Source organism: Silene latifolia, chromosome 8, assembly GCF_048544455.1.
Source record: "Silene latifolia isolate original U9 population chromosome 8, ASM4854445v1, whole genome shotgun sequence".
Classification (NCBI taxonomy): domain Eukaryota; kingdom Viridiplantae; phylum Streptophyta; class Magnoliopsida; order Caryophyllales; family Caryophyllaceae; genus Silene; species Silene latifolia.
Genome location: NC_133533.1, coordinates 25,037,279 through 25,109,367, shown reverse-complemented (window position 1 = coordinate 25,109,367; position 72,089 = coordinate 25,037,279). Strand labels below are relative to the sequence as shown.

Below are 72,089 nucleotides of genomic sequence, written 5' to 3'. Positions count from 1 at the left end.
CGTCCTTGAGTTATATCTTGTTTGCGGACAAAGGCTCGCCAGCCATATACGTTGTAAGGCTCGCCAACCATCTATGGTCGAATGACCGACTATGGTAAATAGCATGTGTGACATCCATTTAAAAATCGGCACTCGCTAGGGAGTTAGAAACTTCTCAGGACTCGCCGGGGATATGAGTTGCTTCTCGCTGGGAGGTAGCGTAAGCCATGTAATCGGCGGGGTTAAAGCTCTTAGACTTGATGGGTCGCCGTTTGTTGGGAAGAATCCAGTACTCAATTGGAGTGAGTTTGTCTTCTCAAGATTACCTTCATGGTTAGTGACCACGCAACACCGCAGTCTCATAGACAAACACGTTGAATGCAAGCATATAAGCACGTAACCATATAAGCATGTAATATCTCAAGCGAGGGGAGATAGAAGTTTTGAATGTTGTGAAGCTTAAAGGCGAGTCTTGTTACACGTAGATCTGTGATTTGATAGATTGGAGACACGTGACTGTTGCAACACAGACTCACATTGACGCATACTAACAGACTGACAAATGGGCAGTCGTGAACGTGATGCAAATTCAGTGTCGACACGAGGCAAGGGTGACTCTGACAGACTTTGTTTATGTAAGTGCAACTTCTTAGCCAAAAGAGGGTGACAACGCGCATCAGATTCTTGGGGTAGAAGGTTCGCTCGGCTGGGGAACATGAATTGATTAGCTTCTCCAGACATCTTTGCCTCCGTTTGCTTGTTTGAGATCCCTTATCGAGGTATGATGATTCGGAGAGCGGAACCAAGACCTTGTCATCGTCCGAACCGAGCACTAGACTATAGGTGGTTTTATTTTGTACTGTAGTTGAGACTTAAAAGATGTTTGAGGATAAAGGATGGGTGGCGTCTCGTAAGAGAAGCCCCCAGAGTGAGAAGGTGGGATTTTGACAAAACAAGGAATGGGCAACGTCTTAAAGAAGAAGTCCCCAGTAAAGAGGTATAAGATTGATTTTTGCAGCTGGGTGGGCTGCTTTTGAGGATTGATGTTGATGGTTGAGATTGAAATGGGTATGCGGTGTAGATACCTCATTTCTGCACCTCTCGCAAACCACCCGGTGATGATTGGGCCGCATGTTTGGTACGCGGAACGATTTGTGACAATTCGTAAGATTATCGTCAAGTGATTGCTCAAATATTAATGTCTGCCTCTTAGTTGTCATCTACGTGCCGATACGGTCGTTTTGACAGTAATTATAGTACATTTGGAGTCCGGGCCTAAAACCGTCTTCATTTTCTGATAACCATTAAATCCCGAGTCAGAATGTTCTGGAATGTTCCGGATATTTCTATTCCATATTTCATAATTTTCATCCTTTGGTAAACAATTTCCCGAAATATTCACATAAGATATTAAGGAAAACCAAATTATTCCGTCCTACCATAACTTAAACACGGAAATATTTCTTCCGCAGGAGGAAACCACTTGGGAACAGACGCAGCAGGTGTTGCGCCTCTTCCAAGAGACGCAGTGGCTGCTGCGCCTCTTCCCAGGTCCTTTTCTACGTAATTCTCGTATCTTTTTCATATCTTTCCGAGATTCACTTCCAAAGAGTCTCCTAAACCCTAATTCCTTCACGTGATTAGTATAAATAGGAGCCTTCGCTCCTCATATTTCACACGCGAGTGTCCGCCCTTCTCTTCTCCCTTTGCATTCTAGACCTTTGTTCTTACTTTTTGGCGTCTACGTGCTTGAACATTCGACCACGTAAGCTCAGATCCTTCTGAGTACCAGCCTCGTTTGCATGACCAACCAATTTGACCAACTCCACAATCAATCAACTTAATTAATTAATCGTTTTCCTCTTACGAGGGCACTTTCTTTGCATTCACGTCCAGCATCACTAATCGATATCTTAGTCCTTCTCGTTTCGTAAACATGTAAGTCTGAGGGTGTATAATCCTTATTTATTTATTGTATTTACCTTTTTGTAATAATCAATGTAAGATTTACGTTGAAAATACCTCATTAAAACCGATTTCTAAAACCATGTTCAAAACTTCTTTTTACGGATTTTAAGATAACTGTCGTCGAGAAAGGACGCAAAGAATCGTGCGCCTCTTCGAGGAGCACAAAGACTCCGCTGCGCCTCTTCGTGAGGGCCGCCAGCCTCGCTTCCTTTCTTCTTCCTTCGTCCTCTGTAATTCGTTCTTTCTTATTTGTTTCCGTTGTTTTTTGTTAATTCTTCGTCATAATAGTATAATATTTCACATGTATATTATTATTCACCATTCATATGTATAATTCGTCACTTAAATTCGGCTTGAATCCCAAGTAATCTCATATTTGCAGGTTTTCGTCATTGAATTCAATCCGGGTTGTAGAAATTCAATTTGTTCATATTGAGTTTCTGGAATTCGATCCTTTGATATATTTTCATCTGTCTTTTGTCATATTCATCATTAATTTGTCGTCAATTCATCGTGTTTTGTCTATTTCATTCACCTATGTCACTAATTAATCATTCTTTCATGTAATAATCCGTCTTGCATCCGTCTCATCCATGTTTATTGCTTTCATGACCTGTTAATCACATGTAAATAACCCATTAATCACTTTCATCCGAGTAAATAATTTAATCAATCATTAAATTTACCGACGAGTATTAACAACACGCAATTCCGGATTCACGACCTGATTCAAAGTCAGAATGACGCAAAAGAATCGCCGCGCTTATTCCAAAGGACGCAGCCTATTGCTGCTTTGTTCCGGTTGAATTCTGTCCCTGAACTCCATTGTTGTTTGACCTAGTTTAAATTAGCTTACGTTTAATTAACTATTATCCGTATTATCACCTTCTGTTGTGTTCTTTAATTTATTCTTTTATTCGTTTTCTCAAATTATCCGTTTTAAAGGTATTTTCGACATAAATCGCCTAATCCAATGTAATTATTGTAATTTTTATTATTGCAATTTTCTTTATTGTATTTATCAGTATTTCTTGTATCATTTGTATGTTTTCACATGTAATTGAACATTAAATCCTACTTCGACCCCCTTGTATGGTAATTACTTGTCTCACCGACTTAGTATTAATTCTCACATGCTAGGATTAAAACTTGGATGTTGCATTGCAAGCATATAGCCGACGATATATCAAGTACGAATAATTTCCCTAATCATTAATAGAGGCCGCTATCGAGGCGGGCGGGATTAGGTGTTCGATCAAAAGAGCTTCCTAATACGTACCCTCACCCCTTACTCCAGATCTCCGTGAGCACCCGTGTTCATTGGCATCTACGAGAGTCATTCTAGACATAGAATGCTAAGGGTAACGATTGCTTAGTGTTCATGTCTCTACTTTGTGTCTTGACATGACACGAGGTATTCGAAGGGTTCCAATTTCCCAGAAAAATTGGTGGCGACTCCAACAAAAATGCAAACGCTTGTTCCTCTTTCCTCCCAAGCGCCCCCGTGGGCACCCCTGCTGTCCACATGCGGTTGCGTCCTTGTTGGGGGACTGCCTACGTATTCGCGTGTTTGCGAAATCAAACCAGATCATAGTTCTGAGTTGGTTATTGAGGATTGAAAATTGGAAGGGTTGTGAAAGGAGTATGTGGTTGTGCCCTTGTAATAGGACTGCCTACGTATTCGCGTGTGTGCGAAATCAAACCAGATCGTAGTTCTGCATGTGTGCCTAAGCGAATTGTTAGGACCTTAAAGTGATTTTGAGGTGTATGGTTGTATCCTTGAGGAACTGCCTACGTATTCAAGTGATGTGAAATCAAACCAGATCGTAGTTCTGAACGTGTGCCTAAGCGAGTTGTTAGGACCTTAAAGTGTGAGGGTCACGATGGTAAATTCCGTTTGGTGACTCGTTTGAATGTGTGCCTAAGCGAGTTTTTAGGACCTTAAAGTGTGAGGGTCACGACGGTAAACTCCATTTGGTGACTCGAGAAATTGATTTGAGATAATTCCTCCTTGATCATGAATCGAAGAGGTGTAATTTGTGAAAATGTTCCCTATCATGTGAGCACACTAAAAAGTGGACCCTAAGGGTAGACTAGGTATGTCCCGTTCTCGATAGCAAAGCATTCGAGGACTCCGTATCTGGGTCAGGGTAAAAATGGCTTCGACATTATGGAATCTGGAGCTTGTTAATAACACGTTTGTTTGACAGATAAAAATCTGGAGTTGGTATTTTGTGGTGTTTAGGCCGGTGGGTTACGGCTTGTAATGTGGTGCGGAATGGGGTCTCCGGCTTGATGTGGCCTAAGCACGAAATGGTGGTAAATAATGTGGGATCAGATTCCCATGTCTGGACCTTAAAGGTTAAGGTGTGAAATTACGAGCTTGAGGGGAATCCTCAAAAGCCTAGATAGGTCTCTCTATGACAGTCTCTAGAAGGACTTAGGGGTGAAGCGATGTTGGTTATGATCTTGAGGGAAATCCCCAGGATCCTAGATAGGTCTCCCTGTAGTAGTCTCTAGAAGGACTTAGGGGTGAAGCAGTTATTGTTATGATCTTAAGGGGAATCCCCAGGATCCTTGATAGGTCTCCCTGTAGTAGTCTCAGGAAGGACTTAGGGGTGAAGCAGTGTTGGGTTTGTTATTAGTTGACGAGTCTTGAGCTCTTGTTTTAGCTCTTTGACATTGGGTTTTGGTATTTTTGTGTTTTGTACTTCTTGGTCCCGGAGTTTGGAGGGAAGAAACGTTGGTCATGGGCTTTGGACTTGTTGGTCCTGGACTTGGTGTTTTGGACTGACTTGTTTGGTGTTTTGGACTTGTCGGTCCGGGATTTGGTGTGTTGGACTCGTTGGTCCTGGGCTTTGGACTTGTTGGTCCTGTACTTGGTATTTTATACTCACCTGTCCGGGATTTTGTGTGTTGGATGCTTTCTTTGGATTTTGGCCTTTTTGAGAAAAGGGTTTCAATCTTGTTTTGTTTTGATTTTGGCTTGGGTCTTGGCCTTGACGTTGGGTGAGTAGCCTTTGGCTTTGGCTTTGACTTTGGTTTTTGCTTTGACTTTGACTTTGGCTTTGGCCTTGAGTGAATTGCTTTTGGCTTTGGTTTTTGCTTTGGCCTTGAGCTTTGGCTTTGGGTGAATGGATATTGGCTTGGGCCTTTGATTTTGGCCTTTTGCTTTGGCTTCGGGTGAATGGCTATTGGCTTGGGCCTTTGATTTTTGTCCTTTCGCTTTGGCTTTGGGTGAAAGGATATTAGCTTGGGCCTTTGATTTTGGCCTTTGGCTTTGGCTTTTGGTGAATGGCTATTGGCTTGGGCCTTTGATTTTGGCCTTGGCTCTGGTTTTGCTTTGGCTTTGGTTTTGATTTATTGGTTCTTTGTCGTCCTTCGTTCGAGGCAGGTAAAGGTGCAGACGGGGATGTACCCGTTGGTGAGCGGTTGATATTTGGTGATGGGATGTTTTTGTGGGGAAAGGGCTTGCCTTCCATCATTGATCATGAACAAGGAGATGTTCTGGTTTGTTATCCGGGTTCATCGTAGAATCTCTTCGATAAAAGCTCGTTCATTGGGTGCTATTGAAAGGTTTCTATTGCCAGACATGGAATAGGTAAAGAAAATGGACACGGAGTTTCGAGTCCTCTGCTTACTCGGTACGGAACGTCACTCGAGTGTACTCACATTGAATTGGAACATATTGTTTGTTTTAAATCAATGTTCAAATCAATTCTCGTTGTCAACGGGAAATGGTAAAGGGGAGAATATATGATAGTTGGAAATCGTGCTTATGTTTAGATAAATAAGATGTTAGCACAGACTCGATGAATACATGCGAATCATGGGGACAACCCCCAGTTTGTCACTTAGGAATAAAAAGACAGACGCTAGGATAGATATGAGAAAGCCTAAGACTCGGACTCGGACTCAGACTTAGTCGTAGATACTGACTCCTAATAATCATCTTCCTCCTTGAAGGTCTCCTTCGCAGAATCCAGCGGTTTGAATGTCTGCTCTTGAGCATTGACCCACTTGAGCACTTCACTCTCGTTGTTGGGAATGACATGAGGATAATAGTCCATGAGACTTTTATCTCCTTGCAGAAAGAGATGTTCATTAGGGTTGTCTTCATCACTTGGTTGGCATAGGGATGAAGCTATCAGTTCATGATTGTCGATAATATTTTGAATAACATGTTTCAGTTTGAAGCATGCACGTTTCAGTGTCATGACCATTCCCTTAATGATATTGGCAATAGGCACTGCCGTCCCAGAAAGGGGATTTCCTGCTTTCAGATGGGTCCGGAGTGGGCCCGATTGGTTGTAGTTTCCCTTCAGCCATGAGCTTTTGAAAAGCTGCGGTATAGGTTGTGTTGAGTTTGGTGAATGTCCTTTGAGAACGTTCAACCTTGCTATTTGACTTGAGACATCCAGAAGGATTGCCTTGACTGAGAGGTGCGATTATGATTTTCCCAACTTCGATCATATCTTGAATGACATGCTTGAGTTTGAAACAAGTTTCGGTGTCATGGCCCTTGCCTTGATGATATAGGCAATAGACATTACCATTCCAGAATCGGGCTCTTTTGTGTTCTGTTGGGTCCGGTGTCGGACCAATGGGTTGGAGCATTCCTTCTGAAGCAAGTATCCCCAGAGCGGTGCCATATGCTATTCCCAGATTTGTGAATACCCTTTGATATTTTCCCATGGTTCCCACATTGGTTTTTTTTGGGATGTTTTTGTGAGTTTTGTTTTTGTTTTTGTCAATCCTGGGCGGAAGCAGGATTGGGTCGTTGTCAATGGGAAGCTTTGGGAATGTTGCTTGGTATTTTGAAAGGTATTTGGGTGAGACAATTTCGTGTTCTTTGGTGGGTTCGTAGATGTGGGAACCAACGAATGACTCCTCATTTTCAACAGCTGTTGGTTGGTGAACGGAGGGTTGGTTTTCTCCTTGGTGGTCAGGTTCATTTTTGGAACTACCAAACCTCTCCTCCAAATTAACTACCCGAGTATCCAAATCATCAATAGCCACTTGCAGCTTTGAGAATATGTTGTTGATAGAGACGGAGAGCATCATTATAGCACTTTGTATGCCATCCTCATCAATTGCATGAATTTTCTCATCGTCGGGAGAGATGAGGTGAGAGCAGTCTAGGGAAGATTCCTCACTATGTCCAATAAGGTTTTCTGGAGGGTTGTTTTTGTTGTTTACTGAGGGAGGTAATGGTAACTCGCCCTTTTCGATCATATCAAGGATGGCGCCTTTTAGAGGGAGACACATTTCAGTATCGTGTCCGCGATCTTGGTGATATTGACAAAACAGTTTTCCGTCCCATCTACGTCCTCGCTTGTTTGGTAGAGGGTCTGGAGTTGGACCAATTGGTTTGAGTTTTCCTTTGGAGATTAGCCTTTCCAAGGCTGTGGCATAAGGCATACTTAAATCAGGGTAGGACCTCTGAGGTCGTCTGGTTTTTGTTTGGTCGTTGGCCAGTAGCCGGCTTTCAAGAAGCTTAACCCTTTGCTCAATATCAGAACAGGTAAAATTCCCGGATATCATTTTGTCCTCAACTTGGGAGAGACGAGTGCTCAAGTTTTCCACGGTAGCTAGGAGCCGAAGGACCATGTTGTTGGTTTCGGCAGAAGTCATGGCGGATAAAGGTTGATCAGCTTCTTGAGAATCTGGTTGGCGATTGATGGCACCCAAGGGATTCCTAATTGACATAACGATAGGCGTTATAACTTGTCTTGGCAAGGTTTTGCCCAAACAAAGGCAAGTGCGACACATATGTATAAAAGGCAGTTATGTCGTGAAGACGCGACGGTGTGACCAGGTTGTGAGTTCATTAAAGATCGTGAATGATCTCTTGTGTTGGAACTCTTGGTGCATGAATTTTAATTTAGACTCGAGTGTCGACTTTGGCATAGTGATGCCCAGACAAACGACTTCTGATTCAGTTTGGATGTGTGTTGATGGCGTGACGCCGTTGGACAAGACATGTACACAAACTTGGCCTTTGACCCGTAATCTAGGGGAAAGACGGGTTTAATACCCGACGGACATTGACTCTGCTAACTCCATTGGAGATGCCTCGACAATTAGGCGACATGACCTAGAGCAGAAGGTAAGTAATAACTTCGGGAGAGACTCAACGTTATCTAGACGACTTTACTTGAGATCGAATGGACTCTAATTGACTCGAGGCTGAATCGGAAAGGTGGACTGAAATTTTCGAAAATAGAAATTTTCAAAAAGATTCATTTGTCGTTTTATGGACGGCTTCCAAAGAGTAGGGATCTTTAAAAGGTCGGTCAGTTGAAAGGGTTGTCTTAGGTTTGTTTTCAAAAGACAGTTTGAGTTGAGATTGCGGCGGCTCTGGAAACAATATGTTGTTTCCGAAGACGGCTTTTGAAATTCCGAATCACGGATTTGAAAATCGAGAATTGAAGAATTTGGAATCGTCATCACAATGGCCATGAAGATTTGAAAACGGTTAAATTTGTTTTCAAAGATTGAGTTTTGATTTGAAATCTGAAAACGGTTAAATTTGTTTTCACAGATTTGATTTCGAATTGAAATTTGAAAACTGTTAAATTTGTTTTCAAATGATTTGAAGTTGGATTTAAAATTTGAAAACGGTTAAATTTGTTTTTCAAAAATTTGATTTTGAATTTGAAATTTGAAAACGGTTAAATTTGTTTCCAAATGGTTTGATTTTGAATTTGAAAACGGTTAAATTGTTTTCAAACATTTGATTTTAAATTTGAAATTTGAAAACGGTTAAATTTGTTTTCAATGATTTGATTTTGAATTGAAATTTGAAAACGGTTAAATTTGTTTTCAAAGATTTGATTTTGAATTGAAATTTGAAAACGTTTAAATTTGCTTTCAAAGATTTGATTTTGAATTTGAAATTTGAAAACGGTTAAATTTGCTTTCAAAAGATTTGACTTTGAATTTGAAATTTGAAAATGGTTAAATTTGCTTTCAGAGATTTGATTTTGAATTTGAAATTTGAAAACGGTTAAATTTGCTTTTAAAGATTTGAATTGAAAATTTTGAGGATTGAATTTGTCATTACGACGGGTTAAAAAACCGTTTTGACCATTGAAAGGCAGTATGTAAATCAAAAAATTTGAGAATTGAAATCATCATTACAACGGCTTAGAAAAGCCAAATTTGATTCCGAAAACGAGATTTGAAATTTGGAAAGTTGCACGGGTTGAAATCGCCATCATGACGGTTTGAAAAACGTTTTTGTTTGAAAACTGATTTCGAATTTTGAAAATTCGAGGGTAGAATTCGTCATTACGACGGCGTAAAAGAACGCTTTGAGAAATGCAACGATCGGCGAGAGACCGAGGTTTGAAACGGCCATTATGACGACGTAAAAGGGTATTTTGAAATGGTTTGTTAAAACCAAGGTTTGAAATTGTCATTACAACGGTATGAAAAGGTGCATTTGAAATTGGTTATAAAGACTGGGTTTTGAAATGGCCATTATAACGGCAAAAAAAAAAGTGCTTTGAAATGGTTATAAAAACCGGGTTCGAAAATCGTCATTACGACGGCCTAGAAAGGCGTGTTGAAATGGTTATAAAAAACCGGGTTTGAAATTCGTCAGTACGACGGCCTAGAAAGGCGTGTTGAAATTGTTATAAAAAACCCGGGTTTGAAAGTCGTCATTACGGCGGCCAAGAAAGGCGTGTTGAAATGGTTATAAAAACCGGGTATAAAAATCGTCATTACGACGGCCTAGAAAGGCGTGTTGAAAAGCAACGGTCGGCGAAAACCGAGGTTTGAAACGGCCATTATAACGGCGCAAAAAAGTGTTTTTAAAAGTTTGAAAATGACACGGAAGGACTTACGATCAAGTAGCACATAAGCACTCACAGTTCATTATATTATGCATAATGTTGACACGGGTTTTGGCTTAAGAAGGTGGGTTACACACCAACCAATCAAACCCCGATTTGCGAGGGGGATACCAATCCAAACAAAATGTGTAAGGAGGGTGCCCTATCCTCGTGCTCGAAAGTGATGAAAGCTCTTTGACGAAACAGAAATGTGTAACGTCAACGGTATGCTTAACTCAATCGGGATTCGAACCGCGAGGATGAGAATAGTCACGCCGACGAGACGAGCCAATTGGTCGATAAAGGTTAGGTTGTGGGCCCGGACAAGGAACCCGACTTATGACCGTAATATCAATTAATGCACATTAACCACGACCTCGTTCGAGTTTCACCTCTAAGGATCACAAAGACACAAGTGTCCTAGTTTTCCCCAGCGGAGTCCCCAATCTGTGGACATGGGCCACAGGCCGGTCTATGGATTTGGGCCACCTATCGATCTGTGGTCACGGGCCACCTGCACGCCCTGCCAATCTGTGGACATGCAGCGGTCTAGAAAGCCACGCTCGGCGGCGTAAAAATGCTTTCGACCGGATCGTTTTAGATCGGTCGGTTTCGTCTCGGCAAAGGTCTCGAAACGATTAGAGATGTTCGGAGTCGCCACCAAGCATTTGTGGGATGCTTGGAACCCGTTCGAAATCCACTTTATACCTCGATCAAACGAAGCACAAAGCAGGGTTTTACATAGGTACTAAAGATAAGGACTCGTCCCCCTTTTAGCCTTATATGCCTAAAATGACTCTCGTACGCCCTGGATAAGGCCATCCACTATCCAAAGGTTCTGAGTAAGGGGTGAGGGTACGTATTGGGAAGCCCTTTAATCGGACACCCAATCCTGCCTGCGTTAGCGGCCTCTACTGATCGATCGTGGTTGTTTAAGTGCAAGAGTTGATAAAACGGTGTAAATGCATGAATGTACATCCAAAAGTTTAACCTAACATGTGAGCTTTCTAAGTCGGTTTGTTAATCCAAATATCAAGCATAAGATGTCAAGTTGGATTTAGATTGATTTACATGTGAAAACGGAAATTAAACATCCATTTACCAAGTTCGTGTTATGATGCTTAACACGATCCATTTATTGAAAAAGGGTGTCAAATGACAAAGTGTAAAAAACGTAAACTTGTCAATCTGATCCGTCATGTATTCGGATAAACCATAATCGGGATCGTCCTAGACAAGTACCAAAATGGGATAGAACAGTGCCAGGCAGTCCTGTTAAGGCGCGAGCCTATTGGCAGATAAAGGGCTCTGCCCTGGTTTTGAAAGATGGAAACAGACGGCCGCTTGGGGCACGAGCCATGAACCGACCTAAGGGGGCGTCTCCTGGTTCTTGAAAAGGTTATTTAAAACTGTATTTTTGATGAAAGATTTGCAAATGTTGTTTGGATGGCTCGGAATAATTACTATTGTGTTAGTAACATTCGTTGTCGGATAATTTGCATGTTTGAAAAGTATAGTTTACAAACAAAAATGTAAAATATTTGATTTGAACTAATCATGTTAAGTTCATTTCTTTGTAATTAGTCAAGTTAATCATCGTACTCGGATTAAACCGACTTGGTATAAAGAACCAAGGATGATTATGAATTATGACTAATATATTTACAAATGTAAATAAATGAGAAAAATGGTAAATAAAAGAAAAGGGTGTTGAAATACCCATTAAAATGTAATTAACCAAATAATATCATCGAGTCACGGAATAAACCGTCATGGTATAAAGAACCAAGGATGATTTTTGTAATGGTCAAAATATGTTTATCATAATAATGAATTAAAATGTTTGAAATGGTAAAAACCGTAAAAGGAAAGAAGTAAAAATAAAAGAAAGTGTTGAAGGAAAGACGAGAACAAGCACGGATAAGTCTGACCTGGACACCCATAAGAGGCGCGAGCTTCCTTGCATAGCAAGGAGCTTCTGTCTCAAGCCAAAACTCGGTTTTGGCTCGTCTAACCTAAATTTGAATCGTGTTATGCATTGTTCATGCTCATAAACTCACCAAAACAGTAAAGACATGAATTAAAGTGAGATATTTACACCCTCAAACTTACGTATTTTGATGTTTGCGTGGTAGACGACTTTAGAGACGGTTTTCTCGTTGTGACTACTCGCGATCAAAGAAGTTTAAAAGAGTGCCTTAAAAAAGGATTTTGTTTTGAAAATGAGTTGAAAATATGTTAATTAAAACATGTTGATTGATGAATTGAGTTGGTCAAATGGGTCGGTCGAATGCACGGTGATGGTACCAAACAAAATGTGTATGGCTTGTGTTTACGATCGGTAGGTCGTAAACACGTGTCGATTTTGTGACTTAGGAAGTCGAGTCTAGAAGGTTAAGGGAGAAGGAGGGGGGCGAACTCTCGCGTCAAGATTGTAGTGTGTGATGGTTGGTATTTATAGAGAAATGTGGGGAGGTAGGTCGGTTGTGTTTGCTAAGAGGCTAAGCAGACACCCTAAAGAGGCGCGAGCTACCTTGAGATACAAGTGGGTGTATTGTCCCTTTCGCAAATTTAGATTTTGCATTTGTTCTAACCAATGTTTTGTTGGTTGTGATTTGTGGTCTTTGAGGTTTGGTTAGCCGTGTAAGCTTCCTCTTGGGTGATATTTGGGGTAGGTATTTTGTGTCTTTGACTCGGGTTTGACCCGTGTGAGTCGGGATTTGAATTTCGAGTCGGTTTTTGGCTCGGTGTCGGTTTTGACTCTAATTAGGGTCATTTTAATGGAAATGACATGATGAACACATTCATGGCATTATTTTCGACATTTGAGATTTGGTTTGACTCGGTTTGACTCAGGTTAACTCGAGTTGCGGGTTTCTGAGTCGGTTTTGGGTCCGAAGACGGTTTTAACTCTAAATAGTGTTATTTTAATGCAAATGAAGTTAGAAAACTTTTTATGAAATCATTTTCCATATCCGAGTAGTGCATTAAACCGTCTCATGTATAGCCAATCCACGCACGCATATTAAAAACTTGTATCTATTGAAGTAATGTGTGACGAACCATCAACGAATTACTTTTGTCTATATTTTTATTGAAACTAAATCCAGGATTAACTGGAAAACCCCCGAAATAAAGGACAGAAAAAACTAAAAAACGATTCTCCCAAAAAGAGTGACTTTTATTGATTAGATGACAGATACGCATACTATTAATTGAAAGATGACACTGTTTTGGGGCTTACCATCGATTAATTATCGATGGGAGCCCCGAATTTGATGGATGGAGGCTAGGGTTTTGAAAGAGAGAAGGGGGAGAGCAGACTAAAATAAGATTTAAAACGACATTAATTAACGATTTGAACAAAACCGGTAAATATAAGTATTAAAATTTAAATCGTAAAAACAAAAATTAAATAAGTGAGATTAGAAAATTGCGGGTGTTATAACATTCGAAACCCGCAACCACAGCAACCCAAATCCGAGATTGCCCGCTTCAAGGGCGATGTCAGTACTGTCGTGAAAGTGGTCATGTGATCGAGTTTTGCCCTCCTTTTCGAGCCAAATACCCTCATGTCGTTTTCTTACCGTCACCCACCTCGAACCCTAATCGTCCACATTCCCATACGGCAACCCTAGCCGAAGTAGCATCCACATCAACATGAACTCTCGATAGTGGTGCATCTCACCACATTACAGACGACCTCAACACCCTCTCGATTCATCAACCTTATGAAGGCCCCGATGACCTCGTCATCGGTGATGGGTCTGCTCCTCCCATAACCCATACCGGTACATTCTCAATCTTAAACTCTACTAATACCCTTCGTTTTACTAATGTTTTATGTGTTCCCTCTATTTCACGAAAATTACTTTCAATTTCGCAATTTTGTATTGACAATAATGCGGTTGCAATTTTCTCACATGACTCTGTTTTCTTAAGGGATATAACCACAATCCTGCTTCATGGGAGAAACCGAGATGGTGACGGTCTCTCATGCTAGGGTAGTCCTGGTAAGGCACCTTGGTATGTGGGGGTATCACATCACCAACTCGATTGATGATTCCTCCCTATTAATTCGACAAGCAGGTACAATCGTTCTATATGTTCTCGTTTATGTCGACGATATCATCGTCACAGGACCTAAACCGAACGACATACCCGACTTTATTACTCACCTCTCAAACTGTTTCTCATTAAAGGACCTCAGACCCTTCTCCTATTTGTTAGGTTTATATACCTATTATTAGACTCCTCTAATAGTGAACTAATTAACTTCTTAATTATTTGTTCTTTAGATCTAGTGCATGCATAACAAAATAAGAGATTTATAAGAAAAACAATGTCCCTTACATTGTAAATTTCGAATTTATGGGCACAAGTAAGGTCTCCTACCTTCACTTGTTCTTGAGCTATAATGAATATTAGGATGATCCTCCAAAATCCCAATGTAGAGATTCTCCTCTTTATTGCACCCAAAATTAACTCTTATCTCTACTAAATAATATTAACTAGATATTTATTTAGTAGTCTACCTTAAAATTGATTACTAATACTCATATAATTCACTAATAATATTAGTAATTTTATTGAACAATTTGGATCAAACTTCTCAAGTTTTTAGAGGAAAAATTATGAACAAAAGAGAGGTTTTTCATGTTGCATATTTTAGAGAAAAGATATAGTAAAATTACAAGAACAAAATTGATGCTCTCTATGTTACACCAACCATCCAAATGCTCCTTTTGCAGCATTTGTTGGTCTTCTCAGTTTGTCATATGCAATTAGCTTTTTAGTGTGTAGGTGTAGACTAGCTTTAAACTATGTCGTAAGTTGTTGGAGTATCTTTCCAACAACTAAATGACAAAGCCAAAAGTTCAAGCATCCACACCCATTTGGACGACACACATGAGCTCTTATGGTCCATTTTTGTCTTATAATATTTGTCCCACAAATGCTTATAAGTCTTATGTTTAATTATATTACATAATTAAATATTAATTTGATCATACAACAATTAGGTGACAAATTAATAAACATATATTCACTCAACCTTTTGAGTAATATTTTACCATTATATCAACATATAATGGGTCTCATAATAGCTAGTTAGTTAAATTTACAACCTCTTGTAAATGTAAATAACTAATTACCTCTACCTCGAAATGTTTATAAAACCTCAACATAATTTAGTAAATTAACATATTAATTCACTAAATTAAATCTTATTTAATCACATTAAAATAAGATACATATTTCCTCTCATAAATATAAATTGTTCAATTTTAAGGAATTAATTAACTTGTATCAACATACAACTAATTAACTTTACTGATAAGGGCATCATCCTTTAGGTGTGAACTTAAGGGATTAGCTGACCACCACCGTCCCACGACAGTAACGTCAAACTCTAGCAAGCCAATTGTTACCGATTAATGTTGATCAGTTGACTATATAATAAATCATCTCTTACGTATTCTTAATATGAGATTTAATTATGATATTAAATCATGTGATCGCACTATTGTTGAGGACACATATTCCAACAATCAGCTCAAGTTAATTATCCTAATACTCTTAGGACTCAAAAATTAGTCATCACTCAATTTTTGACAATAATTCAACTTGATTTAATTATTATGCTCATATTTGACCTTAAAATCATACTCCCTCCATTCAACTCCACACTACCATTATCTATTTTGTACACTATTCATAGTTAAGCATTCAATTTCAATTTTCTCCCAATACATAAGTGAAAATATATTCATGTGGGATCTTGTTTTATTCGTCGTTACGAGTACATTAAAAATATCTAACTTTTATATTTTTTGCAAATACGTAGCTAACGATATTTAGCGCGCAAAAGACGCGTTGGCAAACGTGAAAAAAGAAAGTGGTAGTGTGGAGTTGAATGGAGGGAGTAATATATATGAAATAAATCCAAATTAAATTACAATAATTTCAAATTTTGAATTTTAAATTTTTGAACATTCTGGAATATTTCCATGACACTCATAATGTCAAAAATCATGATTAAAATTTTCGAATTAATTTTGAGAAAATATAGTTGCATTTTATCGGTTTTATCTCATAAAACATCTAAAGTATCCAAAAATTAATCCAATCAATTTTACAACCTTAGATCTGATTAGTGGGATATTTGTGATTTTAAGAGGTTACGATCACGCATTTCCATAAAACCGGGTTATGTATACGATATAAGTTAAATAGGGCGATTTGGCACATAATTTGGCATGATAGATACATATTATAATGCTGCATATTTCAATTATTGAATGTCTTTTATTTATATAATTTTCAATTATGTAAATTTATCTTAGTATGGCCTTAGTTTTAATCGATATTACCCGTAATGGAAGGGAATATTGATTCGGTTGTAATTTAATGTGCTCTCGTATCACTTTTATTTTTATTAGTTTTTCCATTTTACAAATGTATAATAGGAATAGCTTTGTATTTTTATTATTATTTGTAATTATGGAGTATCTTCAAAGACGGTGCCATTCGGAAAGGTGTTCCGACAAAGACGGTGTTCTTGGGAGGCGTGCCATTTGAAGATTCAAGGGACCAAAGGAGTTGGTTTCTGAATATGTAATAGATTATTTGATTTTCTATTTTTAGGAAGGCCATACTAGGAATTTTTATTATTGCTTTGCATTTCTTTTAATATGTTGCATGCATTACCAAATCGCCATAACAACACATGCATATCATATCGAGTCATCGACCGTGTCAATTATAATTATCGTAGTTCACCGCTTTAGTTCACTTAAAACGTGATAGATAATAAATTTACAAGACCTCTCACTTATAATAAAATTGAGAATTAGCCTTACCAAATAGTAGAAACCATGAATCCCAATTTCATGAGGAAGTAGGCTCGGCTCACCAGGGTACTAAACTTGTTACGTTGGATAAGTGGGTAATAAGAAGTTATTACATCGAAATTTGGATTGAGCTCAACGGAAGTATTCGTGACCGTAGTCGCATGTGTTCCGGGCTAAAGATAAATATTAGAGTAATTTTTATCGACCGAGAGTTCTAGAAGTAGAATCGATTAAGAGTTAATCCACCGAGTTATATTGATAAGGGATGAATCGGCTCACCGTGCCCGAGTTAATATGAATTCGGATCTCGGAATCATTTATAATAGTTGGGTAGAGGTCACTATATAAATGCTAAAACTTTTTTAAAACGTTTACAAGTATTATTAAAACGATAGATGTTAATTATTTCCTTCATTTCTGTTTTTGTAGTTATTTATTCGCAATGAATTCATCTAATACTCCTACACCAATCACCATTAATTCATGGCTCCAATCATTCGATGAAAAGTGCTCCGAGTATGACAATGATACGATTAGAGAATTACGCTGTGGCATTGGTCGGGATGAAAATCTTTGCTTCTTTACCACCTCCACACCACCCACTCCAGTATTAATGCCCACCACCTTGGTAAGAAAATCTTGTGAAGAAAATCTTGCTAAACCCAAGGCATCCTTGTTTGAAGAAACAAGGAGAAATATTAAATTCAGTGGGAGTTCTAGCAAGAGTGTCCTTGCAACTGAAAGGAGTAATGGTATAATTAAAGGGAAGGCAAAGATGGGTAAGGAACCCAAACCTGACAATGAATTAAAAATGGATAGTGAGACTACCACAACCAAGACCAAGAAGGGTGCCCAATCTTATGAAGAATGTCATTATTGTAATGTCATGGGCCATTGGAAGCGAAATTGCCCCAAGTATTTGAGAGATATCAAAGTTGGACTTATTACTCCAAGTGGGACTTGAAAATGTGGAAAAGCTAAACAAGAGTGATGTAAATCTCCGACAAGGAAATGGAGCTAGGGTAGCCGCCACTTCGAGAGGGACTTGTGTACTTGTTTTAGCCAATAGCTTTGAGTTGTAATCTACATAATGGTGATTATATACCCATTTTATCTAAAACATTATTTCATGTTAGACATGGAAGGATTCATATTTTGTCATCAAAAACAATTGTTGTATTTTGTTTGAAAATTGACATGGCTGGGAGCCAAGTCAATTCTCTTAATGGTATTCATGTTTTAGACACTTTCAACTCAACTAAAAATATCTATAACATACAAAGCAAAAGGCTCATAACTAGTGATCCAAATGATTTGTACATTTGGCTTTTTCGATTAGGTCACATAAATGAGAAACGTATTGAAAGCTAGTGTTGACTAGATTTTATGAACCACTTGATTCTCAATCATATGGAATATGCGAATCTTGTCTCCTTTGCAAAATGATTTGTACTCCCTTTAATGGTAAAGGGACATGAGCAAGTGATTTGTTGGGACTAATACATGTTGATGTATGTGTTCTAATGAGCATCACCGCAAAGGGAATTTATGACTGCTTCGTCACTTTTACGGATGATTCAAGTAGATATGGGTATATTTACTTAATCAAATATAAAGTGAAGCATTTGAAAAATTTGAGAAATTTCTAAATGACGTAGAGAACCAATTGAACAAAGTACTAAAGCATTACGATTCGATCGTAGTGGCAAAGATCTAAGTAATGAATTTGATTTATTAAATATGGATTATGACCTAGTGTCACTACCCATAAGATCAAACTAATATGAGTCGGTTGGGTTATCGAACCCAATTTTGGGAATTTGCAATCCAAGATGCACAAGTAATTCTAAACGGATGGTCAACCAGGAAATACCTGAAACAAAGAGTCTATTTAAGAAATTACATGGATCATATTCGCATATAACATGAATCAAGATGTCATGATAGAGCTGGTCTTTTATGTGCTAACACGTCATTCTAGACAAACTCCCAATTACTTCACCACATATGTTTGTAACTCACAAAGCTATCTCTTAAGAAGATAGATGTATTTCTAAGAGATATAGTGGGAGTAGATTAGATCGTCACAAACATGTCTTATAGTCAATATGTTACTTTGTGAAAGTAATGGAACTATTATCTATAAAGATAGAGTGGGAGTATAGCTCAGTGGGAGTTTAGCACACATGTCCTATTGTTAAAATATTGTTTTGTGAAAGTAATGGTATTATCCCAAATCGACCTTGTTACATACGAGCAGTAGCACTACAATCCAAAAATTGTTACTCAAGAGTAGATTTACTTTAAGGTGAGGGTCTCCTTAAAGGTAAATAGAGCTTTAGAGTACCTAAATGCATAGATTGACATGAAGATGTTGATCAAGATAAATTATGTTAGGAATCGCCACATTTCATTTTGATGAAGAATGGCAAATGATTTTATAAATTCGCTTTTCTAAAATGGGAATTTAGAGAAGGGTGTGTTTGGAATACAAAACCTTAGATGAAAATCTAAGAATCCTAACATATTATGCGTAGCTTTCTTAAGTGATCCTAGAATGGTCATAAGCAAGCATTAAAGGATTATACTTTTCGTTCATGTGATAATTGAGAATGGTTTCATTCACATGATTGAAGAATCATGATTATACATGCATGAAGTTAAGTGGGAGCAAGAATTATTTCTCCATGTCTTATATGTTGATGACATATTACTTATTGAGAATAATGTATCAATGCTCTCTTGTGTAAAAGAGTGATTGGAGACTTGGAAAGGGATGCAAAGTATTCTAGATTTTGAATCTATGTGAGAGAATATTGGCATAGAGATGAGAGTCTTATGAGGACAAGATCTTTCGTATCTGTTTAACATTAACAAGGTTGAATGGGTTATTCATGTTGATGGAAGTGGAATTACTATGATGGAGTCATAGTCGTTCACTGAACCTATTAAGTTGTTGATTACATGAAATCGATTTCTAATGTTTCCGCCATTATAATAATCATGTATGCCAAAAGACGCACATGCCATGATGTATCATATGCTTGGAGCATAATAAGTCAATAACAAGTTAATTCATAAGATGGTCTTGTGAAAGCCTTAAAGAACATCCTTTAGATTCTTGAGAAGAATTAAGGATTCGTTCATATGTTTGGATGATAAACTAAGTTATGTGTTGAAGGGTTGCACAAACTTTAGTTTTCAAACCAAAAGAGATTTGTTGAAATCCTAGGATGTCTTATTGACTAAGGAGTAAGAGACTAGAAAAGTGCTTTAGTTTCGCTCATTGCAAATTCTACAATAGGAATCTAAGTAAATTGTGATAGAATGGTCAACGTAGGGAATGAGAGTAGATTCCTCTACCAAAGACTTTATCACAAGTTATGTGATAATAGTGGGAGCATCTTTCAAGTTAAAGAGTCCAAGTCTAGTAAGAAGATTAGACAAATACTTAGAGATAAATTCAAGTTATTAGAAATAACATTGAATAGAAGAAAATAGCAATTGACAAAGTTGGAATATATGAATATAGGGTATATCCACTTGCCAAGCTTTTATTGCATTTCGACTAGTGTAAAAGGTACACTAAATATTATAAGATATGAAGTAGTAATAGTGTATTGACTATTCATATGTGATAATCGCATTTACCGTTTGAGTTTTATTAAACTCACCCATTACTTTGTCATATCCAAATGGGTTGTAGAGACAAATTGAACCCCATTAAAGTAAACTGGATTGACAATGTATTCGCCCCTAGTTACTTATATGAGGTGACGTCTCGAAGTTACTAGAGTGTGATGCGGTTGATGGCAAGTTAAAGTGCCATAGAGTCATATGGGATGACTAGTCGATCACATAGGCAGACTCTATAGGACACTCTGGGGCAGTGACCGCTTATAGAGTTCTGGTAATTCATAAAGCCTGGTCGTGGCAAGAGCTTTTATAGTATTCTTATGAGTCAATTCTTTTTACTAGAGACTATTCGCCCAAGTTGGCACAAATTTCTGATTAGCTTTGATTTATGCTCTATGACTGTCGTAAATGAGGTCAAATGGGTATATTTTGGGATAAGATGAACTATGGCTAAACAAAGGGAATAGTGCGATAGGAATTGTCCACCCCCTTGTCAGGGTTGTTTGAAATCTCAAGGCCACTCGAGGAGTAGTGAACTGGAAATGCGTGGCCACGCTCGGAAGGTATCTACGGTAGATAATTCCGGTCAGACAGTTACACTCCAGATCGAGGAAACCACTCAAGATATGATCAAGTGCAAGTACGACCTGCGAGACACCTTGCTTTGAGTGGGAGATTGTAATAGGACAAGAGAATTGGTGACGCACACTTGTCTCGGATAAGTGGGAGATTGCTGGAATATGTGTCCTCAACAATAGTGCGATCACATGATTTAATATCATAATTAAATCTCATATTAAGAATACGTAAGAGATGATTCATTATATAGTCAACTGATCAACATTAATCGGTAACGATTGGCTTGCTAGAGTTTGACGTTACTGTCGTGGGACGGTGGTGGTCAGTTGATCCCTTAAGGTCACACCTAAAGGATGATGCCCTTATCAGTAAAGTTAATTAGTTGTATGTTGATACAAGTTAATTAATTCCTTAAAATTGAACAATTTATATTTATGAGAGGAAATATGTATCTTATTGTAATGTGATTAAATAAGATTCAATTTAGTGAATTAATATGTTAATTTACTAAATTATGTTGAGGTTTTATAAACATTTCGAGGTCAGAGAGTAAGTTTAACCATTTTTAGTCATTTAACCTCCATTTATGCTATTTTTACACTAAAAATTCATAAATCATGAAATATTAATCACATTAATATGATATTTTACATGCAATATATAAAATATTCATGTGAGGTCATACTAAAATACTTCGGACAGTAGTGAAGGTTAACTTATTTTAGTGAATAAAAGTTCATTTTACTCATAAAAATGTAATAAAATCACTAAAAATTATTAAAATGAGCAATAAATTTCCATAAATCATAAAAATGACCTAAATACATTTTAGAACCAGAATATATAAAATGTATAATTATTTCGTGACTTACTCTTATAAATCGCAAATTTTTAGTTTTATATGTTAACATTTTAATTCGGAAAAATAATAACCGATTATGCATGCAACATCCTATGCTCTGATATAGCTTGTTAGGTTTATATACCTATTATTAGACTCCTCTAATAGTGAACTAATTAACTTCTTAATTATTTGTTCTTTAGATCTAGTGCATGCATAACAAAATAAGAGATTTATAAGAAAAACAATGTCCCTTACATTGTAAATTTCGAATTTATGGGCACAAGTAAGGTCTTCTACCTTCACTTGTTCTCGAGCTATAATGAATATTAGGATGATCCTCCAAAATCCAAATGTAGAGATTCTCCTCTTGATTGCACCCAAGATTAGCCCTTATCTCTACTAAATAATATTAACTAGATATTTATTTAGTAGTCTACCTTAAAATTGATTACTAATACTCATATATTACACTACTAATATTAGTAATTTTATTGAACAATTTGGATCAAAATTCTCAAGTTTTTAGAGGAAAAATTATGAACAAGAGAGAGATTTTTCATGTTGCATATTTTAGAGAAAAGATAGAGTAAAATTAGAAAAACAAAATTGATGCTCTCTATCTTACACCAACCGTCCAAATGCTCCTTTTGTAGCATTTGTTGGTCTTCTCAATTTGTCATATGCAATTAGCTTTTTAGTGTGTAGGTGTAGACTAGCTTTAAACTATGTCATAAGTTGTTGGAGTATCTTTCCAACAACTAAATGACAAAGCCAAAAATTCAAGCATCCACACCCATTTGGACGACACACATGAGCTCTTATGGTCCATTTTTGTCTTATAATATTCGTCCCACAAATGCTTATAAGTCTTATGTTTAATTATCTTACATAATTAAATATTAATTTGATCATACAACAATTAGGTGACAAATTAATAAACATATATTCACTCAACCTTTTGAGTAATATTTTACAATTATATCAACATATAATGGGTCTCATAATAGCTAGTTAGTTAAATTTACAACCTCTTGTAAATGTAAATAACTAATTACCTCTACCTCGAAATGTTTATAAAACCTCAACATAATTTAGTAAATTAACATATTAATTCACTAAATTGAATCTTATTTAATCACACTACAATAAGATACATATTTCCTCTCATAAATATAAATTGTTCAATTTTAAGGAATTAATTAACTTGTATCAACATACAACTAATTAACTTTACTGATAAGGGCATCATCCTTTAGGTGTGACCTTAAGGGATCAACTGACCACCACCGTCCCATGACAGTAACGTCAAACGCTAGCAAGCCAATCGTTACCGATTAATGTTGATCAGTTGACTATATAATTAATCATCCCTTACGTATTCTTAATATGAGATTTAATTATGATATTAAATCATGTGATCGCACTATTGTTGAGGACACATATTCCAACACTATTTTCTAGGGATAGAAGTTGTCCCGACACCACATGGTCTTTATCTTAGTCAAACTAAATACGCATCTGATTTGCTTGACAAACACCGAATGCTTGATTGCAAACCCATTACTACTCCTATGTCACCTCCACCACTCACTAAAATTAATCATAAACCCATTTACGATGAAACGAATTACCGTGCGGCCATAGATAGCCTTCAATACTTGTCTATGACGAGACCCGACATCTCATATTTTGTAAACAATCTTGCTCAATTTTTACACCACCCAACTGAAGAACATTGGTGTGCCCTTATACGACTTCTTCGATACCCTAAAAGCGCACTTCACCATGGAATTCACTTATATAAAAATACGACACTAAACCTCAACGCCTTCTGTGACGCCTATTGGGCAAACGACAAAGATGATTATGTGTCCACTACTGGGTATATAGTTTATCTAGGCCGAAACCCCGTCTCATGGAGCTCCAGAAACTAAAAAGCACTATCTCTCTCGTCAACAGAAGCCTAGTTCAGAGCAGTAGCCGAAACTACAGCAGAGGTAATATGGCTTCGTTCCCTAATGACTGAACTCAAAGTTCACTGCAACAATCATCCTGTTATATTTTGGGATAACCTTGGGGCCACTCACTATTCAGCCAACCCATTTTTTCATTCACGACTAATGCATCTAGCACTTAATTTTTATTTTGTTAGAGAACTAGTGCAACAAGGTTCAATACGTGTTCAACATATATCAGGTGATGATCAACTGGCAGATGTTCTAACCAAACCACTCCTCAAGGCTCATATCTTACGTCTTACTTTCAAGATTGGTATGCTTGACCGGTAGTCCATCTTGAGGGAGCATGTTAAGGATATACATATCCACCATAATAGGCAACAAACTAACTAATTGATATAGTCCTTATTTGTGTAAATAATAGCATCTCAATATCTTCTTAATTGTAATATTTGTTATTATGTTCACACATAGATATAATCTTTGTATCTCTGTATAAATAACACTAGGTTGTAATTATCTTTATCAAGTCAATAAACATAACTTCTCTATACGCTTCACTAGCCCAACCTTTTTTACATATTACAGTCATTTCTTCATCAGTCATCCATATTTCGACAATGTCTTGTTCTAAGGCATACGTGTCATGGAGTTGGGATTGACCGGGTTGTTGTGTATGGGGTGACATTAACTCGGTAGATGACCCATCACCAGATAGCCATGTTGAGCTTGTGGTCTCAACCCCTTTTGTAGAAAAGGTCGTTGGAAAGGCATTAAGGGTACTTTATTCGGTCCTCCAAAAGGTTGATTTTCAAATATAGTACTACTAAATAGATTAGTCGGGGTCGTTAAGTGGGATTCGGTTCGATTGGTCCGTACCATAAGGTGTTGGGCCGGGCCATTGCATATTTTGAATATGTGACGGAGTGAAACCCGCCCATTGGTTCGTGTTAAAGGGTGCGGTCGTTGGTGTTTGTGGTCCGGGATTTCTTGTTGGTGATTCCGACTGACTAATTAAACGTTGTGACCTCCTAGATGTGTTTTGTGAGTCCATAATGAACTAATGATGATTTAACTTTATAAAGACAAGTAATAAAATGTAAATAAAACTAATTATGTAAATTAATGGAAAAAAAACAATATAATATAGAGTAAAGCTAGAAAATGCAAACAAAACTTTCGGAATTCGGAATATCGGAGTGAACAATTGAACCCTTGCTTGAACACAATTCAACAACTTGATTAGTATAAAATCTGATTCAACAAAACCCAATTAACTAATTTTTTTTATATAAGACTTTTATATATATTTTTTATCTAATATATAAATTACACGTTTACAATGATAATAGTAAGGGAATTTCAATATGAATAATTGTGTAATATTGTTGATTTGTAAGATGATTAGATGAGTAGACATTGATTTGTGAGAAAAATGGAATGATTTGAGTGATACTTATATAGTTAGAGGAATATTAAAAAAAACTATATTACAACGGTTATGGAAGCTCAAGCACAACGGCATAATTGAGTAACAACATTTTTCGTTCCTGATTTCGGCCTGCGTCGTGCCGTGCCTGGTTCGTGCTCGTGCCAGCCGTGGCTGGGGCCGGGCCGTGCCTCGGCATGAGAATTTTCAATAACTACATCATGGCCCTTCCCATAGCCCGTCGTGCCAGAAGTCGTGAGCAATTGGCGCCTTTCATAAGTCCCGCACCTTCTTCTTCTTCTTCTTCTTCTTCTTCTTCTTCTTCTTCTTCTTCTTCTTCTTCTTCTTCTTCTTCTTCTTCTTCTTCTTCTTCTTCTTCTTCTTCTTCTTCTTCATACCATATATTTTATCAATTTCTATAATTGTTTGTTCTTAATTCTTAATTGTTGTTCCGAAATTAGGGTTCCCGCGAACAGTTTAGAGGATGAATTTGCTTTAAAAATCACTTTGCAAGTCCAAATACTAATATATTGTATCGTTATTTTGTTCTCGAGTTTGATAATAAGGATGAGGATTTGATAAACTTAGAAGAATTGAGTGTGTGGAATATAGGCTTGAACAACCGAATGAATTACTTAATATGCAGAGATGTAGAAGGCTAATATATATACAACAGATCATTAGCTAGGGCAAAAACTAACACCTACATACAAGGAAAAAGGAATAAGTAAAAGATACATATCATAAATAATAAGGTAACTAATATATCCTCCGAATATCCGAGTATATCTGCCACACAACTCGGAATATACGATGATATATTTCCATACTCCCCCTTAAGTTGGAGCAGTAGGAGCCCGAATGCCCAACTTACGCTGTAAATATGCAAACGCTTCTCTTCCAAGGGCTTTAGTAAAGAGGTCGGCTATTTGCTCTTTACTTTGCATGTGACTAGCTTCAATGTTCTTGCTCACTATATGTTGTCGAATAAAATGACAGTCAACCTCAATGTGTTTCGTCCGGTCATGAAAAATCGGATTCTTAGCAATGCTTAAAGCAAAAGTATTATCACATAGCACACGCGTAGGATGAGCGTGAATAATCCCAAGTGAATGAAGAAAAGATTTCAGCCAAATAAGCTCGCTAGTAACCGCTGCCATGGGCATGTACTCTGCTTCCGCGGTTGATTTAGCGACAGTCGGCTGCTTCCGCACCTTCCATGAAATCGGTGTCTGACCGAGAGACACGAAATAACCGTTTAAGGAACGCCGGGTTAATGGGCAACGAGCATAGTCGGAATATGAGTAATCATTGAGCTGGAAAACCATGTTTCGATGCATAACTATTCCCTTTCCCGGATCACTCTTTAAGTAGCGTATGACTCGTAGTGCAGCTTCACAATGGTCCTTCCTCGGATTTTGAACAAATTGGGACAGTGTGTGAACAACATACAACAAATCTGGTCGGGATATCGTGAGATAAACTAAGCACCCAACCAGCCTTCGATACGCCAATGGGTCTTTCAATAAAGGGCTCGTTGAAAGAGCCAAATCATGATTTTGAACAATAGGTGTAGAAATAGGCTTAGCCCCTTCCATCTTCGTCTCCTTTATAATTTCTATTGCGTATTTTCGTTGACACAAAAACAGTCCCGATGCACCATGGGCTACTTCAATACCCAAGAAAGATTTTAAATTGCCGAGATCTTTGATTCCAAACTTAGAATCGAGGAAATGTTTCAAATTATTACTAGCTTGGTTATTATTGCTTACGATGATCATGTCGTCGACGTAAACCAAAATACCAAGGAAAATCCCAGCTTTATTCATTGTAAATAAGGAATAATCAGCTAAGGACTGTGTGAAACCATACCCTTTGAGCACATCCGTCAACTTGGCAAACCAATTCCTCGAGGCCTGTTTCAAACCATACAAAGACTTCAATAATCGATAAACCTTTCTCTTACCACTTGCTTCGAATCCTTGTGACAATTTCATGTACACCTCCTCATCCAAATCACCGTGGAGGAAAGCATTGTTAACGTCTAATTGAGCTATATTCCAATTCTTTGCTACAGCTACTGCCAAAAGGAGTCGTACGCTAGTCATTTTCGCCACTGGTGCAAATGTCTCATGATAATCCACCCCTTCGACCTGAGTGAAACCTTGGGCTACCAAATGTGCTTTATAACGTTCTATACTCCCATCTGCCTTATGTTTGATCTTGTAAACCCATTTGCACCCAAAAGGCTTTTTGTTATCCGGTAAGTCAACAACTTTCTAAGTGTCATTCCTTTCAAGAGCCGTAATTTCATTTGCCATGGCTAATCTCCATTCTTCACTTTTGACAGCTTCAAAATAATTTCTCGGTTCCTTAACTTTATCAATAGCACCAAGGAAATTTCTGTGACAAACGGAAAAACAACTACTAGTGATATAATCAATTATTGGATAACGAGTACCTTTCGAAGAAGGCGAAGCTTGAGACGGGTAAGCAGTCTGTGTGGTCATGACACGAGTGGATTTGCAAATGTAATCCTTTCTCCATGCCGGCTCAAATTTCCTCCTTTCTCCTCGCCCAAGTTTTTCTTCCTTTAGGCCCAAAACTACCTCCCCCTCAACACCAGAATCAGCTCCGGATGTGTCATTGTCGGTCCCAGTAGCAGTGGCATCAGTCGTGGGTTCAGTGGAATGTCCGTGCTCTGTTAAAAAACCTCCTGCCAAATCTGGTCCGTTGGGGTCTGTTTCTTGCGTGTCGGGACCAGCGTCTTGGGTCGTGGTTTGTGGAATATCGACATGGGGTGGTATATCTATGTCGGCTATCTCATTTGCAGGGGTAGTGTCATTATTGGTAATAGCATAAGGAAACACATTCTCGTAAAAATGCACATCTCTGGAAACGAATTTACGTTTGGTCTTAAGATCGTACATGCACCATCCCTTTTGTGTTTTAGGGTAACCAATAAAAATACAACGAGTATCCCGCTCTTTAAATTTATCTTTCGGTCTTTGCTTATTATGAGCATAAGCTAGACATCCTAAAACCCGTAAATTTTCAAGATTGGGGGTTTGTCCATGTAGAAGTTCATAAGGCGTGCGTCCATCTAAGAGTTTTGTAGGGGTTCGATTAATGAGATAAGCAGCGGTGAAAATACATTCCCCCCAGAACTCGATGGGTAGCTTGGCTTGGAAACGAAGATCTCTTGCTTTTTCTAAGATATGTCTATGTTTCCGTTCCACCCTACCATTTTGTTGAGGTGTGTCAATAGTACTAGTTTGGAAAAGCATCCCATTGTCATTATAAAATTGTCTTAATGGTCCAGAAAGAAATTCGGTGTCATTATCACTTTGAACAACCTTAACCTGTTTTCCAAATTGTGTTTGTACCATTTTGCAAAAATATTTCATCAAGTCACAAACTTCCCTCCTATCCTTCATAAGATGGACCCAAACACTTCGACTATGGTCATCTACAATAGTCAAGAAAAAATGTGCACCCGATAAACTACTAACATTATATGGCCCCCAAATGTCACAATGAATAAGATAAAACAAAACACCGTGTCTTTTATTATTAAGCTTAAAAACCGAACGAGTTTGTTTGGCACGGCAATAAGGATCGCAAATAAAGTCCAAATCAAATGACAAAGGTTTCTTAATTAAATTGCGTAATAATGGGTAAATATGGCTTGAAGGATGACCTAACCGACGATGCCAAATCCGACCTTCATTAACATCAACACGTGCAACCGACTGTTCCACTCGTGTCATGTAGTAAACGCCGTCTCTGAGCTCACCCCGTCCAATCTCCATCTTTGTAGATTGGTCCTGTATTATACAATAATTAGAATTAAAAATCACAAGGCATTTGTTTTCACGTATGAGCTGAGGTATCGAAATTAAATGACAGGTCAAATTGGGAACATATAAAACGTCGTGTAATTCGAACAGATTATGAAGTATAACACGCCCATAGTCCTGGGCAATGATCGTGGACCCATCCGGCAAAACAACATTAGATGGTGGTCCTCTCCATGGATCTTTAAGCACTTCCCGACAACCTGTCACATGGTGAGAAGCACCGCTATCTAACATCCATTCGGTTAGATGAACACGATGCGTACCTTTCAATTTTTCGTTACCTGCAGCCTAAATGCTAAGCAAATTTCTTAATTGCTTAATTTCTTCATTCGTAAAATCCTTCTTGGAGGACTCTCCTTCGCTGGTAGTGGCAGCATTTACCACTTCCTTGTTACTTCCAGGTTCTCTTCCACCGCGGCCTCCTCCACGTCCTCCGCGCCTGCCCATGCCTCGTCCTCGACCACTGAGCCCGAGCCTTTCCCGACAATTATCCACCGTGTGATACCATTTTTTGCAGTGGGTACACCTCGGTGGTTCGTAATCTTTGTGCTCTGTTTGAGCAGCAGAGGCGTCAATACCTCGCCCTCCTCCTGTACGAGCACTCATTGCAACTTCAACCGTTGGTTCTTCACGGACACGGGTCACAGCCTTGTGGCGCTCTTCTCGCAGAACTAGCCCATACACACGATTGAGGGAAGTCAGGTCATCATCCATTAATAAGTTGGAACGCAAATTGTCGTATAAGGCAGTGTTGAGTCCCATAATGAATTGGTGTACCTTCTCCTCCTCTTTTTCTTTGAAAAACTCAGTAGCGGCGCCACAAGTACAAGTAGGGACACGACAATAGGTGGCTAATTCATCCCAAATTGATTTGAGATTTGTATAATATTCGACGACGGAACGGTTCCTTGCTTGCACTCAATTAAATCGCTTTTGAGCTGGTGCACACGAGGTGCGTTACCCGCAGCATACCGGTCCTTGAGCTCCTTCCATATCTCATATACGGTGCCGGAGAAAGCAATGCTAGGAAGTAATTTGTCATCAATCACGGCTCGCAACCAAGCCTTAATCATAGCGTTACATTGACGCCACGCCATCACTTCATAATTATCTGCTTCCGTTCCTTCAGGTTTCTTCACGGTTCCTTCAACAAAGCCTAACTTGTTCTTCACGTCAAGCCCATTCCTTACCGCGTCAGCCCATAGATCGTAATTCTCTCCGTTGAAAATTTTGTGAGTCAATTTCAGACTCGGACTATATGAAGGATGTAAGTATAACGGAGAGGACAGAGGGATCATATCGTCACCACTGCGTCCTCCCTTCTGACTCTTACCGTCTCCTCCAATTTTTGTCATTGAAAAAATAATAAAAAGAATGGTGGCAGAAAAATTATTTGACGGATGCGAGGATCAAACCTGCTCCGATGATACCATGATAAACTTAGAAGAATTGAGTGTGTGGAATATAGGCTTGAACAGCCGAATGAATTACTTAATATGCAGAGATGTAAAAGGCTAGTATATATACAACAGATCATTAGCTAGGGCAAAAACTAACATCTACATACAAGGAAAAAGAAATAAGTAAAAGATACATATCACAAATAAATGAATAATAAGGTAACTAATATATCCTCCGAATATCCGAGTATATCTGCCACACAACTCGGAATATACGATGATATATTTCCATAGGATTCGAACCTAAGACCTATTGTCGGTCTTTTAGACATATTAATTGAGTTGAAACACAATTATCAATTGTTGTTTCGAGATTAGGCGCAAAAAGTTTCGAGGGAGAATTCGCTTTGGAAACGATTTCGCAAGACCTTAATCATTGTTCTATCGTATCGTTATTTCTATTTTTGACTGTGTAATGAGTAAAATAAGGGCATTACGATAATGGGGAGGGGAATGTGAACCTAAGATTTTTTGTCGATCTTTTATGAATAATTCTTTACTGTTATGTTTTTGGAGTGTCTAATGGGTAAAACAAGGATGTGATGATAATGAGGAGGGTAGATTCGAACCTAACATCTTTTGTCTCTTTTATACATAGTTTTTGAGTTCAAACACAATTTTTAACTATTGTTCTGAAATTATTGCACCTGCAAACAGTTTCAAGTGCAATTTTGCTCCGGAGAGCAGTTCGTAAGTCATTAATCACTGTTCCATTGTATCGTTGTTTTATTTTGGAGTGATTTATGAATAGTCCTTGAGTATTGTAATCCTTGAGCTTGTATTCGTTCTGTTCAAATTTTAACTTATTGCCCCCTTTTCTGCATAAATTAATCCCAAAATTATATACCCTTTTGAAATTTAGCAAGGACAATGGTTGATTATCCAATATTGCCTTTATATAATTCACGACCACCTTTCTCCACCCAGTGGTGGATCTAAGGGGGCTAGCGAGGTGAGCAAGGAAAATTTTGAAACTTTCAGATGAACTTTTCGATTTTTTTTTTTAGTTTACTTTGTGACATTACTCGTTCGCACTCTCTTACCACTATCCTGGCTTTACGACTTCAACATTACACCCCTAATAATAGTGTCTTAATTCTCTTTAAAGCTCTTTAAATCAAGGGCGGGGTAGAGCATGTAGTTTATCACTTCTAAAATAGTCTCAAATAGAAAATTGGGGTGGAGGGAGTAACATTTATTAGAGCTCGACAAGTTCATGTAAAAGAACAACCAACCAGGCAACCACTGTTATCATCTTTTTGTTTTCTTTCCCTAAAAAAAATAAAGCTTTTATTTGTTACCGATTCTTGTTTTTCTCCGTCTTTGAACCAGAATAGGCTAGATGATGGTTGGTGTGAGTGTGTGACAATATGAACGAAAAGTATAATTGGCTACAGTTTGAGGTATGCCTATTTGTTGAATAGTTTTGAAGAGTTAAGAACGATAAACACCTAAGAGGGGGAGGGGGTGAATTAGGTGTACCTTTTAAAAATTTTCTCGTTTACTTGGTTAATGACTAACACAAGTAAGATCTATTAGGTACGAGTTTGAGAAACTTAATGGGTTGTAAGTTCACAAACGGTACAGCAGGTCTATGCAACAGTATGATGAACTGTTGCACAGCACTGGCAACGAGATAGGTAGATAAAAATGCAAAGGATAAACGAATGTAAAAGTAAATAAACAAACAAGACGATGTTTTAAAATTGGTTCACTCCTACTCCGAGTTTACGTCCAACCGTTATTTTATTGCTTGTTTAGAAATTTACTCAAACTTAACTAAACCCCTTACAATGAAAATAACTCGCCAACCTACTCCGGTTGCAATTGCTTGAAGCTACTCCGCTTCAAGACTTTCCCTTGCTCAAAGCTACTCCGCTTCAAGACTTAAAGTTCTATCTCAACGGTTTACAGAGTCAGAATCTCAGTGGTTCACTTAAGAACATGGAGATCACAATTAAGACCTAAACACGAGAATCATTGAACATATTCTTTATGCAACAGTTAAGCGAACTGATACTTGGAGATTTTACAGCTTTGAAAAACAAGTGAAGACTTTTGAAAACAGAAAACGGTTTTGCAAATATTTGAAGAACAAAGCTTAAAATGCTGAAATGATTTTGCAAATGTTTTACAATGAGTGTTCTGAAAAGTCTTGCAATAAATGAAAAATGAAGTGGCTATTTATAGAGAAAGGTAGTGTATAAGAGAAAGATCTTAACACTACTTTAATCTAATATCCACAAGTTTATAGTATGCATTTTCATTTAAAAAATATAAAAGAACAACCAGGTTTGAGAGGCTCAAGGTGGCTGCATTTTTCCAAAGCAAAGGAGTGTTTCCCATAAAGTATGGGAACTCACAATTTTGCCACAAATGGAAAAAGCATAAGACCTATTTTTAGCATGAAAAACAACTTGCACAAATGGGATTGGCATCTTTTAAATTATTGTGCAAGCATATTCCTTTTGTTCTTTTTGTTCTTCAGTTTTGAAATAATGTTCCTTTTAAACATAGAAAAACTTTTTAAAGAATTTCAAACACTTGTGAATTTTCCCGAAAATTCTCCATACGTTAGTACCAGAAACCATGGTGCAACAGTCACAGGAACTGTTGCATGGTTTTGCAATCACTTATGCATAAAGAGGATATGTTTAACTACCTCGTTTACAACATTCATTCTAGGCAATGGGCTTTCTTGTCTTGCCTTCATCTTGATCATCTTGTTACGTTGATTAGCTTGTGGACTCTTTGATTGATCATCAATAGCTTCAATTTTGCTAAACAATTTAACTAAGAGGCAAACAATTAAATAACAAATGAAACTTGGCATCATCAACCAAATGTGTTCTAACAAATTCCCCCTTTGATGATGGCAAGTTTTAAATATGTGTTAAGTTCCCCCTAAGCCCATGGTGAGTCGGTCTTTGAACCATATTCAATAAGACATCAAATAAACATGACATGATCAAGGTGAATGAGGGTCAACATGCTTATCTAAGTAGAACATCTATCATTATAGCTAAGACATTTCCACGGTGAACGTTAGCCTAAGAGTCATTGAATGAACATAAACACATAATTAACATACTTCCCCCTCTTGACATCATCAAAAGAAGGATGAAAACATGTTCAAGTAGTACAAGATAAACCACCAGCAAATTGTTCGAGAAAAGCTTAAAAACAGTTCACAGATTGCATGAGATATTAAGACAAGAAGCCAAAAGGGTTAGGAAGGCAATTTGGGCAAAAGATGGTTCGTTTATCATCATTGGGAACATTTCTTCAAAGGATTTGGACACGCTCTATGAGATATTCATTGATGGTTTTGAGCGCAACAACTTACTTCTTAAGGGTCTCATTATACTGACGGCAAGCCTAGTCACAATGGTCAAAAGCTTATCTAACTTCGCATTTACCGGACCCATTGCAACAGTTGGATCAACTGTTGCACCAGACTTAAGCTTCTTGGCCGCTTTGGGATTTGATCCTCATTTTCTTTTGGTAATGGGTTTGGGTTTTGTGTTTGGTTTGAGATGAGATTCAACAAGTGATTCATCACCCTCACCAAAAAGTTCTGTGATTTTGGATTTGGATTTGGAATTGGGGGTTTTCGGTAAAGAGGGGATCAAGACCATTATCAAGTACCTTGTCATAATTGTTTGGTTCATCAATTTGTTCATCATTTGGGATGAACTCATCTTCATGCATAACCTCCTTTTCTGATTTTTCGACTGGAGTATCCATATTTTCAGCAACATCATCATTTTTCCCACCTTCGGTTTCCTTTTCGTTTTCAACAATTTTTTTTTTTTTTTTTTTTTTTTTTTTTTTTTTTTTTTTTCGACATCAACTTCTTTTTCAACAATACTTTCAGCTTCTTTTTCTTTCTCAACATCATCAACATTCTCCTTTTCTTTTCCTTTTTCGATAACAACCACTTCTTCAAAAAACATCTTCAACGATCACTTTCTCTTTGTTGATTTCACTTGCCAATTCATTAAGTGTAAGCTTATCTTTCTCAGAATCAATATCGACATTAGAGTCCAACATCATTGAATTTTGGGGACTCCTATTTAATCCACCACGACCTCGCCCTTTGCATGTCATGGTTTTCTTTCATGCAACAGTGGACTTGACTGTTGCAGGCTTGGTAGGGGACGGTTGGGTTTTGTCAGATTTTTCGATATATGCAGCGGATTGGGTGGCCACTTTTAATTTGGCAATGTATTCTGGGTTGAAGGAGTTAATAGAAGGGTCGATTGGTTTAGTGAGGGTGTGGGTAATGAGCGCTAGTTGAGTGTAAGAGTGAAGAATTGATGCTCAAAAAAATAGGCTAGATGGAGGGATTATCTTGATTTGAAATAAGATGAAGTTGAGAGGCTCAATGAAATAATTCGCATGCAAGTGCACAATTTTAATTAAAACTCTCGATCCATTTTGCATGTTGGAGATTTTGACATTTTAAACTTTAAACATGTATATCCCTTTTTCTAGTCAATCATATAGGAAAAATAAATTCATTAGAGTCACCTATCACCCAACAAACCAATTTCCAACCGAAGTTTTACGAATTGTTCTCTTTCCAACGGTTTTGTAAAAATGTCCGCAATTTGATTTTCCGTTTTACAAAAGTTAAGACTAATTGTTCCTTTTTTTTTTGACTTGATCACGTAAGAAATGATGCCTAATCTCAATATGTTTAGTACATGAATGTTGTATTGGGTTCTTTGAAATGTTAATTGCACTAGTATTATCGCAAAATATCGGAGTTGTTTCGAAGATCATACCATAGTCGTGCAATTGTTGTTGAACCCAAATGATTTGTGTGCAACAGAGTGCTGCACGTTGTATTCACTTTCAGCCGTGGACAATGATACCGTGTTTTGCTTCTTGGATGCCCAAGTGGTTAAACAAGGGCTCATGAATGTAGCAATTCCGGATGTGCTTTTTCTGTCCACCGTACTGCCCGCGTAATCCGCATCATAGAATCCTACAAGATCAAGTTCGTAATGAGATGGATACCGAAGATGCAAGTCTTGTGTTCCAATCAAATACTTAAAAATCCGTTTGACGGTTTTAAAGTGTGATTCCTTAGGATTTGATTGGAAACAAGCACACAAACATACGCTAAATTGAATGTCGGGTCGACTAGCGGTTAAATAAAGCAATGAACCAATCATACCTCGATACACCGTTTCACTAACACTCTTACCATTTTTGTCTTGATCAAGTTTAATGTTAGATACCATTGGTGTAGCAACGGATTTGGCATTAGTCAACCCAAACTTATTTCCTTCAAATACTTTTGTTGATGGATCATGGTGCCTTTTTCATCTTGCTTAATTTGAAGACCAAGGAAGAATCCAAGTTCTCCCATCATGCTCATTTCAAATTCAGAAGTCATAAGATCCGAAAAGTACTTATAAAGAATGTTATTAGTTGCACCGAAAATAATGTCATCGACATATACTTGCACAAGCAACAGTTCCTCTGACTGTGACTTGATAAACAATGTCTTATCAACCGAACCACGTATAAAACCATTTTCTAATAGGAATTTGGAAAGCCTATCATACTAGGCTCGGGGAGCCTGTTTTAAACCATAAAGTGCTTTGTCGAGTTTAAATACGTGATTAGGGAACTCATTGTTTATAAAGCCCGGAGGTTGTTCGACAAAAACTTCTTCTTCAAGATAGCCATTTAAGAAAGCGGTTTTAACATCCATTTGAAAAAGTTTTATACCAACATGAGATGCAAAAGCTATGAGCATTCGTATGGCCTCAAGCCTAGCTACTGATGCAAAGGTTTCATCATAATTGATTCCTTCTTGTTGGTTATAACCTTGCACCACTAGTCTAGCTTTATTCCTTACGATTTCTCCACTATCATCAAGCTTATTGCGGAAGACCCATCTAGTACTAATTACAGTACGATTAGATGGTCTAGAGACAAGATGTCATACCTCATTCCTCTTGAATTGATCTAGCTCCTCTTGCATGGTCGTCACCCAACATGAGTCATTAAGAGTAATGGTGATGCGGCTAGGTTCGATTTGTGAGAGGTAGACATTGTAGGCACAAAAGTTTTGGAGGATGACCTGGTTTTTACTCCTGATTCAAGGTCACTAGTCTGATTTGTGGGAGGATAGGAGCTTTGGCGTTTCCATTTTCTTGGAACAATGGTGTTGGAGGCTTCATTTGTTTCGTTTGGTTCTGATGCAACAGTTGCAGTGACTGTTGCATGAGGGTGATTTTGTGAGGGTGATTGTGGATCAGTTTCTGTTTGAGTAGTGAATGGTTCACTACCATCCTCATTCCCCCTGGATGAGTTAGCTCCATTTAAAGACGAGGAAGGGTTAGTTCCCCCTGGATGAGTTAGCTCCATTTAAAGACGAGGAAGGGTTAGTTCCCCCTGGATGAGTTAGCTCCATTTAAAGACGAGGAAGGGTTAGTTCCCCCTGAATTTTGGCCAGCTTCTTCATGCAACAGAGGCTCTGACTGTTGCACAACTTACTCAACCTCTTCCACCATGTCCATGTCATGACAAATCATTCCAATGTCGAAATCATCATCCTTCTCTTCATCAACAGCCTGTTCATTAGACATAAAAAAGACTAGATTCGTCAAATATTACATGAACGCTTTATTCCATTTTCATAGTCCTTTTGTTGTAAACTTTATAAGCTCTACTATGACTAGAATAACCAACAAATACTCCTTCATTACTACGAGCATCAATTTTGCCTAGGTTGTTTTTTGCCATTGTTGTGAACAAAGCATTTAATACCAAAGCATTTTAAATGTGAGATGTTAGACTTTGTTCCTCGTAGTAATTCATAAGGTGTTTCGTTAATTATTTTCCTAATCATGACTCGGTTGTAGATGTAACAAGATGTTTACGGCCTCGGCCCAAAAGTTCTTTGGTACTTTAGAGCTAATGATCATAGTCCTAGCCATGTTTTCAAGAGTTCGATTCATTCGTTCCACAACCCCATTTTGTTGAGGGGTTCTTGCGGCCGAAAAATTATGGCTAATACCATGATCATTACAATAGTACACAAATGATGAATTCTCAAATTCGGTTCCATGGCCGGATCTTAAGGATGCAAGTTTTAGACCAAATTTGTTTTGAACCATTTTAACCCAAATTAAGAATTCATCAATTGCTTGGTCTTTGGAACTTAAGGAAAGTAGCCAAACATATATTGAAAGGTCATCTACAATCACACAAATATAGCGACTTTCACCCTTGCTAACAATACGCATGGTTCCACATAAATCAATGTGAACAAGTTCAAGGACATGAGAAGTGCTAACACAATTTTTGGATTTAAAGGAGCATTTTAACTTGTTTACCTCTAACACAATCATCACAAAGTGATTTAAACTCAAATTTCATGTTAGGCATGCCATCTACTAGGTCAAGTTTCTCGAAAGTATTAAGGGTTTTAGCATTAACATGACCCAACCTTTTATGCCAAAGCAAAGGGTTATTTTTGTGAACACTCATACATGATAAAGTTTGACCCGACAATGAGCATAAGTTAGTCATGTACACATCTTTGACACGCTTACCTTCAAGAATTAACTCTCTAGTTTTACCATCAAGTATTCTACATATACTAGCATGAAATTCAACAATGTTACCTCAATCACACAATTGTGAAATGCTTAGAAGATTGTGTTTCAAACCTTTGACAAGCAACACTTTGTCGACACATAGTGACTTTGACTTACCAACTTTTCCAATACCAATGATTTCACCTCGTTTGTTGTCACCAAAAGTCACCATGCCACCTTTGTAGGCTTCTAGCGAGAGGAATTGGTTTTCTTCTCCCGTCATGTGACGAGAGCATCCACTATCTAAGTACCAATTGCTGCTGCCTCCCACTAATGCCTATACAAGATCAAACGGTTAGTTTGGGAACCCAAACAAGTTTGGGTCCCTTCTTGACACTAGCTTGTTTCACCAAGTCTTTCTTGATCCATACCTTTTTAACTAATTTAGTGTTCTTTTCTAGATCACGTTTTCTCTTTTCACAATTGTTAAGCTCATGACCAGTATTACCACAGTAGTTGCAAATAACAAAATCGGAAGTCCAAAGTACTTTCGTATTCTAAAATCGATTTTGCTTGGGTCTTGGTTTCGGATGCAACAAATGCGTGCTACTGTTGCATTTGAAACCAAGTTCAAAGATTCTTTGCAAGCTTTTCATACTCTTGGGACTGTTTTAGAGGAAATTTTAAAACATTCTGACTTCCTTCCCATTTTAGGTGAAACATCTTAGCCTCATCTAGCTCTTTGGTTAATGTATCAATTTTAGCAAGATGATTAAGATTTAGTTGACCTACTTTGTCGAAAGCGTTTTTAGCATGTCTTACTTCATCACTAAGCAATAAACCAATTTGCTCAAGTTGCTTGTTATCTCTTTTACATAAAGTGAGGTCAGCTAGCAGAGAGTCACGTTCCTTAATTAGCGAGGACACATGTTTTGTGAGAGTCTCAATTTCCCTTTTAGACTCAGATGCAACAGTTGCATCATCTGTTGCATGGATTTGTTCAGCCTTTTTTGGAGTTTCAATTTGAACAAGAAGGTCATCGTTTGATTTTTGCACTCGATCTAAAGCACTTTTAACATGACTTGACTCGTCGTTCAACATTTCAAAGAATTTTGACAAGATCATCTTTTTGAATTTCGCATGTTGCAAGATCAATCAAGAGTTGGTCACGTTCTTTTATTAGTGAGGACACAGTTTTGACGAGGGACTCATCTCCTTTGTTAGACACAGATGCAACAGTGCAGTGCTCTGTTGCATGCGTTTTATCAATACTTTTAGCAAGAAACAAATTCTGTTTTCGGAGCTTTTTAATCTCCTTTTCAAGACTCAATGATGTACTAGGTTGATCAACCTCATTTAGACATTCTTTCAAACCAACATTTTCTTCGGCTATGTCTTCAATTTCAGTTTGCATAGCCTCTAATTTATTGTTTTGGACACGACACTTATCAATGAATTGGTCTAAGAGGAGACAAACTTTGTCTTTAGAGAAAGATCGAACCTTTTTCTTGAGCTTATTTACCTCATTGTCTGAATCTGAATCTGAGTTCACGGAGTGAGCCATAAGACATTTGACATTTTGTTTCTTTGTTGACTTTGGAACATCATTGATTGATTGAGAAGAAATGCACATTTTGGCGTCTAATTCTTCCTCAAGGACATCGTCCTCATCGGAATCGGACATGCCCCAAATGGCTGTCATTACTTCATTCTTGTATTCTCTTTTAGCAAAATCACGCTTTTCTTTAGATTTGATGTCATTCCACTTAGGACATTCTTTTATTTGGTGACCGTTGTCACCACATTTGAAGCAACCCATAGTGGAACTAGATCTTCTTTTGGGAAAACGTCTTATGCTAGTATAGTTATTTGACCTTTGTGAGTTTCGACCATTAATCATGCCAACAATGTTTTTGGTGAACATCGCAAACTCATCATCTTCATCCTCCTCATCACTTGAGAGAGCATTGAGAGCGAGTCCTTTCCCTTTAGAGCTTTCACTAGAGCGCTTCATGAGAGTTAACTCATGAGCCATGAGTGAGCCCATAAGTTCATCAACGGACAACAAGGAAAGGTCTTTAGCTTCCTCAATAGCCGTAACCTTCGGTTGCCATTTTTCAGATAGGCTACGAAGGATTTTACGGACTAAATCCTCGGATTCAAAGTTTCTACCTAGACTCTTGAGGTCATTAACAATACTAGAGAAGCGTGAAGACAAACTATTAATTGACTCATCTCTTCCCATGTTGAACATCTCATATTGTTGCATGAGAAGATCAACACGGTACTTTTTGACTTGTGACGTTCCCTCATAAGCAAGATTAAGGGTGTCCCAAATTTCCTTTGCCGAGTCACATCCGGATATCCGGTTAATCTCTTGTTCACCGATGCCATATTGAAGGATGGACATGGCTTTAGAGTTTTTCTCGACTTTTCTATAATCGGCTTCAACATATTTGTCCTCACTTTTGAGGGACTTAGTGCCATCGGCATTAGTCATCTCAATTTTGAGGGGACCCTTTTGAATGATCAACCAACATTCGTAGTCCGCACTTTTGACATAGTGCTCCATGCGGTGTTTCCACCAAGCATAGTTTTCCCCCTTAAAGATGGGAAACTTAGTATGTTTTGAATCGTCCATAACTAGGATCAACTCTTTGGTTTTAACCAATATCAAGAGCACGAGGCTCTGATACCAATTGAAGAGTTAAGAACGATAAACACCTAAGAGGGGGAGGGGGTGAATTAGGTGTACCTTTTAAAAATTTTCTCGTTTACTTGGTTAATGACTAACACAAGTAAGATCTATTAGGTACGAGTTTGAGAAACTTAATGGGTTGTAAGTTCACAAACGGTATGCAGTCTATGCAACAAGATGATGAATGAAGTTTGCACAAAGACCGCAACGAGATAGGTAGATAAAAATGCAAAGGATAAACGAATGTAAAAGTAAATAAACAAACAAGACGATGTTTTAAAAATTGGTTCACTCCTACTCCGAGCCTACGTCCAACCGTTATTTTATTGCTTGTTTAGAAATTTACTCAAACTTAACTAAACCCCTTACAATGAAAATAACTCGCCAACCTACTCCGGTTGCAATTGCTTGAAGCTACTCCGCTTCAAGACTTTCCCTTGCTCAAAGCTACTCCGCTTCAAGACTTAAAGTTCTATCTCAACGGTTTTACGAGTCGAATCTCAGTGGTTCACTTAAGAACATGGAGATCACAATTAAGACCTAAACACGAGAATCATTGAACATATTCTTTATGCAACAGTTAAGCGAACTGATACTTGGAGATTTTACAGCTTTGAAAAACAAGTGAAGACTTTTGAAAACAGAAAACGGTTTTGCAAATATTTGAAGAACAAAGCTTAAAATGCTGAAATGATTTTGCAAATGTTTTACAATGAGTGTTCTGAAAAGTCTTGCAATAAATGAAAAATGAAGTGGCTATTTATAGAGAAAGGTAGTGTATAAGAGAAAGATCTTAACACTACTTTAATCTAATATCCACAAGTTTATAGTATGCATTTTCATTTAAAAAATATAAAAGAACAACCAGGTTTGAGAGGCTCAAGGTGGCTGCATTTTTCCAAAGCAAAGGAGTGTTTCCCATAAAGTATGGGAACTCACAATTTTGCCACAAATGGAAAAAGCATAAGACCTATTTTTAGCATGAAAAACAACTTGCACAAATGGGATTGGCATCTTTTAAATTATTGTGCAAGCATATTCCTTTTGTTCTTTTTGTTCTTCAGTTTTGAAATAATGTTCCTTTTAAACATAGAAAAACTTTTTAAAGAATTTCAAACACTTGTGAATTTTCCCGAAAATTCTCCATACGTTAGTACCAGAAACCATGGTGCAACAGTCACAGGAACTGTTGCATGGTTTTGCAATCACTTATGCATAAAGAGGATATGTTTAACTACCTCGTTTACAACATTCATTCTAGGCAATGGGCTTTCTTGTCTTGCCTTCATCTTGATCATCTTGTTACGTTGATTAGCTTGTGGACTCTTTGATTGATCATCAATAGCTTCAATTTTGCTAAACAATTTAACTAAGAGGCAAACAATTAAATAACAAATGAAACTTGGCATCATCAACCAAATGTGTTCTAACAAGTTTTTTTTTGTACTACACTGGAAGATAAACTTTTCGAATAGGGTGTGCCTTATGTGGGATTGAATGAGACTAATCAATACGTCAAAAGTCGGCTTACTACTATAAGTATTTTAGGATTATAAGTATTTTAGGATTGAATGAGACTAATCCTACACTACGGCTAGTTTCGGCTTCAACATGAGGCTTTAAGAACTGTGTCGCCATGTAGCGCTTTTATCATTTGAAATGATATGAACAAAACATTCTTATTTTTGAGATGATGTGTGTTTCTTGAGCACAAGCTCTTTATCAAGCTCTTAATTTTGACTTCAGTAACTTACTACTCACTACTTATACTATATATGGTCATTGTCATTTTATAAAAGTATGGGTGCCATTATATTTCTATTACATATGTGGGGTTTCTCATTAACTTTGTGTATATTGTGGTAATCGTTGATGACTCTATTACATGTGTGGGGCTTCTATGAACTTTGTGTATATTTTGCTGATAATTTAGGACACTATTATATTCGTGGGGTTCTCATGAACTTTGTGTAATTATGGCAGATCATTCAGTCGGAAAAGATTATGCACTCTTTACTTCACAACTAATACACTAGTGACATTTGGTGTGTATGTTCTCTTTTTGAAGGATGAGCCGGATGATCGTTACACGAAGGTATGAGGCTTATAGCATTGTTACTTCTTATCAAACATAATTTATCATTTGCTCTAGTGATATAAGTGGGCAGTTTTGAAGCGTTTCGCCTATTTTTGTTTCTCTCTTTGATGTTGAGGAATTAGTGTTTTTCTCCTACTAGTAGTTACCATTGATTTGCTTTGCAGACGAATTTTCATATGTTAGGACTGGCATTGAGAATGGGCAGAAGGTTCAAAAACCTGCAAATAAGGCATGTACTGTTAATAATAAGGGCCACCTTTTTTATTCTTCAGTGATGCATCTGACGTCTACGAGGGTGACGAAGCTGATTCTGAGTTTCTAGCAATTCTTATAGCCAAGGAGCATGATAAACTACGTGGTTAGTCATCTTTTGTCTCTTTATCATGTGAAGAATAAATGTTTGTATTTATCAATGTCATTGGCCGCCACTACAAGAGAAGGTGTAAGAAACAATAATTCTGTAATGCAGGCTCTTTTTTTTTTTTTTGTAGTACAAGAGGTGTAAGAAACCAACCTCTTTGTGATATAACATAGATAAAGCTCTAAACATCCGACCCTTTTTACCCTGCCTTTGACAGAACCTTTTTATGCAACGATGTCATGTTGTTTATATAGTGTGATCCTCATATTCCGGAAACAAACCTCTTTGTGATATTAACATAGATAAAGCTCTGAACATCCGACCCCCTTTAACCTGCCTTTGACGGAACCTTTTTATACAATGATGTCATGTTGTTTATATAGTCTGATCCTCATAATCTAAAACAAACCTCTTTGTGATATTAACAATTTAACATAGAGAAACCTCTGAACATCCAATCCCCTTTACCCTGCCTTTAACCAAGGGCGAAGACAGAATTTTTTGTGTGGGGTGGCAAATTTCTTAAGGCTATACTATTTGAAAATTGGAAATCCAAAAAATGTTATTTCGTAGTATGCAACATATAAAAATTCAAATTACAAACTAACAATATATAATCAAATGGACGCATTGTAATAGCTTGAAGGTTTCATTGTATAATTCAACTTATCTTTATATATTGGAGTATTTTTTAAAAATAATTTTGATTTTTGCATTGTAATTTACAACGAATTGGACATTTAATATAATGGGATAAATATTTTCTTAGAATACAACCTGTTATCTTTACTTTTATTTTTCTACATTATTATAGGTCGGGCTTTATACTCCGTCATTAAAAGAAAATTTTACCATTTTAGGGTAAAAATAAATTTTTAATAGTTAATACCCTAAAATAATGAATATTGACAATTTTAAAAATTAGCAAAAGATAAATAAATTAAATAACCAAAAGTAAATCACGTATATTAAATAATTTAATAATGAAGTTTGTGGATTTGTTTCAGATTCCCTTCTCAAACAAAGAAACATTTAATAAGGTAATTGAAAAAGTAAAAAATAATCAAAAATTTGACAATAGTGAGATTCAAACTCCAATCAATTTGCATGGAGACTACTATTTCTACCACTGAAGCACATTTATTTTGCTATTTCACATACGCGCTTCATTATAGTTATTCTTTCCTTAATTACATTTGGGGTAGCTAAGACGTGACTTATTTATTGATTTTTTTTCGCATGGGGTAGCGGCCACTACCCCTTGCTACCTTCTCCCTTCGCCCCTGCCTTTAACGAGAACCTTTTTATTCGATGATGTCATGTTTATATAGTCTAATATGTTGATAATATGATATCATGTACTCAGTCGTTTGGTCTCTCTTCAGGGGCGTCTAAGGCCCAGGGCCGTCGAACCGGGCCTCCAAATTTCAAGCCCAAGTTTGTATCCTTCACTGTAAAAAAAAAAAAAAAAAAAAATCTAAAATTACAATTTACAGTAAAGATGTTTAAGGTATCAAGCCATAATTTTCTCCTTTCCAATGTAATGTTTGAGATTTTCACACTCTAACTCCCAAATCTAATCCTCTGATTATATATTTTCAATTTCAAATTCATTTAATTTCTCAATTTAAAAAAAAAAAAGCAATCCAAATTCATCAATTTCAAGTTGAAAGGCTTACTACTAAGGAGAATTGGAGAGAGAATCTGAAGATAAGGTAGGAATTCCTCTCTAATTTTATGATTTTAGTTTTAATTCATTTGTAATCCAAGATTATTTTGGTTAAATCGTTGTATGAGTCTGAACGATTTAGTTAATCTGGTGATTACCAAAATCTGCCCTCGCTAATTGTAATGTTGACCCTTAAATTGCATTTATATTCTAATCTGGTGTTTTCATTACTTGTCGATCAATCATGACTAATCTAGAATAATTATGACTAAATAGTTTTACTTATATCATTTCATAAATCTGTACATATTTGTGATGGTTTTGATTGATTTCTCTTTGGCAAAAAAAAGTTTTGAGTGTATTTTGTTAAGAAAGTTGTTCAAAGTTAATTAGTTTGCTTACCTTTATCTGCCAAGAAATGGAAAACGTAATATGTTCATTTCTATAAAGTTTGAGTATAGTTTTTAGGGCCTCATTATTTCTTTTTGCACCGGGCCTCCGAATGTTTCAAGACGCCCCTGTCTCTCTTACAACGGTTATATCCATCTTAAGTTTTATACCCGTCCTCAAACATTCTTCTTTTGTTTCATCTATCTATTTGACACATTTTAAGCTTAAAACGGATATGCTCGTTTTGAGTTTAAGATATTTTTTATATATTGCATACGAGTATTTATTTACGCTTCTCTTGTGTTGTGTTTCAGACTTGAAACAGGTAAAAAGGACCTCGGATGCTATTGATTTACTCTGATATAGGGATTCCAGGAGGTTTCGTAATTAAGTGGTTACGACATCGTTAGCTCATGAACTGTAAAACTACAAGTACTATTTTGCTATGTTATTGTTTGATGATAGGAACTCCCATATAAAATGTTAATATTGGAGTAGATTGGGCACTCTAACTCCATGGCTGCCCATCACATATTCACATTAGCCACTGGATTGACGGCTCGCCGTACATTTTGGGCTTGGCCCGCTACTTTGGTTGTCTTTGTAGAAGAGAAAAAACTAAATATATATCGAGTACATTCTTAATTAATTTTAGTTATTGAAAGATATGAATAAGACCGATATATGCATACCATACGTAGTTGAGTTAATGGTTTGGTTCTATTTATTTATCCGACGGTTCCCAAAAGTCTAATTATTTTGACGGATATATCATCATGACTCATGAGTAGTGGACTCAATGAGTATTAAGTAATGGAAATAAAGCTGGGGTTGACACATGAATCTACTACATAAGAGTGAAAAATGATGCATAAAGACAGGAAGGAAGGTGTCAGAGCTTCAGGTCATAAGAGCATTCACATTAAAGAGGAGGTCTTCTTCCTCTTCTTTATTTTTTTTCTAATTTTTTCATTGGGTACAATATTTTCTTTTATTTTTTTGCCACATTTTTCAATTTCTCATCCTCTTCCTCTTTTTTTCTTCCACATCAAAGAGGATGTTGTATTGCTCTCCTTTTCACCTTTAAAGTAGGACCCATCACACTTTTTCTCTCTTATATGGCACAAGGGCCAAAACAAGGACATACTCCATAAATAGAGGACGTCTTCCAGGACATACTCCGTAAATAGAGGATGTCTTCCTCTTCCTCATCAAAGAGGACACTAAGAGAATGTATCCACATTGAAGAGGACATCCTCTTAGATGAGAGAGAGTCCTAAGTGGATGCTGTATCCTTTTCAATGTGGGTGCCCTAAAGTTCTACTTGAAGCTAATGAGTCGATCTCAATTCTCATACTAACAGAGTTTCAGCAAAACTTGCATCACTAAAACTCGAGCTTGACATTAAACATTTCATTGTCTAATGAATACGGGCATCTAGTATTCGTGAGATATAAGGAAGGGGTTAGGTACGTATTGAAAAGTTCATTAATTGAACACCCAATTCCGCTCGTATATATAGTAGCCTCTACTAATTGATTGGAGTTTGTGATTTGAAAATTATCTAAGTCGGTTGGACTAACAAACAAATTAGAAGTGTCAAAGCTGAATTTCGGCTTTCATAAGATGTGAAATCTGTAATGTGATTTTCCAAATGAGAGTTTTTAAGTCTCTTGGACCTCATGGGATACCGACATTTTTTTTACAAAAATTCAGGCATATTGTTAAAAATGATGATACTGATGCAGATATCAACATTCTATACACTGTTAATATCCGTAGGGTAATGATATGCACCTTCATTACATTGATCCCTAATTATTGTAATCACAAACGCGTGGAAAATTTTAGACCCATCGATCTTTAAAATGTTATTATGAGGGTAGTAACAAAATGCGTCACTATCACTATTCTTCTAGAACAGAAGATCTTATTCATAATGTCGGAACTAAAAATAATTTCAAAGGTGGTTACTTGTCTTCAAGGACGTAACTTCTTAAGAGCTTCACTCGAAAGTATGAATTTTCCATCAAAATTTATGAGACTTACTATGAAATGCATGAAGACTGTTTCCTCTGAAATTTTGGTGAATGGCTCGCTTCATAAACAATTAAGACCTACTATTGGTTTAAAGCGAGGAGATCCCTTCTCGACGTATGTTTTTGCGTTATGAATTGAAGTTTCTTCGAGAATGTTATAATCTCCTCATGGGAATAAAGCTATTTCATGTATTAAAATTTGTTAGAACTCTCATGTCATCTCACATCTTTTATTTGCTAATGATTTAAAAAAAAAAATCCACCAAATATTCAACTTATGACTGTCATAATCTCACGACAACTATTCGTAAGTACTGTGAGATTTCTGGACAATGTCTTAATTTTGATAAATCTGTTATTCTTTTTAGTACCATTGCAATTGAGGGTGGTAGAAGACTGTTTAAATATTCTAAAGGTCCCAGACAATAAAAAAAGTAGGGTAGTTATCTTCGATTGCCGATTGATTTCGCCTACTCTAAAAAGGAAGTTGAAAACTTCCTGATTGAGAGAGGTCAAAAGACGTATCATCTTGGAATATTGTTTATTTTTTTTGCTGCTGGTAGGTTAATCTTGATCTTCTCTGTATTATTCTCGCTTTCTATTTACTCTCGCTCTATAAGTATCTAAAATACTGGTAAGTGTGACATCTAAAATCAATTAGATTCTATCATATTTTTGGTGGGGTGGTACTAAGGCGACCAAAGTCATACATTGGTACAATAAATTTGTCACCTTACCTAAGACTACTTACAACAATAACATTAGAAAGTTGGGTGTTATGAATATTGATGGGGCATATTCTGCACCCGATGACCGAGTCAACATATTGAGCAAGGTCAAAGATATCCACAGCAAGTCAACATATTAGACAGCCTAACCGACGCAGCCTGTCGGCCTGTCACTTGGGTCTCGGCTAGGCAACCAGCCAGCCTGGAGACATATCCGCGTACTCATATCCAAGACCCCTCGGCATGGAGTCAACCAGGCCAGCCGGCTTGCCATGGGTCCCTCGGCCGAGGGTAGAACAGTCTTTCCACCTGCTCTGTCACTTGGCCACTTGGCCACTGCGTGACAAAAGGTGAAAGTCTATAAATACTCCACTTCTCTCATTGAGAAAAGGATCCGAAAATAATCGAATAATCCACAATTCATCTCACAAATACACTAATCTGGTATAAACTCCCTTATCTCTCTACAATATACTTTGCCAAGTAACACACAACTTAATCTCTTTAAGTTTACTGACTTGAGCGTCGGAGTGAGTTCGCTCGGTACCAAGCCGAGCCCTCAGTTTGTTCATTGTTTCAGGAGAGGCCGAAAGGAAGTGTCAAGCAAAGTCATCATTCTACAAGCTTACGTGGTAACAAATCCTGCTCCGGAATTACACCCGGAACAATTGGCGCCGTCTGTGGGAAAGCAATACTAAAAGCTAGTCAAATCCCTTACAAAAAAAAAACACAAAACAAAACCCACCCAACAAGCTAAGAAGATGTCAAAACAACAAGTGGTAATTGTGAGCGACGAAACTGCATTCTACCAGGATGACACAGTCCCTAACTCTGAGATCGGGCAAACCCCCACCGGCCGAGTAATTCAACCGGCGTACGGGATGCCGATACTACCAGAAACACCGTTGCCCACCGGCCATGTCACTGTCATGGGACATGTGGTCGATGCGACCCAAATCCGGCTCGTTCTGGACTCGATGAGTACTACGCCGATCACCCCCGCCGCAACGACGGTGATGGCAGCACACCCGCAGGTGACCAGGGCCCATAAAGTGACCCCGAATAACTTGTCCGGGGCAATACAAGGAGCCATGCATACTAGGACGCCGGCGGAGCCCGTGCTGCCAGTGGCAGACCAAAGTCCTTCCCCCCCTCGCGGGAGGACAGAGTCGCCGCGGCCGCAACGAGGCCAACCCCGAAGAAATGAAGAAAGAAGTCCGACTCTCCAAAGTCGGACAACCAGGAGCCCTTCCCGCCACGGGGAGAGAAGCCGGACTAGGGCTGCGAGGAGCCGATCGCCACGTGTCATTCGACACGTGGTCAGACAGCCCCTCAGTGCCTATGTCCTCGACGTCTCCGTGCCGACCAAACTGAAGCTGTCGTCCCTGTCATACAAAGGGGACAGTGACCCAACCGACCACGCAGAGGCTTTCGAATCTTACATGTCGGTATGGGAGCATCCTGATGAGGTATGGTGCCGAGTCTTCCCAACAACCCTGCATGGGATGGCCCAGAGTTGGTACAAGGGGCTGCCTAATGGTTCGGTATACTGCTACGCCGACCTAAGGGATAACTTCGTAGCCCAGTACGCCTGCAACAAGAGGAGGGCCGTGGAGACATCGGATCTCCTCACTATCCGACAGGGGGATGACGAGTCTCTACGGAGCTATGTGAAGAGGTTCGACGCAAAAGCTCAACAGATCTGTGAGCTGAACACCGAACTGGCGGCCTTCGCACTGATGAAAGGCCTCCCGAAAGGCGAGCTCAAAAATGAGCTGATCAAATGCGAAGTCCTCAACCTGGACTCCGCCAGAAAGATGGCCGACCGAGCCGTAAAGGTGGAGGACTACCACAAGACCTGAGTAGGCCACAGTGAAGTTGGGCACCCAGAAAGGAGGAGCCGCCAGGATAACGTTGATGAAGGTCGCCGTGACATGAATCGGTCACGGCCTGAGAGATCTAACAGGAAGCAGAACTCGGCGGACGCCGGGGGGAGTTCGGGACCATACACCCAGAGGCGGTACAGCGGTCTCACCCCCATGGTCAAATCTCCGGCCGAGGTCTTCGCCCTGAGCAAAAGTGAAGGGCAGAAGTGGGCAAGACCCCCCAAGACGAGGGCGGAAGGCGACGCAAGCCAATTTTGCGATTACCACGGCCAACCCGGCCATAAGACCGACAACTGTCGGCACCTGAAGAACGCCATCGAGGAGCTGATCCGAAAGGGGGCCCTCAGCAAGTATGTAGCTGCGGCCCCGGAAACGAGCTCCGATGGGGCGAATAGGAAATCAGTATTCCAGAGGATGGGAGTGATCCAGGTGGTTACCGGAGGAGACGAGAACGGAGGGTCAGCTAATGGGCACAAACGGCACCTAAATGACCTTTACCAAGCCATCAACTTTGTGCCCACCACAGCGATCCCCGCTTCTACCGTCCCCGATATAACCATCGGAAAGAAAGACTATGAAGGAGTCGTAGCCCCGCACAGCGACCCGCTGGTAGTCCACCTGGACATATCCAACCACTTGGTTAAGAGGTGCCTAATTGATACAGGCGCCTACACGAACATCATGTTCAGGGAATGCTTCCTCAATCTCGGTCTGAAGATTGAGGACCTGAGCCCCTGCACCAACCCACTATACAGCTTCTCGGGGGCCGGCCTGGTACCCCTGGGGTCAATCAGGTTGCCGGTAATGTTCGGCCAGACGGATGCGGCCAAGAATGTGTTATCTGAGTTCGTGGTCATTGATGGTTCGTCCGCCTACAATGTTCTGATAGGCCGGGTTACTTTGAGCGAGGCCGATGCTGTAGTGTCCATCCGGGCCCTGACATTGATGTATGTCTCGGACCGGGGGGAGGCACAAAAGCTCGTCTCAAAGGACGAGAGAGACGAAGTGGTCAATGTCCAAATATCTGCCAGAGGGTGTAACATGCAATCCCTCAAAGTGGCGAAGAAATCAGAGAAGGGGAAGCGCCCATCCTTACGACAGGAGGGTGATCCGATGAGCACCAACAACGTCAGCATGGTCGAGGGAGCCGAGACCGAGCAAGTAGAAATTGACCCAGGACGCACCGTAACTGTCGTGTCGGCCTGGAGCCAAAATTCAGAGCCGATCTCCTAGACTGCTGAGGAAGAACAAAGACGTCTTCGCGTACTCAGCCGCCGAGATGCCAGGCGTGAGCCGAGAGGTGATCGTTCACAAGCTGAACGTGCTCTCCAACGCTCGCCCTGTCAAGCAGAAGATGAGGAACTTCTCGGCCGAGAAGGATGAGGCCATCAAGGCCGAGGTAGATAAACTATTAGAGGCAGGCTTTATCATGCCTTGTACTTACCCTGAGTGGCTAGCAAATGTTGTAATGGTGAAGAAGTCATCAGGGGGGTGGAGGATGTGTGTTGATTTTACAAATCTTAATAAAGCATGCCCTAAAGATTGATATCCCTTGCCTCGAATAGATAGCTTAATTGACGCAACGGCAGGCTACACTATGCTAAGCCTACTAGACGCCTTCTCAGGGTACCATCAGGTGTTCATGGCCGAAGAAGACATGCCTAAGTGCGCATTCATCACCATACACGGCACATACATGTATAAAATGATGCCGTTCGGTTTGAAAAAAAAATGCGCAACTTACACTAGGCTGGTGGACAAAGTGTTTCAAGATCAAAAAGGGCGAAACATCGAGGCTTACGTCGACGACGCTATTGTAAAAAGCAAGTCTGATGACGAGCACTTGGCCGACTTGAGCGAAACATTTTGTTCACTAAGGAAATACAAGATGAAACTTAACCCAATGAAATGCAACTTCGGTGTCCGGGCAGGTAAGTTCCTCGGCGTGCTTGTCGGCGCCGGGGAATTGATGCCAATCCGAGAAAGTCCAAGCAATCTTTGGACCTCCGGAGCCGAGGAATCGAAAAGAGGTTATGATGTTGACCGGGAGGATGGCGGCTCTCGCCCGTTTCATCTCTCGGTCAGCCGACAAGAGCACCCCATTCTTCAAAGTGTTGAAGGGGAATAAAGACTTCAGCTGGGGGGAGGAACAGAGCACGGCTTTCGTGCAATCAAAGCTCATCTTCTAACTCTCCCGACCTTGTCCAGCCGATCTTTGGGGAGACGCTATATCTATACATAGCAGTTACCTCGGCCACGGTCGTCGCGCCGTAATCGTCGAGAAGAAGACAAGCAAGAACACCCAATCTACTTTATCGCCATACACCGCTGGCCGCCGAAAGAAACTACCCACCGATCGAAAAAGCGGCCTTTCTTTGTAAATCGTTGCCGCAAGGAAACTAAAACCTTACTTCGACGCACATCCCGTGACGGTCTTAACCGACCAGCCATTGGAGAAAGCATTGGAAAAATTCAAAAAATCCGCAGCTCATCAAATGAGCAAGTAGAGCTATCCGGCCTCGGCATTCAATACAAGCCGAGGCCCTCGATAAAGGGCGGCACTTGCGGACTTCCTGGCCGAGTGCACATATCAAGAAGAACCAAATCCCGGAGTATGGGAAGTATACACCGACGGGTCCTCCACGACGAACAGCTCAAGAGCCGGCATCCTTATCATCAGCCCAAACGGGGACGAGTTTGAGTATGCCTTGAAGTTTACCTTCTCGGCCTCGAACAACGAATCCGAATACGAGGCGGTGATAACTGGAGTCGAGCTAGCTAGAGCTGTCGGAGCGGAACACATTGTGTTGAAGACAGACTCACTATTGGTGACTAACCAAATCAGAGGAGAGTATGAGGCTCGAGACGATGGGATGGTAAGATACCTGGAAAGGGTAAAAGCTGACACTGCAAAATTGAAATCTTTCCAAATCCAATGCATCCCCAGGTCTGAGAACAACCGAGCCGACGCTCTCTCAAAACTTGCCAGTTCAAGCATCAAGAATGTCAGCCGAACCGTGCTGGTAGATATCAGGAATGCTAAAAGCATCACTGAGACCGTCGGCTTGGTGGGCGACATCGAGGCCGAGACAACGTGGATGACTCCGATAATGAAATACAAACTAACAAAAGAGTTACCGGAGGACCGCAGTCTCTCCCAGAAGATAAGAAGGATCGCCGCAAGGTACTTGGTGTTCGAAGGAGAACTATACAGAAGGTCCGTGATAAGACCACTTTTGAAATGTGTCGGCCCAGCCGACGCGGAGCTCATACTGACAGAGATTCACGAAGGCATCTGTGGACATCACATGGGGGCAAGAACGCTAGCCCACAAAGCTCTCCGAGCCGGCTACTTCTGGCCCACCATGCTTGAGGATTCCAGAGCTAAGACCAAGAAGTGCAAGAATTGTCAGATGCATGCTCCGGTGATACACGCACCTTCCCGGGACTCGCAACCGATTTAGCCCCCTACCATTTGCACAGTGGGGGATGGATTTATTAGGGCCATTTCCGACGGCCTCCGGAGGAAGGAAGTACCTGATCGTCGTCGTCGACTACTTCACCAAATGGGTCGAAGCTGTCGTGGTACCTGCCAAGACCACGGCGGCCGTAAGAAAGGTAATCTGGGAAAACATCATAACTTGTTTTGGGTTACCCCAAGTCATGGTATTTGACCACGACCGAGAGTTTTCGAGTGACATGGTGATGAACTGGCTAGAAGAGCTCGGTATCAAGTTTGCATACTCCTTCGTCTGCCACCCTCAGAGCAACGGGCAGGCGGAAGCAGCTAATAAAATAATCCTAAACGGGCTGAAAAATAAGGTTGAAGATCTAAAGGGAAGGTGGGCTGATGAACTACCCGGCGTCCTGTGGTCCCTTAGAACCACGGAGAAAGAAGCAACGGGGTACAGTCCATTCCACCTAGTCTATGGGTCTGAAGCCGTCCTGCCAATTGAAGTATCGATGCCGACATTCAGAAAGCAAACCTTTGACCCAGTCGAAAATGAGGAAGGCCTGAGAGTCTCCCTAGACCTGGTCGAAGAAAGCCGAGACACGGCACGGCTTAACTTAGCAGTGTATCAAAACCGAATGAGAAGAGCATACAACCGTAGGGTCCACAAAAGAGACTTAAGAGTAGGAGATCTAGTCCTAAGAAAGTCAGCCGCGACCAACAAAGGAAACGTCCATGGTAAAATGACGGCCAACTGGGAAGGACCCTACAAAGTGGTTGAAGAAATGAGGCCGGGAACATACCGGCTGACAGACATGGAGGGAGTGCCTCTAATGAGCCACTGGAACACAGACAACCTAAGGAAATATTTCATATAACGGCGGAGGTGTCCAAGACCGTTGTGGGCACCCCAACGTGTGTTTATACCTTATAAAAGTGATCCAAATTTTCCATCAAAATACTTGTCCCCTCCATAGTCACTACCGAAGTACAAAAGCGTATAAGCACTGTTGAGACGCAAATCTGACTGCCTCGGCCAATCCGGGAGTGGTAGAGGAAGCGATCAATATGTCTATAGATACGGAAAGCAGTCAAAACGTAAACTCGGTTGCCTCGGCCAAAGCCGAGAGTGACGAGGGAAACGCGACTTGCCAACAGCAGTTGATACTCGCCACAACGACCAACATGCTTAGGAACATATAAGTACGGTTGAGAAACGCAAATCGGACGCCTCGGCCAGACCGAGAGCGAAAGAGAAAGCGATCAACACGTCTACAGATACGAACGCTGTCGCGCCGTAACCCCGATTGCCTCGGCCAGACCGAGAGTGACGGGGACACAACGACCGATACGCTAACATGTTCACAACGGCGGTTGGGAAGCGCAAATCTGACGCCTCGGCCAGACCGAGAGGGAAGGAGGAAGCGACCGACATGCCAACATGTTTAAAAACGTTAAGTACAGTTGAGATACGCATTCTAACTGCCTCGGCCAAGCCGAAGGTAAAAACGAAAGAAAAAGCACTCAATTAATAACGAAAGAAGACAACTCAGATGAGAATGAGATAAAGACCTCGGCCAAGCCGGAGGCAAAATAAACGAACTCTTATTGAAATGTTTACAGGTAATACAAAGAAAGAAGTCGACGGCCGTCCCCATAAGGATAGCCTAAACACTACCTACCAAAGTTCAACAAAAAAAAGGAAAGGTACAGCAAAAGGTTACAGACATAAGAATTGAAAGCGCCAAAAAAGATGGCAGAGAGGAAAGGCTCAATAGTTGGCCCCCGAACAACTGAAACTGTCCGAAGGGCCGGGTGAATCCGGTGACGACCGCCCGTCTCCCTATGCCTCGTTTACTCGCCATCGCGGCGATGGCGGCATCACCATTAGTGGGCGACCCAGAAGTCGACTTGGCAGCTTCAGCTGCCTTTGCCCTCTCAGCTTCCTTCCTGGCCGCCTTCACCTTTTCAGCATGGGCCGCCTTCTCCGCAGCCTCCTCAGCGGCCTTCTTCGCCTCTGCCTCCTCCGCAGCCTTTGCCTCCGCAGCAGCCGCCTTATCGTCAAGCAGCTGGTCAAATTTTTGCCACGGGAAGGAGCCTTCAGGAAAGAGCTCTCTGATTACTTCCCTGGTAGCTTCTTCGGCCTGGTCCCGGTATTGGGCGCACATGTTAGGGATGACGACAGTTTGGAGCGTCTCAATGTCCTTCTCCCTCTGGGCGAGGATAGCCCTTGTATTCCTGTGCGCCTTCGCCTGAGCCGAATTCAGAGACTTCCATTCTTCCCTCTTAGCAACCGCAGCGTCGTGACCACCCTGAAGCTTGTCCCGCTCCTCCCGCAGCTTACCGGCTTCAGCCAATGCAGCCTCAGCCTTGGCCCTCTCGGCTAGGACCTCCTTCTCAGCATCCTCCCTGAGCTTTCGCTCAACGATGAAATCGTTTTCGGCGGCCTGGAGGTCCTTTTTCGCATTCTCGACCTCTTGCTTAGAGGCATCAAGCTCGAGCCTAAGCCGTTCAACCGCAGGGGCAGCTCGAGACATGACCGTTTCTTGCTCCATAATGTGAGCGCCGGCTAGTTCGTTCCACTTCGCCAGCTTCTTGCACAACCTTGTGCCTTCCGCCACAAGCTGAGCGGCGGAAGGCTTCAGGAATGAGGAGTCGACGGTGACAATTTGATTGCCCGTCTGCATAGGCCGCTTCCCCAATTGCCGTTCAGTGGGACCGGCAGCCGACGTCGGTTGATCTACAAAAAATTCAGACAGAGCATCCATGTCAACATTCATTGACATGTCAGAAAGTTTGTCATCAGGAATGCCTAATGAACCAGCTAAATCTGAGCCACAGGTTAGATCTGTACCAGCCTTGGCCTTCTTGGTTGGAGGCCCCTTTTCTTTGCCAGCCTCGGTAACAGCGGCAGCAGCAGACTCGGTCTCTTTTCTCTTATTTGAAAGAGGAGGACCCTCAGCAACAGTGACCTCCTCTTCAACGTCGACGACCACCACCACCTGCTTCTTTTGGACGATGGGGATTACAGATTGGATTGGGGTTGATGCCGTTGCCGCCGTGGGTGTTGTCTTTGGTTTCCAGCGCGGCACGTTACCGGCAATCCGCGTCTGAGCCGCCGTCGCATCCAGTGCCTTCAACTGCTGATCCATAAGTTCGTTTGGGGCCGGTCTGCGATCACGTGCCGCGGCCTTAGGATGCAACTCAACAACTCTCCCGTTCTCGTCGAGTCCCAACCTCTCGAGGACGGAGGCAGACAGTTTCGGGCCAAATCGGTCTGCAAAAGAAACAAAGGAGGAGTTAAGCAAAAGAAATAAAACAAGTTCAAAAACAGAAACATAAAAAGGAAAGATGGGCCTCACACCGATCCCACTCACCCCGTTCGAGGGCCGGTATGAGGCCGACGTGGCAGAGCAGCTCATCCTGAAGAATGATCTGCGGCGGGGGCATCCATCCCTTCGGCGTCCCATCCTTCTCAGCTTCAAACAGCTTCATTGCCCGTTTTTCATCCTCATTAAGATAGACCCTGCTGGCGTCCATCTTAAGCTTACTCCGGGAGACATATTTGTCATGCTCCCCTTGGCTCTCACACCGCAAATTGACGCGGCTCTGAAAGGACCGGGGCAGCGGATAGTCCCCCGGAACCTCAACGTATACCCACCGCCCCTTCCATTCCTTGCAACAATTAAGCTTAGAAACGGTGATATAACCCGGCTCAGTCTGGATGCTATACCACCCCGTGCCACCTACGAAATTCTGTCGAAGGTGGTGAAGCCGGCGAAATAGGTTCACCGTTGGGGCCTCCCCTTTGAAAAGGCACAACCATACGAAACCAACAATCGTCCTGATGGCCAACGGATGCAATTAGGCCACGGCGACATTCATGGCTTTAATAATGGCAACAACGTATTCATTCAGAGGAAACCGGAGCCCATACTCCAGGTGTCTGATATATACGCCGATACAACCCTCGGGAGGGCAACAGACCGCCTGACCCTCCTTAGGGATAACAATTCTATACTCCCTGCCGAAGGAGAAATGGTGTTCGAAAAGGTCAGAACCGGAGCAGCTAGCGAACTTATTCGTCCAGGCACGATCAGGACTGATCGAGCAGGCATCACCGTGACCCGAAACAAGCGGCCTCCCTACGGCAGAAGGGGTCGCCTCATCATCATCATCATCATCATTCTCATCATCATCAATACCCTCCATATATCTCTCATCGATTTCAGGAGAAGGAGACCTGGGACCCCCGAACCTTATCGGGGTGACGGCAAGTGGCTCCTGCTCATCAGGATGCGACGGCTCGCCCCCCGGCGCAGAAGTACTGGGTCCAGCATCAGCAGAAGACATGACAACAAATACTTAACAAATAAAAGTTGAAAAATTTGTTTGTTTACCTTGCAAAAGTATTATGCCGAGTAACGCTTTGAAGACTAAAGAGAAGTTTCTTCGAAGAAAGCTAGAGGGAAGAAAGTTTTTTGAGAAAATGAATTTTTGGTGGCCAAAATCAGGGGCTAACTGCTCTATTTATAGAGCAAAGCCCATGAAACGGACCAATCAGGGCAAAGCCCATGAAGCGTCAACCAATCAACACCGAGCCACGTGTCAAGCATGCAGCCATGGGATGTCAATCGACAAACAGTTTCAAAACTTCTTCAACACGCACCTTGACAGAATGCCAATCGACGTATCTTCTTCAAAAACGATCCTTGGTATCTACTTGCCAAACGGCCCGCTGTTCAACCGAGCTTGGCAGCACCGGCCGGGGGCAATCAAAAGCACACGACACTCACAACATCGGTCTCAGCCAGCGCCATTTTTCTTTTCCACATTTGATGTCCATTACACATCCATGTGGAGGGGGGATATGGTACGGCCTGAGCAGTACCAAGCCGAGGAAGGAGAAGCCGGGGAAGAAATTCAACATGCGCAGAATACGCTCAACACTCATCGAAGGTCCATACCACGGCATAGACTACGCTGGGGGCAAATTGATGGGGCATATTCTGCACCCGATGACTGAGTCAACATATTGAGCAAGGTCAAAGATATCCACAGCAAGTCAACATATTAGACAGCCTAACCGACGCAGCCTATCGGCCTGTCACTTGGGTCTCAGCTAGGCAACCAACCAGCCGGGAGACATATCCGCGTACTCATATCCAAGACCCCTCGGCATGAAGTCAACCAGGCCAGCCGGCCTGCCATGGGTCCCTCGGCCGAGGGTAGAACAGTCTTTCCACCTGCTCTGCCACTTGGCCACTACTTGACAAAAGGTGAAAGTCTATAAATACTCCACTTCTCTCATTGAGAAAAGGATCCGAAAATAATCGAATAATCCACAATTCATCTCACAAATACACTAATCTGGTATAAACTTCCTTATCTCTCTACAATATACTTTGCCAAGTAACACACAACTTAATCTCTTTAAGTTTACTGACTTGAGCGTCGGAGTGAGTTCGCTCGGTACCAAGCCGAGCCCTCAGTTTGTTCATTGTTTCAGGAGAGGCCGAAAGGAAGAGTCAAGCAAAGTCATCATTCTACAAGCTTACGTGGTAACAAATCCTGCTCCGGAATTACACCCGGAACAAATATAAAATTAATATTGTTACCATTTTACTATTCTTCCAATTCAATAACTTTCACTCTCAATTTTCCCCCAATTAACAATTTTTTTGTAATACTCACTTTTATTATTTCATTATCACATCAATTACACTCTTTAATAAGCATAACCCAATGTCATAATATTTTGAGGAATACTATCTACCTTTTATTCTACCTTTTTCTCTCACAAACGATTAGAAATTTAGAATATTGTATATTTTGCCTCATTCACTTGCCTTCCGACCCCACACGATATATATTTATTTAACCGATTGTGAGAGGGCAAATGAGAAGGTGGAAGAGAAGGTGGGGAAGAGAAGGTAGATAGCAACCCTCTAATTTTTTTTCCTCGAGCATAATTCTATTATTACTTTTTGATGATTATTTTTTGTCTTCTTTTCATGAATGTTATTGATGAACATAGTCTAAAGGTTTGATGGGTCCTGGGATCCGTAACACTAGTTGCTTGAGTAAGGCTCTCTTAGCTAAGTCTGTGTGAAATATTATTTGTAACCTTCATAGTTTGATTGGAAAGGCGTTAATTAGGCATTAAATACGAGATTGGTTCTTATTTTCTCTTAAATTTGGACATTAAAATGTATGATTTATCCTCGAGAGGTAGTAGTCGATATGCTTTCGGGGTTTTAGGCTTAAAAGTTTGCTTGACAAGTTGTTTTTCCGTCTACTGTTGATGCGTGGAACTTGAGTTGGATAAACGGTTCATTGCCTTTACCCAGTGATTTATCTCCTCGAAGTGTTTGCCAACTTCAACAAGAATCCACAAATACAATTATACATCCAGTTGTACAATAGTATTGTATAGTCAACATATATCTATTTGAACTTATATGTATTTTTTATGAGCTTTTTCTTTTTCTTTCTCTTTTTTTTTTTATATTTGAGTGGATAAACTCATAAAGTTTACAATAAAGCTCATATTCTGTAAAACAAAACTCGTAAAAATTGTTATAAAGCTCGGATTCTACACAACTTGTACTACAACCGATTGTATGGTCCATAAACTGATAAGAATCTGGCAGATGTAAAGAAACTCTTATTTGTGAGATTTTCGCTAATAATACTTCTGATAAAATCCATACATTTTCTGCCCTAGTTCAGAGTTTAGGGATTATATTTATTAGAACCACTCTATTTCTAGAATTTATTCCGTTAAAATTAGGTATGCGATTGCGCTCCAAAATCATTGGAACCTGAAAGGATTGTTGAAGGATATGTGTCGAATGAATGACATGATAAGGACTTTTTGTAGGAAAATCTTTTGATACTTGGAAGTTCGCGAAAGTGGTAATTAAGCTCCTTAACTTTGTTCAATTGTGAAATTAGGTCCTATAAGTTTCATTTGGAGCAATCAAGCCCCTTAAGTTTCACCAAAAGTGAATTTCAACCCCATTCTAAGAAAATTCACAAGAATTAATTAAAAACATTTTATATTACTATTAAACAATTTATTAAATACTAAAAATTCCTAATTGCAACTTTACGAACTTCTACATAATTTATTAATCATTGAAAAAGACTTTTACATACATATTTAGTACATTGTTTATACGGAGTAATTTATATAGTATTCATACATATATTATAAATTGTCTATATCTATAAAGTTCAAAAAAAAAACAATTCTCAAAATTAAATATAAATATAAAAGTTCTAAAATTATAAAAATATTTTATATTTGATAAATTGTATTAAAAATGATTTTAATATAATAATTTGGTGATAATTTAGAAATTGGGGGTGAATTTCACTTTTGGTGAAACTTAAGGGGCTTGATTGCTCCAAATGAAACTTATGGGACCTGATTTCACAATTGAACAAAGTTAAGGGGCTTAATTACCACTTCCGCGAAAAGCTCAATGAGCTTGGATAACAACGTTGTCGAAAATCTTATCCAAACCGCTTCCTGTGGAGAGGAATTTATCAATAGAAACATTGATTCTCAGAAATTTTGCGTATCATGTCAAATGGATACCAAAATTGTGGAATAGCAAGAACATCTCTTTTAGGGATTCTAACTTCGTTGCTAATATTTGGTTCAAGATTTAGAATTAGAAGTTCAAGTGGGTCTATAAAATAACTTTATTAATAACATGTAAAATCTTTTCAAATGAACATTTCTAAAATTTAAAATTATAACTTCCTTCATTCCGCCTTTTCTTATATTCCATAATTTTTTTTAAAAAAATGCATTGTCTTTGAAATACTAAGAATTACCCGTTCCCTTATTTTGTCATGAGGTGAATGCATGCAAAACATAACCATATGATATTTTTTAATTAACCTATAATATGATCTTTCATGATTGTTTTTTATATAATGTTTGTAAGATTAATAATGACAATTGAAGCTTTGGATCACGTTTGAGAGTGATGTAAAATTATCCACTTGAACGATTGAATATTAGTACTTGAATTAGTTATTTATGTTGTATAATAGTTGGATATAAACGAGCTACTATTAGTGGATGTATATAATTTTTTTTTGATATGGTTCGCCCCTGTTGCGTTGGCCACAATGGCCCATAAAGTTTGTTGCTGGAATTGCCTGGTTTGGCTTTTAGCGATCCTATTTATAAGGAAGGTGCGCAAAATTTTGAGTAGAATAAACCTACTTATATCAAAATCTTATAAAAGAAAAGGTATTTATGTTAATTATAAACGAGATCAGAATGGATAGTAAAAAAGAGAAAGAGACATACCCCCATCGGTTATAACAATAAAAACCGATTGCATAGTTGACCATTCTCATCGCTTATATTAAACAACCGATGCATAAATAGTCATTCTCATCGGTTACCTGACCAAGCGGATGGAAAAAATGACACTTCCTTCGTAATGTAACACATGTACAATTGATTGATAGTTTTAGCGTCCCCTCTTATCAGCATCGATATGAAAACAATGGGAAATATTGTTTGCAATCACCGTTAAAGGCATTTGGGGATATATAGTGAGCACTCGTAAGTCGAAATAAATAAATTGAGGCTTATCTCGGAAACATTAATATAAAGAGTAATAAATAGATTGAGGGAGCATCACTTTTGAATAAAAATAAATATTTTTGGGTGCAAATTATACTTTTAGGATATCATACTTGATATCATCTTCCATTAATTATCAAAATTCAAAAGTCTAATTAGCACTGAAAATGGATATCAAACTCGAAAGTGAATAATATTAATTTTTATTTCATGGTAGTAAACAACAAAATTGTGTTCCGATAAATAGCTTTCTGTTAGTTTACAATGTCTTGCAAAAACCGATTTCACAGTATTTTTTTCATAAACAAGTTTTACCCAAAAATCACTGAAAATGAATTATTTAGGTTATTTTGTAACGTTTATCATATTGAGCTATGGTGTATTATTGCCTTTGGTAAATGCCAAAACATATCGTATGGTTCTTACGAACAAGATCACTGATACGCTTCACCTTCGTTGTAAGAATGGTGATAAGAATTTTGATTCCGAAATTACTCCTGCACACAAAAGACTTGAGCTCATAGTAAACACAAAGACAGTTACCAAACTAGATTGTGAAGCATCTTCTTCTGAAGGGCGTCTAAATTTCGTTGGATTTGAAAATGATAACGAGTTTACACAATATTGTGGAGATAAGTACTGTTACAGTTCCAAGACTATACAACTGGATGTACAATGAGCATTGTACATTCAAGGTTATTTTAGTCTTTTTTCAAATATTTTTGCAAAAAAAAAGGTAACGTAATTCAATTTTCAATCTAATCCTCATTATCTCTCTGACTGTTTCCATATTTTTCTAACTTCTCTTCATCTTCCTCCATCATCCAATTAATGAATCATCTTCTCCCTTAAATTATTATAATTAATTGACTATGCGGAACTGAACTTCATCTTGAAGGAATTTTTTTATCCAAAATTTCTAATGCATGAAAATAGTTGAAACTCGTATTATTTTTACATTAGCTCGTATTCTTATCTGAATATCTCGTATTCTTATGTGCTCGTATTTTAAAGCTCATGATCATTTTAAGCTCGTATTCTTTTTACATTAGCTCGTATTCTTATCTTAATAGTTCGTATTCTTATGTGCCCGTATTTTTAAGCTCGTGTTCTTTTTACTTTAGCTCGTATTCTTATCTTAATAGCTCGTATTCTTATGTGCTCGTTTTTTTTAAGTTCGTGATCCTTAAAGCTCGTATTCTTTTTACATTAGCTCGTATTCTTATCTTAATAGCTCGTATTCTTAGGTAATCGTATTTTTTAGTTCGTATTCTTTTAATAATAGTTCGTATGACTGGTGTAGAAATTTACCTCAAAGTATTGTTAGATGCATTTTTCCTTCATGATGATGATATAAATTGCTTCGTTCACGAAATATTGTTAAATGCGTTTTTCTCCTTGATGATGATGTAAATTGCTTTCCTTTCACTATTTTAGAATCAAAATTATGGAGAAAAGAGATTTGTCGACTGTCGTTTAAGAGAAATCTAGAGAAGGGGGAGAAGAGGGTTTGTCGACTGAATAGGAAATTAGAATTAGGGAAAAAGAAGATGCGTAGAATTTATTATTATTTTTATTGGGCTTAAATAGAAATATATATAATTTGGGCCTGTTGTACAATGCTACTGTACAACAGGATGTAGGATCCTATTTGTGGTACTGTTATTGGGGTGCACAGAAGGATGGTCTTCATAGGTATGACCCTAATGGAAAGAAAACCGTCAAAGTTATACCTTGGGGTGCGCCTGCCATGAAAAATTAAGTGAAAGATGTATGATATACAAAGTAATATACTATATATGTATTAAATACAAAAGCATGCATACTTATGTTTAAAATTAAACAAGTCTTTATCAATTATGATTCCCTCAAGAAATGATAGTTATTACCTTTTGTGTCAAATAATAGTTGGTTTATTATTTTTCCATTTTATTTAACTTATTTGCGCTAGAGTTAAAAGTTATAAAGTTAAAACAACTTAATTTAATCTATTTTTCTATACTAATAAATAAAACAAACACCATATTACAAATTTTCCTACTCATTATCACCACAAATACTATCTTACAACCAGTTGTATATTAGCATTGTACGACCAACATATATCTAACTGAGTTTATGTATCATTTTTTTTTGAGCTTTCTTAAGTTTATTTTTTTTAGGGTAAAATAATAACTTATACTTACTATAACTTCACTTTTCAAAACTTATACCTAAGATAACTTTTTTTAAAAACTTATACCTAAAATCCTATTTTTTTCCAAACTTAATACCAAAATCTCAAAAATGACATGAATTGACTATTTTAACCTTAGTATTTAAACATCACCACTTTAGTTCACCCTAATAAACCCATAACCATCCCCACAACCACTTCCTCCCCCACCGCCACCACCTCCAATGTCGGCAGCACCACCACCAATGTCGGCTTTGCCGCCCAACTGTTGTCCTCGCGCCGCCGACCTCCCTTAGTACCACCGTCAGCCACTCAAACACCCAAACCCCCAATCTCGGCCTTAACCTCTATTTAACCTCTTCTTTTACTTCTTCTCCCCTCCTCTAATAAGAAATCAATTACCCACCAAGTTGCTGCCACTACTAGATCTGTGGGGCGTCGGCGGTTTAGGGTTGCATATGGGTTAAGATTTTGGGGATTTGGGTGCTTTGGGAAGGGGTTTGATTGGGCTTTGGTTTTGTAGGTGTTCGACGCGTTAGAGGTGGAGCTTGAGGTGGTTGTCAACGGTAGGACAATGGTGAGGCACCGACGATGGTACTAGTAGTGTTGGGTAAGGTGGGCTTGGGTGTTAGTGGGTCAAGGTGGTGGATGAAAGGGTGGGTGCAGTAATTAATAAGGGTAAAATGGTCTATTTATGTCATTTTTTGAGATTTTGGTATTAAGTTTGGAAAAAAATGGGATTTTAGGTATAAGTTTTAAAAAAAGGTTATCTTAGATATAAGTTTTGAAAAGTGAAGTTATAGTAGGTATAAGGCTAAGTGGGTGAGTTCAGAAACTGGTTGTATAGTCTATTAACCGCATTATCACATGTCATATATACATTAATAAATAGCAATTCGGGAAAGTGGTGATTGACCCCCATACCTTTGTGCAATTGTTAAATTAATCCCCACAACTTTCAATTGGAGTAATTAGGCCCCATAACTTACAAAATAAGTGAAATTAAGCCCCTTTATTAAAATCTCGCGAGAAATTCAATTTATCATATCAAGAAAGTAAAAATGGTTATATTTTTATGAATAATACAAAATAAAAGTTTACAAAATATTAATAAAAAAAAGTTTATTTGCTGAGAATAATCCAAACTATAACATCCCTTCTCATATTAATCCATACTAACGTTTAACTAAGAAAAATCTGAACTATGCCCTCATTTTTCTCACAATACACCAAGTCACCGGGTACCTGTTGGTCAGGTCTCACTTAAAAAAAAATCAATAAACCCCAATGTGAAGTCATCTCCTCTTCTCCACCTACTTTCAACTTCTCCATCATCAACATCAAACACCCAAAACCATTGCGGTCATATTCATCTCCCTCCCTCTCTGCAACCTGACGACTTCGCGGCATCATTCGTCGCCACCACCACTACCACCAACGCTACTTCCTCACCACAAACCTAACCTGAGTTTTATGCTTGAATGCACTTTTCAAAATCAAATCCTCTTCAAATTAACAAAAATTCTCATCAAAATCTCATTCTAATCTCACTTCAAATCAAATTAAAACAACAAATCTCATTAAAAAAACCCTTCAAATCTCACTTTCTACCTCTTCAAATCTTAATATCTTTAAAAAAAAGAATATATAGTCAGATGAGAATTTGATGCTCATTCCATCAGCCAATTGCTACATCTGACATGCATTTCCCTTCTATTCAAAGCTGCTTCTTTTCCTATCTTTAGAAGCCAGTAATTACCAAAATTTATCATATTATTATTAGAAGATTAGTTAATTTAGTAAACCCCTTGGATCTTCCCCACATAGATACGTCCTCATTAAACTAGCTCAAATTAACTTTGGGTTTTTTAATTAAAATAATCGATTTTCGTCATTTGTGTTGATTGTGGAGTCGTGGTAGTTGGTAACATTTGATTCGTGGGTTTTCTGGTTTTGCTAAAATTTGGGATTATAGTATTTGATTGATTATTTGATTGGTTTTTGTGTTTTGATTAATATTTAAACGGAAAATTCACGTGGTACCCTTGACCCGTGGTACCCTACTTTTTAAGTTTGTGTACATGATATCTTTGAAATTTGATTTTCAAGCACAACATGCCCTCTTTATCATTTTAAAAATTTGCAATTGAGCATAAATTATATACAAGAAATCGGAATTGACTATTTTTTTTTTCAAATTGATTAACTCTTCGAGATCTATAAATTGATAAAACGAAAATGGTCATTCAAAAATTTAAGATCCAATATATGTTTGATTTGAGATTTTCGTTAAAAAAAATCCTATAAAATGTCAGTCGGCGATTTCTTTTTCTCAAAATTGTAGATTATGACGAGATAATCATTTAACGAAAAAAAATTAGCCAATTCTGAATTCCGATCTAGGAGTTATGCGCAATTGAGTTTTTTTTACAGCGACAAAAAGGATATGTTGTGCAGGAAAATCAAACATGGAGGGTATAATGTACACAAACTTAAAAAGTTGTATACCATGTGCAAAATGGCAAAGTTCGAGGGTACCACGTGAATTTTCCGATATTTAAACTAGTTTGGGGCAAGTTATAGATTTTGGGAGAAGAACTGATACGATTCTGATGGCACTACTAATTAAATTAATTTAGTACAGTGACAGGGATCGAACACGGGTTCGAATTAGTGGTAGCTGATGCAATTAGGAATAGTTAGGACGGAATAAAACTAATCAAAAGATTAGATTTCATTAGCTAGATTATTATCTTTTAGTTGTCAGATTAATTTATTGTTTTCTATTTCATTTAGGGGTCTTTTATTGTTAGTAAATTAGGGCTATTTAAGCTAGAGTTGTACGTTTTTCTAATTCATTGAAAGTTAATAAAAATTCCAGAAAAACGATCAAGGTTGATCAGAAATTCCATACTTGAGAAAGTACTTCAAATCTTTGATTTAAGTTAAATAGGTCTTTAACTTAAGCACCCATTGTTCGAGATATAGGTCTATTTCGAGCAAATATCTCATTGACTCTGTAACACCCCCTCATACCAAGGTACCTTACCAAGGACTACCCTAGCATGAGAGGTTGTTACCATCTCGGTTTCCCGAGGTTAGTATATCAAAGTTACCAATTCCAAACAACCTTTATTAAAGTATAAAGAATTAGCGATTACATATCTCCAAAACCAGACCAAAGCATAACGATGAAATATCTATTAATTACAAATAATGCAAGCTAAGTCTCTTGACGGCGGAAGCTAGACTCGAGTGATGACCCCCATAACTGTCCCATAGCTAAACATCTGCATTACCTGTCACAATCTGCTCACCATCCCCGAATGGATCACCGCAGGTTTTATAAAATAACAACAACGGGGTCAGTACAGTTCAATCAATGTAAGACAAACAAACGATGCAACCGACTGATCATCCACACTCTCCGGTCTCCCGATCTCACATAGTAACCGACTACACACCGAAGTGTGTAGCCCTGCCAGATTACCCATCGCAACAGGTAATCCACGCCGCCAGTGGGTGACCGCAGCCCATCCCACCAAGTCCAGCTCATCAACGAGCAACTAACAATCCCTGTCCCTTAACGTGCACATCCCCTCCCGTGATGGGTTCCACGGAGGGCGAACTAGGGTGTGAAGCCACTCCCGCAAGTGACTCCACCACAATCACACACACACACAGCATCACAACTGTCCCAACTCCACAACCGTCACAACACAACAGCCATACTCCGATGATCAGCGGATAACAACAATTACAACACAAGCACAGTCTTAAATCAATTAACAGAAACCGAGTAGGGAAACCCTACCTTTTCGCAATCCACTATGCTGCAATCAATCATGCAATATGCATAACAATTACCACATCGTCACCTACATCAATGATAATCAACAATCACATAACGCAAACACTATAGGCAAAACCCCATTTCCCCCAAATTCATAATCAAAGATACAAACCCTAGAATTATCATCAACAAACATGGGGATAAAGACTTACCGACGGAGGAATAAGAGATTATACGCAAGGACCACGACGATTGTACACACAATGAGATTAGGGGATGATTAGGGAGTGATTAGAGTGAACGTAAGATGATTAGGGTTGCAAATGATGTTTTAGAAACTGACGTTGCATATAAAATAATCCTAAACATTCCCTAATGAAACCGATAAAATAACACTCGCCAGGCCGGATACTCGGTCGAGTAAAGCTATACTCGGCCGAGTATCCTCTACTCGGTCGAGTATTCTCCATACTCGGCCGAGTATTCTTCGACAGAACCAAAACAGACTCCACAATAGACACTACTCGGTCGAGTTGGCCCTACTCGGTCGAGTATACAGCTTAATAAAATCCGTAGTATTACAGTCTTCCCCCCTTAAAAAGAACTTCGTCCCCGAAGTTCCAACCCAAACTATAAAACATGAACACCTAACACCAACTCCACTAACCACACTTACTAAAAAAAAACATATCCTCTCGATATAAACTCCATAATATTATCGAATAACCACAATATAATGTTGCCAACCTTGTCTCACTTCCATAACACTCAATAGCACTCAATACTAAGACAATCCACAAAAGAAGATTAACCATCAAAACGGAATGTTACATTCTACCACCCTTAAAACGAACTTCGTCCTTGAAGTTTACTCACTCCTAACATCATACTACTACGAACACCGCCATAACCTGTAATAAAATCAACCACATCACGAATCCATCATTTACTCTACACCAACACTCAAACTTCCAATTGCAACCGTATGACCATCAACTCTCTTGTCTCCTCCTACCCTCTTAAGATAAGTGTTACGCCCTCGTAACTCGCTAATACTAGGTCCTTTGCTATGCCTCCCATAAACCTCATTACCACCACATGTCAACGATCACCCACTATAACCTCAACACCTACAACCATTCCTATGACCATGACTCTCTTTCTTTAACAGTTCTCGTGCCTCAATTATTCGGTACTCCCATAACATATATCATAAAATCCTCAGTATAGCCACTACTCCATCTCTTCTACACTACTACAAAACAACATACTTCTATATACTTATACACTCATCTCCACAATCTTAGCTCACAGTCCACAAAATATCACACATACTCGCATTAGCTTCTCAAGTTCATATCTTTTATTACCACAACTCACCCTTGACTTGACATGATACTAAGTCCCAAAACTCCGTACTCACTGCCCCAATAAAAGGTGTTAAACCTCCCGTAGCTTCAAGTTCAATACCACACATGTTCCACAATTTCTTTCCACAACTATGTCCACCAATGCCTCATCTAAACCAGATCAAAAGTACTCTAACAACCTCCCATAACGGTGTCTCACGAACAGATTACTACTATACCATGACCTCAACAGAACCATACCCAACTCTCTTTTTCATGTCATATTCTATGAAAACCAACAGAACCATACCCATACCGACACTGGTAAGACACATCGGGAACCAAAACAACGGTATACATGCCCCGACCGACACTGATAGGGAACAACAGTAAACAAGCAACAATCTATGACAACATGAAAATACTCGTATCACCACACGAATTACCGTGCGCAGTGCACAAAAACCACATCGATAGCCATCACAACTTTTACAATCTTATAACACTGACTCAGCACAACTTCCTTGACCACAAGACTTTCTTAAATCTGCTCTACCAACTCACGACGCAGCACATTAGACGGGATCACAAATACCAACCTTATGAATACCATCCATACTATGACTCTTGAGGCCAGAACCTCACACCATTACTTACAGATATCATACATATGCATATAATTATAACTTATGACGCGGAACACACACATATAACGACTCATAACAATCACCCCACATCGTTACTCGTGAGGTCAGGACCTCACACCAAGTTTTACACACCTCATGGACCCATAATCGAATCTAACTAGCCAATCCTGATCACGTAAGTTACCATTTGATAATGAATACCTCTCATCCCGGACTTAACTCAGGTGCCTTCCATAACATATCCTCAAATACACACAATTATCACTCCTCCGACAAATGTAGCCATAACATCAATACCCAACTTCTAGAGAACACCTCATATATCCACATCTTATACTTCCTCACAACCAAACATACTAATCACCTCCACAAAATCAACCTCATTAGAACAACTAACTCCCCTAAAGTAACATCATCCTCAACCACTGGAGACAATACTATGACACCAACATCCTTCATATGACTACTCTCTTACTATGACTTCTTAATATAACAATCCATTTCCTCTCTTTGGTTATCATCCCAAATAATGAACATCCTTTCCATCATCAAAATCTACCTCAACATTATTCCCAATTCTATCCTTTATCATATCGTTACCTAACTCTCCACCAAATTCTCAGATCAAGCAAACACTTTACAAGCTTCTTATTCCCTTAATACCTCGAAACTCACGGCTAACATGTCGTCCTACTCTCCTATATAACCATTAACTCACACCCTCTAGCGAGGCTATCGTTCATTTCCATAATTTCCTACCTTCATGCTCCTTAACTGCGGTCAACGTTCTCTCAACTTACTTCCATCCCTCTTTCCCCCTTTTTACACAATAATACCAATTAATAATTCATCTCTTTTCTCTTTTCTAACTATCTCTTTAGTAATTTGTTTATTCTCCCATAGCTCCACAACTCTAATTCCATTAATTCATATCAATATCTTATCATTTTTCTTATCATTTATCCTGTCTCATCTTGCTTCTCACTCACCCTTGTCACACCAAGTCTACACACTAATGGTTACTCTTCCTGTAGTCGTATCTCCCTTTCGTATCTCTAGGAAACCAAAAATTTACCTCATACCGTTAATTTTCAAAGGAATTACATACAAGGCTCACCTCTTGATATTCCAAATTCCCAAATCAACCACTGTCTACTCATCGCGGCATAACTTGACCTCACTATACACTATTCGTTTCCATCTCATTATAGCGACCCTTTTATCACATATATCCTTAAGCAACTCAATCCAAACCGTCTCCCTCCATAAATCCTTACATATCCCAATATGCCACTATTCGTATCCCTCATCTCAATCTTTCTTTCTCACGTTTCTTTACACTTACATCACCCTTGTCCATATACACTTACTTTTATATTACACTACACACAACTATATTACTCACCATACCTCACAAGACATGCTATTTACCTCAATTAGTTCTCTTTTTTTTCCACTATCTCTCACAACCACATTAACACATTTCTTCCTTATCCAACACATGTCCCTCATAAGCCGGCATTCACCATATCATAACATCCGGTAACTTACGTATCAAGACCGTCACACATATATAAGAATGCGTTAAGACTCAAAACATACATGTGTATATACCCTACGACTCCAAAACAATGTAAAAGCATAGCCACCGGCTCAAAACAAAAGTAAGAACATAGCCACCGACTCAAAGTGGCCGCCCAAAGAGGTACTCGGTCGAGTACATAACATACTAGGTCGAGTACAAGGTACTCGGTCGAGTAACTATATTACTCGGTCGAGTTTTCGACTCCAGAAGCAAACTCAATTATCGTAGAAGGACTACTCGGTCGAGTATTGGGAATACTCGGCCGAGTAGACCTTACTCGGTCGAGTACCAACACAGTTCTCAGCATCGTCCAGTTTTCGTAAAACAGTCATATCTCACTCGTTACTTGGTCATTTTGGGCGTGTGACCTATCGTTAGAATCGTAAGAAGACAAGCTATCACCTCCAATTGGAATTACAGCAATATCATTTCTAGAACTCGACTTATAAAAGTTTTAAGACAGCCCTTCCATAATCGGTCTTCATACACATCAAATTTTCTAAACCAAAACAATTTGAACACGCATAAGGCAACAACAACAACTCGATACTTCAAGAAACCATTACATAGATGCACTTTTATCATACCCACATAAAAATTAAACACGACATTCTTATCCTACACATGCTTTTCTATCA

At 39.0% G+C, this 72,089-nt stretch overlaps 1 protein-coding gene and 1 long non-coding RNA gene across 2 annotated transcripts; one reads left to right on the top strand and one right to left on the bottom strand.

The window, feature by feature from the left end:
• Positions 1–29,233: 29,233 nt before the first annotated feature.
• Positions 29,234–30,300, bottom strand: LOC141594876 (uncharacterized). Its single transcript, XM_074414863.1, has 2 exons — positions 29,907–30,300; positions 29,234–29,796 (listed from the first exon to the last, which is right to left on the bottom strand). The coding sequence occupies exons 1-2, from the start codon at positions 30,298–30,300 to the stop codon at positions 29,234–29,236; spliced, it is 957 nt and encodes a 318-aa protein (XP_074270964.1).
• Positions 30,301–42,651: 12,351 nt separating this feature from the next.
• LOC141594219 (uncharacterized) lies at positions 42,652–45,811 on the top strand. The gene is made up of 3 exons (XR_012522067.1): positions 42,652–42,760; positions 42,928–43,121; positions 45,498–45,811. It is a non-coding gene; the product is annotated as an uncharacterized LOC141594219 (long non-coding RNA).
• Positions 45,812–72,089: the final 26,278 nt, after the last annotated feature.

Coding starts and splice junctions, on each gene's coding strand:
- LOC141594876 (XM_074414863.1), bottom strand. CDS start 30,300: ATGACAAAAATTGGAGGAGACGGTAAGAGTCAGAAGGGAGGACGCAGT. Junction 29,797..29,906: donor CAAGGACCGGTATGCTGCGG/GTAACGCACCTC, acceptor GGGATGAATTAG/CCACCTATTGTCGTGTCCCT.